This window comes from Talpa occidentalis, unplaced genomic scaffold, assembly GCF_014898055.3.
Source record: "Talpa occidentalis isolate TD23 unplaced genomic scaffold, MPIMG_talOcc4v2.1 talOcc4.7, whole genome shotgun sequence".
Classification (NCBI taxonomy): domain Eukaryota; kingdom Metazoa; phylum Chordata; class Mammalia; order Eulipotyphla; family Talpidae; genus Talpa; species Talpa occidentalis.
The window spans coordinates 37,748,216-37,815,390 of NW_023605083.1; the positions used below are offsets into that span (position 1 = coordinate 37,748,216).

The 67,175-nt window shown below is 41.7% G+C and overlaps 1 protein-coding gene across 2 annotated transcripts; it reads left to right on the forward strand.

Moving 5' to 3' along the window:
* The first annotated feature begins 2,743 nt into the window (after positions 1-2,743).
* On the forward strand, positions 2,744-60,196 carry NFX1 (nuclear transcription factor, X-box binding 1). 2 transcript variants are annotated; one of them, XM_037495312.2, is made up of 24 exons: positions 2,744-2,892; positions 6,279-7,280; positions 10,018-10,176; positions 11,177-11,254; positions 14,757-14,862; positions 18,776-18,847; positions 20,029-20,168; positions 25,205-25,304; positions 25,388-25,605; positions 31,575-31,672; positions 35,026-35,056; positions 38,917-38,999; positions 39,862-39,970; positions 42,781-42,900; positions 44,449-44,528; positions 47,255-47,485; positions 48,587-48,660; positions 49,437-49,538; positions 51,082-51,123; positions 55,166-55,264; positions 55,846-55,912; positions 57,075-57,220; positions 57,706-57,810; positions 58,996-60,196. In XM_037495312.2, exons 1-24 carry the CDS (start codon positions 2,868-2,870, stop codon positions 59,066-59,068), a joined length of 3,360 nt encoding a protein of 1,119 aa, XP_037351209.1. In that variant the 5' UTR covers positions 2,744-2,867; the 3' UTR covers positions 59,069-60,196. The 2 variants fall into 2 exon arrangements, with proteins under 2 accessions (XP_037351209.1, XP_037351210.1); XM_037495313.2 differs by having other exon boundaries at positions 38,920-38,999.
* The last annotated feature ends 6,979 nt before the right edge of the window (positions 60,197-67,175 follow it).

The window sequence follows — 67,175 nt, forward strand, 5'->3', positions numbered from 1 at the left end:
GCTCTCTGGTGGCGCAAGAGGTTAAGACTCAACCTATGAAGCTGTGCGCAGCCACTGCAGCATGAGTTCAATTCCCTGGCCAGCCGGGAAGGTGATCCACTAGGCTCAGCAGACCTCTAACTCGCCCGCTGCTCCCCTTGGCAGTGTATTTCAGTTAGTCTGCCTGTTCTGCTCCCCACTCTGTCTCTGGTGACCCCTCTCACCCCCCACAACTCTGGCCTGTACCCCAGTTCTTGTATGCATAAATAAATCTTTTAAAAAAAAGTTAGAGTGGGGGAAATACTCTATTAATTATTATGATTGCCTTATTTAGGCTATGGCAATAACATTTTGGGTGGAGGTATGACTTCTCCTTGAAGGGAGTGTTCACTTTGTAAGTCACCTCAGGAAAGCCTTGGGCAGAGAGGGAAGGAGGAAAGGATTTCTTCTAGTTTCTGGTTTCAGAGGGTTGGTGAGAAGCTTCCTAGAGATTTCCCTGTGTAAGGACTGAGTCAACACCTTGCCACTTGTAAGACATGAACCCCTAAATCCAGAAACAGTTGTCAGTGGAGACTTGATGTGAAATCTGAGCTCTTAGGAGTTTTATTGTCCATTACAATGTCAATTATAAACAGCTCTCTAAATTGGCCTTTGTAATCCTCAAGTCTTCATTAAAATTGTGTTAAATATCACAGCTGGCTTTTGCTGTGCTTTGGAGAATTAAGGAAGGTAACTATCAGTATTTGAAACCCAGTCCTATGAGGCAATGTGCAGCCGAGATGTTGGATTGAGGTAGGTTATTATGCTCAGAATGAACTTTTGATTTTCTGTGGGATTAGGCAATAAAAAGGAATTGTTATCCCTAAGACCAATGATGTCTGTGACATCTTGGCTATATTTTTAACTTCTGGAATAACAAAGATCTTATCTTATTTTAAAAAGCTGCATTTCTTTAATATTGAGGCCTTCTCATCATTTATTGCCCATTTATTTTTCCACTAATTGCCTTTAGGCCTTTTTCCATGAGCAAAACAAATAACACTCAACATATTTATTTTACAAATATAAAAGTAATTCAAGGTTTATTTTACATGGATAAGTTAATCCCCCTATAAAAGACTATGTGGCACTCCATACTTGAGTACTTGGTATAATGTAATTACAGTCTTTATGATACACACAACCCCCACTCTGGCATCAGATACAAAGGTGCCATATAAAGTACAATTGCCGGGCATCCCTGGTGTCTCAGGGGTTAAAGACAGCACAGCACAATCAAGCTGTCACCAGCTACTGCAGCATGTGTTCCATCCCAGGCCAGGGAGCTGACCCACATGGCGCAGCAGACCCCTCCTGCAGCAGATCTCTCCTATCTCTACCACTGCTCCCCTCAGCAGTGTGTTTCAGTACATCTGCCTGTTCTGCTCCCCACTCTGTCTCTGGTGAATGTGCTCACCCTCCCCCCCGACCTCTGGCTTACACCCCAGTTCTTGTATGCATAAACAAATAAATCTTCTTTTTAAAAAAGTACAATTTCCATTTTATTTTTTCCCAGCAGACAGTTTTTCTGCAGTCCTTAATGTCGCAGTAAAATTGAATAAGGTTGAAAACTAAGCCCCCAATCCTGTCTCAGCAGTCAGGTTTGGGAGGCTGGACTAGATAATGCAGTGAATAAGGCTGCCTTGGAGACAAGGCAATAAAACCTACCACCATGACCAGAAAAACCTGCCCGGCTCCAGGAATGCAGAAGCAGAGGCCAGAACATGTTTCTGTGTCAAAGACCAGCGCCAGAGACCAGACATCCCAGCAGATAACTGGTGCAAACTGGCGCCCCAAGTTAGAAAGCCCACGAAGACAAGGAGTATAAAAGACGGCCTTAAATCCTCTTTAGGGTGCAGACTTCTCCCATCTCACCCGCTGCTTCTCTTAGCAATGCATCTCAACAAATCCACCTGTTCTGTTCTCCACTGTTTCTGGTAAATTCTTTCACCCGCCCCAACCCCCAACCCCCAGCCTCCTGCCTCATCCTGATCTTCGCCCCACAACACTTAATAACTTAGCTCATTTATACGGATCTTGGCACAGCTCGTGAGGCAGCACCGCAGGTCTAAAATTGGGGTGTTCCGTCCTTCCCAGCTTCCCAAGAACAATTCTTGACTACCTTGCCGTGAATGCCACAACTCCCGCAGTAAAGGTACATACAGCTTGGGAAGCATCTACACACAAGGGCAACAGCTGGGGTACAAACAGGCTGAAAGTGGTCCCCGCCCTTTTAGGCACGACCAAGTAATTCTTTTCTTGGTCATCTTGGAAGCAAGGACCCGAGAGAACACACACTGAAACTCCATGCTTTGAGCTATCATGGACTCCCTCATGTTGAAGTATCTACCTGTATTTCTTTTATTGTCATCTGCCCAAAGTGCTTTCTAACTGATTTGTAGGAGCTCATTGTATATTACCCTCTAGAGTTTGTTTTAGAGATATTTCCGCCCAGATAATTTTGACGACTTGGGTGGTTTATTTTTTAAACTCCAAGCTGAACTACTCCAGGAAGGGGACGTCTGAAGTGACTCCAGAAAACCAAGTGAAGTCGGTTGGGTGGCAGGGCATAACGGCAGCAGGAAATCGTGAATCTCAAAAAAGGAAATTTGTGACAGCGCCAATCGCTGTTCAGACCCGCTATCCTCGTCGCTTTCCTCCTCCGTCAGGCTATCCTCTGGCGCGTCTGTCTGACGTCACGAACGCGCAAGTGACTCAGACCGCGCAACCTCTGAGGACTGCTCCCGGCGCGCTGTTATAACATTCTGGAGGCGCCGGAAGTCCGAGGCACGTGACCAGGTGACGGCCCTCGCTGGGCGGCGGGGCTCACTTTAGCGCTGCGGCACAGGATGGCGGAGGCTCCTCCGGTCTCAGGTACTGTCCAGGCCCGTGCGGGGCTGGGCCCCTCTCGGGGAGCGGAAACTGGGTCAGTGACGAGTTCTAGGTTCCAGCCGTTCCTGTCGCGAGAGTGACGCGTACTAAGGGTCGGGGATAGTGGCTCGGAAGGGCCAAGCCACGCGTGTCGTGTGTCTCGAGATCGCGACCATCCGCAACCGCGCAGTTCACCCGGGCGGCTGGGTTTCCAGAGAGCGGGTTTCTCCTGGCACCCAGCGAGCCGATGGGTCTGGGTCTTGACCCTCCTGCTTCAGGGAGCATCCCGGCCCTCCTAGGGCAATGGCCGCACTTACCTCCGACGGTGACTGGCAGGCTCTCAACAGGGGTTTGCGCGCCGCGTTTGGAGTGCATTAGTGCGTCCTGGGGTGGTGACGCGGGCGATCCAATCTCAGCCTGCCACCAGCTGGGCGGCGTGACTGAATCTGTCTCCTCCTCTGTCACTGGGGAGTAAGTTAACTCCTATGGAAGACTCTCTCTCTGTACCGTGATTAGCTCACTACCCCTCCCGACGTTGTCTCTGTGTGTGGAGAGCCTCATTTGGCTGTTAATATAACATCCATTCCTTAAGGGTGTGGGGTGTACCTTACATGTGTGTTTTCCAAATTTTGAACCCCCAACAAAAGGGAACGTTTTGCATTGCGACCTTAGCATACACATACATATAAAAGGGAATCACAAGTTTCAGGAAGCTGTGACTGTCCGTGCTATCTGCCATACACTGTGTTTTCTATTTCTCTTTTAAAAATAGTAGTTACAGCCTACATATGATTTGATTTCACAGTCTTTGAAAAACAGGACAGCAATTTCCTGCATGAGGTTTGGAAGCAGGCACTGATTTGAGTTTTAGTTCTGCTGCCTACTAACACTTGGAACACCAAGAAGAGTAGATGTGTTATTTGTGTGATGGGTATTAGGTGAAATTATTTATTACTGTGAGTCTTGATCAAAAAAGTTGGAAAACAGGGCCTCCCTGGTGGCGCAGGCGGTTGAGCGCCGCGCTGTAGCCTCTGCAGCGCCGGTTGGTCGGTCCCAGTCGGCCAACAAGCGTCCCATATGGAGCGGCAGACCTCGCCTGTGTCACCCACTGCTCCCCTCAGCAGTGTATTTCAGTCAGTCTGCCTTTTCTGTTCCCCGCTCTGTCTCTGGTGAGTCCTCTCACCCTCCCGCGCATCTGGACTGTACCCCGGTTCTTGGATAAATAAATAAATACATCTTTAAAAAAAAAAAGTTGGAAAACACACTGTAGTCATTGGTGTACCCTATTCCCAATTTAGGTATTAAGTCATCGTAGGGGGTGGGACCTTTTAATTCTGGTATTTTATTCTCCCATTTCATCCCCAAATCCTTCTAAATGGGATCCATTGATCTTTACATCCTCAGGCTCACTTCTGGCCCATTTCTACACCAATCAATGTTTTTTGAAGCAGAATTGGGTGGGGCTAGTTGTGAGTCATAGTTTTGGCCTACACCCCATGTACTGAGGCAAAGTTCTGTAGTCCAAAGACTTCCCCACCCTCTTTCATGTGCTTTAGTTTGCTTCTATCGTAGTTCCTATTCTGTGTTTTTATTTCACCATCTCTTTCCCACACCCCAAATCCCTACTTCAGGTTCACTCCCTTGCCATCTCCTATCCTAGAACAGCAACCTAGTCCAAGGTGTATCTTTCTGCCCCGGGGCAGATTTTTCAGTGCCAATTTTGTCTCTGGATTTTATAATCTACAGTTGGATTTCTCCTTACTCTGCTCCATCCCCTGTTGATTCCTGCCATGCTGCTGCCTTATCTTGGATCTAGGGTACCACTTGTACTATAGCCATCACCTTGGTGATGAGGTATCTTATTTTACTAAAAACTCCCACCTATTTAAAAAAAATGCAAAAAAAGAGTGTCTCATATTTTTGTATCTCAAGTCCAGTTTCTGAAGTTTTCCCTTTCCCCGTGTTCTTAAATGATCTTTATGATAGCTCTGCCTACTACTTCATGTCTAGTAAAACATATGCTGTATGTGAATAAATGCTGGCCTGTCTAGATTCTATTTACCTCAGCTCCTTGTTGCTAGACATGAAACACCCTCTTCTGTCCTTTACCAGGCTATTCTGGACAAATTTAGTGACCTTGTTTCCGCCATTGTACAATCTTGCTTCATCAAGCAGGGTTGAACGGCCCAACTTGGTCCAATTTACCTACTCCCACCTTTAAGGTACCTCATACTTCTGGAACACTTTCTCTACCACCTTCGAGATTTGACTTACTCACTTGCCATTTCATAAAGCCCCCAGGATTTTGCCTGTACGGAAACTTTCAAGACAAAACCTGAATTGAGTGAAAGGTTAACCTATCATCTTTGTGATCTTATTCACTTCTTTGTCCTGAGGCAAATCATTTCATTTTTGGGCTTCAGGAATTAAGTTGACTCTACCAAGAAACATCTTTTGGGGAAAAAATATGAGTGGGTTGAAGGAGTTTATGCTTAATTTTGGGACTCTGGGATTCTAGGCCATATTTTAGAGGTGATATATGGAAAATCCAAAATAGATTACTGGGAGAAGAGATGGGAACTAACGTACTCATTATGCTAAGACCTATCTATGTGAAATCTTGTTTAAATTATTTAAATTTTACAATAACCCTTTGAAATCATTTAATCTTTTATCACAGATAGGAAACTAAAGGCAATCAAGTGAGATCCCTAAGTTCATACCATAAATTGGAGAGCCAGCTTTTAAACTGATTTTGGCTGACTCCAAAGTCTGTTTACTTGATATTACATAATGCAACCTTAGAGTTTTGAAAGACTACATGGAACTTGCTGATTGATCTCTCCTAAACTGTAAACTAATCTTAACTGTTTTGATAAAATAAACAAATATATAAATAATGCCTAGTGGCCCAGGTAGGCAATTTTACTTAGCAACTCTTAAGTAGTGGCTGTTGGTATAATTTATTGCTGTGCGTGTGTGTGTGTGTAGAAGAACTGGGGTGTAGGCCAGAGATGTGGAGGGGTGAGAGGATTCACCAGAGACAGAGAGGGGAGCAGAACAAGCAGATCTACTGAAATACACTGCTGAGGGGAGCAGCAGGTAAGACAGGAGAGGTCTGCTGCACCATTTGGGTTAGCTCCCTGGCCGGGGATCAGACTCAGTCCATAGACATGAGAGACCTAAGACTTAACCCCTTGGCCACCAGGTAGGCCCAGCATGGGGTTATCATTTCATCTGTAAACATTTTGAACACATCACCTTCCCACTAAGAGCTGGTTTATACAAAGTCCTTAGGAAAGGAACTTTTGCACATGAATTAACGTCTTAAGTACTTAATGAGTGTCAGATTAATTTCTTTACTAACATGTCTATTTTTCATGCACTAGGTACTTTTAAATTCAATACAGATGCTGCTGAGTTCATTCCTCAGGAAAGAAAAAATTCTGGCCTAAACCATGGGACCCAAAGGAGACTAGATTCTAACAGGATTGGTAGACGAAATTACAATTCACCGCCCACCTTTCACCTTTCTAGACAAGTCCCATATGATGACATTGCTGCTGTTCATCAACACAATTATCCTTCAGGAAGCAAATCTAAGAGTCAGCAGACTTCTTTCCAGTCTGCTTCTAATAAAACACTCAAGAGCCATAGCCTTCAGAATCAACATAGTCAGAAATTGAGAAATGAAAAGCAGCATAACAGAGTCAAGAAAACACAAAGCCTCATTGACCAGACCTCAGACACAACTGGCTTAGAAAGTGTGGCCAGGTCAGAAAGTGGGACAAACCTCAGTGAGCACAGCCCTTCTGAGAGTGACAAGGAAATTGTTGGTGCAGATCCCAGGGGAGCAAAGCCCAAAAGAGTAACCCAGTTTGTCCACAGCTATGGTAGAGGATCAAAAGTCAAGGGGAAACTCAAATGTGAATGGGGGAACAGACTGACTCCAAAATCCGAAGATGCTGGATCTGAAAATACCAAACCTTCAGGGGTTATCCACCCAGACTCAGTGGATACACCCTTTAGGAAGGGACCATTAGATGGCTGTGGGGCAAGGCGCAATGAGCAGAGAAAACATCCACAGAAAAGGCCTCCCTGGGAAGTAGAAGGAGCGAGGCCACGACCACGCAGGAATCCACCAAAACAGGAGGGCCAACGAAATACAAGTGCGGGACCCAGAAACAACATGATTCCCATTCTAAAGGATAATCTCAACGAAAGACCAGCAAAATCTGCCTGTGACAGTGGGAACTTGGCAGTTGTCAACAAGTCTTCCAGAAGGGTTGACCCAGAAAAAGGCACTGTAAGGAGACAAGCTCCTCAAGTAGCATCTCCTTTCCTCCGGGGCAAACAGAACCATGTGCTAAAAAATGTGGAAACACACACAGGTATAACTTTCTAGATGGGTGCAAATGTTTTTTGTGTGTGTAATTTGTTTTTATTTTAATTTTTGAATTGGTAATATAGTCACACAATTTAGAACCCAGAAAGTATAAAAAGGCACACAGTGAAAAGTCTCTTTCCATGTTTCATCATCTGCTTGGGTCCTGCCACCAACCAATAGATAACTACTGACTTAATTTTTTATGTGTCATAAGCAAATACAATTATGGGATTTAATAAGTGTTTTTTTTTTTTAATGTAGATGGGTAGCAGAATTGTTTAGTTACAAGATTTTATTTTATTTTTTTTTTTGAGTATTGAAAGCCAAGTATACTGCATCTCTGAAATCTAAGTCGGATGTTCCACTTTCTGATCATATAAACTTCAGCCCTCTTCATTGTTCAGTCTCTTGCACCTGCTATCAGTTTTGTCGACCTACTATTCATTCCTTTTTCAGGATTTACCTATCTTACATCATTTGAAGTATCCTTCTGCCAAGCCATTTGGCAGAATCTCATCCCTGAGTCAAAGCTGCATTCTACCTTTTAAACTCTGTCTGAGTAACAGAATGCTGTTCCAAGAAATCACGTAATAGTGCAGATTTGGTGCTGCTGTAATTCATTCACCTTCTCGGGTGAACTTTCCGAATCACCTTGTTTAAGATTTTAATGCTCCCCCGCTGCCAGCATTCCTTGTCCTCCTTTCCTGGTTTATTTTTCTTTGAGGCACTTACCACCGTTTGATGATGCTACGTATTTTCATTATTTATTATCTATCATCCCCCACTAGAAGATTTTTGTCTGCTTTGTTTATTCTCTAAGTGTTTAAGGAATGCCTGGTACATAGCAGGTTCTCAGTAATATATTTTGGAATAGTTCCAATTTTTTTTTTTTTTTTTTGGATGGGAGGGTACTCTCTGGAGATCGAACTGGCGCAGCAGAGGCTGCGGGCAGCCTCGCAACCCAGCGCTCAACAGCTGCACCACCAGGGGAGGCCCCTTCAATTTTTGAATAGATCTCGGATCTCAGTTGGCTTTCAGCACTGCCCATTTCCTCTTACTCAACCTGGTCATTTCTATCTAAGACTACTCCAGACCTTTTGTACTATTACTCAGACCTTCCTAACATCTCCTTTGACCTCAGCACCCTTCCGCTATGTAGGCCCTGACTTCTCTCAGAAAGGGGAGATCATCAGGTACAATTTTCTCACCTTTTTAATCCATTTATATTAAACTCAGAGTCATCTGTATCCATCCTTTTCTTTCATTTTAAGATCTCCTTTATTTCTGTCAGTCTTTCACATGTAGTCTAAGTTCTCAGTCTGTTCCAACCTCCCAAAGAAGTTGTCCTGTTCCATGGTCTCCCAGCCTTTTCTTCCATTCCAGCCTTAATCAAGAGTCATCTACTCTTGTTTTCTTTTTCCTATTTGGATTTCTCAGTCCTGTGCCATCATGGCCACCTAATTCAGAGCTGATAAGGTCATGAATGACTTCCTGTTTGCCATATCCAGTGAACAGATATGTTTCAGTCCATATTATCCTGAATTTCCCTTTGAGTTGGATGCAAAGATGGAGTCGTCTTTGAAATGTAATTTCCTTGATTCTTTTATTCCTTCATTTAATACTTTTTGAACACAATAATATGCCAGGCACTGGGAATATAACAATGAGCAAGACAGACAAGGTTCTGTCCCTGTCTCACAGAACTTTCAGTCTCAGGGTAGTCCATATTTCTTTTGACTTTAAATTGAACAGAGTAATCTTAAGAGAACTCATATTAGTGGGATGATTAAAATGTGAACTTTCGCATCAGATAGCAATGAGTTTGAATTTTGACTTTTTAATTTCTTTCTATATGATCCTGGATAGGTGATTCAGTCACTCTGAGCTTCAATTTCTTTGTGTATGAAGTGGTTCCTGTATTATACTTGTTAAGAGCTTTAAATAATATGTGATAAGTGTGTTAGCACACTACCTGGCATGGTGTACTTAAGGTTAGCTGTTTTATTTCCTATAACCCTTTTGGACCTGAATGTACATATTCAGCTTTGAGAACATCTGGCTATACTTGGGACCTAAAATGACTTTTCTGGGATCATACTGAGGAAGAAGCCTCAAAGTGGGTAAAAGTATTGAGTAATGCTCTTTGAGAGGATCCTTATGATGCCACACATTTGGTCTCTCTCACTAGACAGTGATCTTTTGGAGCCAGGGACTGTCTCATTTATTCTAGTAACCCTACCCTGGGGCTTGTGGTAGGTACCAAGCACATCCCATTGAAGACTTTCAGGGCAAACTACAAGCACCATCTCACTACCAGAGGTTGTTGGAACCTGTCCAGGCTTAGGTTTCTTGTAGCTAACCCCTGTAGTTTCATGAACCCTTCCTTTGCCAGAATCCATGCATCTGGGAGATTCAGAGAAGGCAAGGCCTTAAGCACACTGTGCCTGTGGATGCTCAAGAATTTGGCTACTCTGTTTGGTTGCTAGATAGTTTGTTTCTTGGCAATATTTTCTCAATTTTGGGAATCCCTACCTGAATGTCTGCTTCCTAAGTGCCTTATCTCAGCGTATTACTGCCTCTTCTTGTCCTCAAATTCCAACCAACCAACTGAACTCAAAATCAGACATCTCTTAAAACCTCTATGTTTGGATTCTTCTCTCAAATACTTTGCTGATCATTGGCTAGTTACAGTAAAGAATGGTTTTCTAGGTTTGAGCTTGTGTGTATGTTTTTTTAAACAGGCTCTCTAATTGAACAGCTGACTACAGAAAAATATGAATGCATGGTGTGCTGTGAATTGGTTCGTGTCACAGCACCAGTGTGGAGTTGCCAGAGCTGTTACCATGTGTTTCATTTGAACTGCATAAAGAAGTGGGCAAGGTCTCCATCAGCCCAAGCAGGTTAGTCGTTTCTCTCTTTTGAGTATTTCATAAATCCAGGTATTGATCTTAGCTTTAAAAATATTATTTAATTCCTCTTGAATATTTTATCTGCAGAGAATGTTGCCTTGATCACATGTTTCAGATGACCAGTATTAAGCTATAGATCTTAAATAAACCTGCTAAACATGATGATATTTAAATATTTACAGGGTACTGTAAAATCAATCACTTTTACTAAAAATGTAGAGAAAATGTTTCTGTATAGTTTGTTGTACACAATTTACAGAATGCATTTGTTTAACTTAGGATGTTGAAGTTATTTTGCCTTTATCAAACCTCTATATTATTTTAGGGGCTTTTCTCAAAATAAATAGTATTTGTGGATGGTGAAATGTCACTAATAACATACTTTTTGAGTGGTAGTTCTTCTAATTTAAGACAGCTGGGATTTCCAGCATGTGCTTAAATATTTCTTCCAGTAATTTTTCAAGTCAAAATTCATATGTTACCTTTGACATTAGAAATAATCAACATTCTCACTACAAAACAAAATTAAATCTTTACTGAAATCTTTATTTAAATACTGTATTTGAGCTTAATATTTATAAAGACTTCAGACACAGTGAAGTACCTAGGTATCCATTTTGCCTTTTAAAGCAAAAATTAAAATATAACGGATATATAGTATATATTTTTAAAGATATATTTTTATTTATTTATGCATACAAGAGCTGGGGTACAGGCCAGAGGTGTGGGGGATGAGAGGATTCACCCAAGACAGAGTGGGGACCAGAACAGGCAGATCAGCCAAAGTAACCTGCTGAGGGAAGCAGCAGGTGAGTCAGGAGAGGTCAGCTGCGCCATGTGGATTGCTCCCTGACCAGCCAGGGATTGAACTTGTGCTGCAGAGGCTGCAGACAGCTTCATAGGTTGCGTCTTAACCCCTTGCACCATCAGGGAGGCCCCCACATATGCTTTTAAAGGAAATTTTTTGGTTTCCTCCCATTTTTCTTGACAGATGGCCAGAGCGGTTGGAGGTGCCCTGCATGTCAGAATGTCTCTGCACATGTTCCTAATACCTACACTTGTTTCTGTGGTGAGTTTTTGCATATATTCCTCTACTTTGCATATTCTCTTCTACTACATTATACTTCAGTTCCCAGTGGGCATATTTTACAATTTACTAGTAAGACTTCAAAGCTACAGAAGCCTACAAGACATCATATGCCCCTGGCCCACACAGCTAGACAGGCCTTTGTGCTTTCAGCAGGCTATTCTCAAATGCCCACCAGGCTCATGCGACCTCTGAGCTGTAGTACTGGTCTCTGTGGTTATAGCTTTCCACCAGAGCTGACCAGATGGCAGAGGAGGGTATAGACAAAGGTACCTTCTTAACCCCTTGCTATTGCAGCTTTGATACTCCAGATTTGAGCAGCATGAGTCGAGTAGTGTTGAAGTGTACTTTATTTTAATCCAAGAATTCAGTCATTGGTCTTTATAATAAAAAGAGGCTTTCTGTAGACCAGCACTACAAACTCTATCCTTGTGTCTTCCCTCTCCATGGATACTTCTTCCTGTTTTGAATAGCTCAGTTCCCCTATGTGTTAGGAAAATCTTTCTATGATCCAGATGCTCGCTCTTGCTGCTAGCCTACTTCCTGCATGTCCTTTTCCCGCCTCCTTTCCTGCCTATTTTTTAATGGCTAAGTATCAACATATGGTGGTATATTTTTCACATTTTGTTTGTGAGCCATCTGTTTCCCGCCTTCAACCATTGTATTTTTGCTTCTATTCACTTTATATCACCAAAAAAGTATTTAGAAGTCATCATTTACCTTTTCCTTGCCATATCCAGGGGTGTTGTATAAATTGCTAATCTTTTAAGTAGTACAGTAGCCCTTGACACTTTAGCCCCTTTTGAAATGATTACGTTTTCCTTTTTTTCCCCTTATGCTTTCCTTATTTTTCTAACTAATTTGCTCAAACTTGCCCTTTCCTGTTACTTAGGTAGCAGCTTTCACCAAAAGCTGGTTATAGACATTCACTTTATAACGTCTAGGCTCAATCTATTGGTGAACTTATCATCTATTCCAGAATGTTCTTGCTTCTTTTTCTTTTTCTTACCCCATCATTCAAGATCTGACCCCAAATGTCTTCTTCCAAAGGAAGCTTTCCTTTCTTATCCCCTCTCCCACTTGGGCCACTCTTTTTTCCGACACCTGTCTTATTGCCAAAATCTAATATATAATAAATACTAATTAGTACTAACTGAACAAATGAATAGTCTCAAATATTTCATGATAAGGCAACATGAAACTGGAAGCAAAAGATCATTGAAAATTGAACAAATAGGTTTAACACCAAGGCTTAATAACTTTATTTTGAAAGATTTTTAAATAGAAAGCAGCACAATGCCATTAAAAAATCTTGTTAAAGCTTCACTGACAAATTAGAGTTGAGACCATAAGAAGGTAGAACAACATGGAGTAGTGGTCAAGATATCTGAGAACGATAAAGTCATGTGGGAATGAAAATATGGCCTTATTTTCTAGATGATTTTGCCCCACTCTGTTTTTCCAGGAGACAATAATTTATTATTATCAAGAACTTGTTAATGTGTCAAAACACAGTGAAGAAACAGGGGAGTAAGACTATTTATTGACTTTCCAGAGCTTATAGTCAAAGAGTTAAGACCACTTGACTTTGATGTTCTACTAGAAGTACTAAGTATTATAAGAGGTCTTTGGGGGTGAGTTACGACTTCTGACTGAAAACCTTTCACGAAGAAGATAGAGTTGAAATGTGCTTTAAAAACTAGGTAAAATCTTGTAGGAGCAAAAATTTATTTAGGAGAATGGCATAAGCAGAAGTTTAAAAGCAAGAAAGCTCAGGATCTATTGGGAAAAGAAGGAGTCATCCGTTTATGGAGCCCAGGGTCTGTGAAGGTGGAAAAGTGGGAGATGACTGAAAAGGTAGGACTTATTTAATCCAGAATTAGATGTTGGGACTTCATTTGGCAGACTGTGGGAAGCCACCGAGGGCATTGAATGATTCTTCGTGAAAAGTGGGGGCAGTGAGCAGAGTAACTTGGGGTCTACTTGTAACCCAGGTAAAGACTAATAACTTCAGAGTGGATCTAAAGGAAGTGATATAAGATTTCAAAGGTAAGGAGGAATTAAAAGCAATGAGGAAAGGGATGGGCCCAAATATGGCTTCATTGTTTCATGATTTTGGAAACATGATACCCGGGACAGAAAAGCACAAGTCAAGTGAACCAAGTTTGATGAGGACCGAGTTCAGTTCAGAAATGCTGAGTTGGAGGCGAAAAACATCCTATGAGAGATGCCCCACAGGCAGTTAGACTATGTGAAGAGAAATCAGGACTCAGAGTAGTCACAGTTGATACTAGTAGATGAGACCTTAGTGGATAAGGGGTTAGGAGTGAAAGCAGGCCTAATACAGTACCCGGCTAAATAACATTCTTGAGAGTCAGGGAAGGGAGGTAGAACTCTTGAGAAATAGTAGGGGAAAACCAGGGCACTGTTTTGGAGCAGAAAGCTTTTCTAATACTTTGGAGGTAAGGTTCTGGCCAGGAGAGAGGCAAAAGCAGGAAGAGAAAGGGAGCTGAGATCATTTAGTAGGCAAATTGATAAGATCCAGTGTGTAGGTAGAATATGGAAAGAAAAAAAGAGTCAGTGAAAGCACTAGTTTTTGAGTTTGTGTGACTGATGGTGATAGTGTTACTGAAAGAAATAGGGAACACTGAGAGAAAACATGCTAACTTAGCAGAGGTAGGCAGTTTAAGGTGATGGTGAAACTCCAGCAGACAGGTGGAGCTGAGCACTGAAACTGAGCACTCGAGTCTATGCAGGAACTACAGATTTGGGAATCTTTGGCCTGAGGTGTATTGAGCCTCTCAACACGAATAAGATTTCTGAAAGAAAAAGAAGAAAAGCTAAGACCTAGACTGGGGACAGACTGTCATTTAGGGTATGAAAGCCCAAGTCAGGCTGAATTCCTCAGGGCAAGGAATCTGTGCCTTGGTCTTAGTCTTACCTCTGTGCTGACTTCACAGAATAATGCTCACTAGAGAGCTGTAGGGTGATGTTGACCATAAAAGTGTAGCCCTTTTGTGCCTACTTTATAGCTTTAGAATAGGTAGCTCCCTACTATGCAAGGGATTTTTATCCTTTCTGTCTTTTATTGCCTCTTTTTCTCCCATTGCTCTCTTCCCTTATTCCCTTTTTGATCTTTGCAGCCGATAGTCCCATGTCCAGGGGCTCACTGATAGAAGACTTACCTTGTGGGTTTGTTTTAATCTTCAATAAAATGTGTCCAGTAGTCAAAGTGGTATTTTTATAGGTAAAGTGACTTTTTTATTTATATTTTCCAGGTAATCCAGAATTTAAAATTTCTCATACTCAATGAAGCTTTTGAGTAGTAGCATTATATTCATCTTTTTATTTTAGAATGTGGGAAAAAGTGTTGAACAAAAGAAAACCAAACTGAAGTTTCATGTTGTCTAACTATATTGAACTGTTTGAGTAGAGGATGCATTTGAACTTTGTATTACTGACTTGCTGATCTGTTATATTTTAGGCAAAGTAATGAATCCAGAATGGAGCAGAAATGAAATTCCACATAGTTGTGGTGAGGTCTGTAGAAGGAAACAGCCTGGCCAGGACTGCCCACATTCCTGTAACCTGTAAGTTGGAACACCGGAGCCCTGGGGATTCCTGGTGGACACCCTTTGCTGGTGGCTCAGAGTACACATAATCTAGTTATCTTATGACAGGACAAAGTGGAAGCTAACATGGTATCATTTGCTGAGCACTTACTCCATAACAGGCACTAAATCTTTACAGCACTCCAGTGATACATACATATTTGTCATCTCCATTTTAGAGATGAGGCTCAGGAAACACATTTGTGTAAGGTCCCATTGCTAGGACTTGGTGGAGCTGGGCTTTCCAAAACTTGGGCTGCTCTCACTGTATTACATTGCTGGTTTATTTGTTTGTTTGTTTTTGTTTGTTTGTTTGTTTGTTTTCCAGAGGAATGGAAAATTTATTGCACCCTCAGGGGACATCACGGACCCAAGATGGGGGTCGGTGAAGTCGCGCCTATTTTTTTTTAAGATGTATTTATTTATGCATACAAGAAGTGGGGTACAGGCCAGAGTTTGGGGGGTGGGGTGAGAGGATTCACCAGACAGAATGGAGAACAGACCAGGCAGATTGACCGAAGCACACTGCTGAGGGGAGCAGTGGGCAAGTCAAGAGAGGTTTGCTGCGCCATGTGGGTAGCTCCCTGGCCAGGGATCGAACTTATGCTGCAGTGGCTGCAGATAGCTTCATAGGTTGCATCTTAAACCCTCGAGCCACCAGGGAGGCCCACATTACTGGTTTCTTTTTTTTTTTTTAAGATTTATTTATTCATTTATGCAAGAACTGGGGTACAGGCCAGATGCACGGGAGGGTGAGAGGATTCACCAGATACAGAACAGGGAACAGAACAGGCAGATTGATGAATATGCTGCTGAGGGGAGAAGCGGGCAAGACAGGAGAGGTCTGCCGCGCCATCTGGGACCCTAGCCGGCCAGCATTGAATCGGCGCTGCAGAGGCTGCAGACAGCTTCACAGTGCGGAGCTCAACCACCTGCACCACCAGGGGAGGCCCCCACATTACTGGTTTCTAAGAAAAAAACTACTTCCCAGTGATATCCAGGTCCACAAGAATGTAGAAACAGACTTCTTTCTGAAGAAAAGCAATTATGTAGGTCCTTGTGAGCAGCATTTTTAGTGTGCTATACTAAGTTTTAAAATGTATCTATCAGTTTCTAAATAATATGAGAAATGCACAGGAATAGAGAAACAATTGATTAGTCACAAATAACGCATTTTCTCAGACCCTGACCTCGATAAAGGTTTAAGTCTGGGTTTGAATCAGTTTCTCTAAACCTTAGCGACTCCATTTGCTAAATTATGATGCAAGTAACAACACTTAGAGTTCTGTGAATTTTTAATTCATATTTTATATTCATATATTAATGCACCTAAGAGGCTTGGTACAGAACCTGGCACATGTTAAGTGGTCAAAAATGGTAACTCTTTTTATTACCCAAAACAAACAGCAGAGTGTCATGTGGGTGCTTCTACTGCAGGCAGGGGTAAATATTGCATAGAAGTCTTATGATCAAGATATGGAGGTGGCGCTGGGGCATTGTCTGTGGGGAAAGAACTATTTAACTGAGCTAAACAGCATGACCTGCAGCCTGCTAGGAGTTGGCCCCTCCCCTTCCTTTAACTGCTTCCATAGGTCCTTTCTCTATTAAAACTGTTCCTTCCCTTAATTTAAACTGTTCCTTCCCTTCATTCCCTCAGAATTCCCCTAAATTGTAAATGACTTCAGTAACTGCCTGCATGAACTGACTTTCTGAAGCCTTCAGCAGAAATGGGCCCCTGAGTGACTACCAGAGAGCATCAAAGGTTATGCGGATCAAGTAGTCAACACCAAGTCTGAAGGAATAGGAGGCCCTAAAACTTCTTTGTGGTTCTGGAAACCCTATTCTTGGTTGGGGGCTATTCTTTTACTCCTTTCAGGACTGTGGAAAGTGCTGTGCCCCAGTCTTTGAGAGCACCTTCCCTTCAAAAACAAAAAGCTTTGAGTTTTTCTCATTTATACTTACCAGGAGACAGAAGCCATAGTTGGCTCCTTTGTCTCACTATTGTGGATTGTTCTCATAGATTATAAAATTCTCCAGAACAGTTATTTCTCAACTCTGGCTACATATTAGACGCATTTAGGGAGCATTTTAAAATCCAAGTGTGTAATCTTCACCTCAGAGCAACAGAGTCAGAATCTCTGGGGGTTAGATCTGAGCTTCTTTAGTTTTAAGATTTCCAGATGATTCTACTATGTAGCTTTGTTGCAAATCACTGCTCTCTAAAGGTTAAAATTACTGGAATTGGGTGCAGGCCTCAAGGACATTTGAAATAACTTGGAGTCATCCATACCTGACCAGTAGTTTATTTGTCATTCTAAAGCTGTGAAATGTGCAGTTGTGGAAATAATGTCACCTGAAAGGGTTAATTAAGGCATATCATATGAAATATATAATAAAGTGATACTCATTTTTAAAGACACACTAATCTTTAAATTTATGTCTTTTTGGGTTCTGTCTGTAATTGGGTCATCTTAGAAAACTAGGCACTTCTACTTAGTTTGTTTTCAGTGTTTAAAGCTTATTAGGGGGTTATTAAAACTGGCTTGAGAGTCACATAAAAAAATCCAGCCAGACCACTTCATAGGCCTGGTTTTTATACCAAATTCTGTTATCTACTCGATTAAGTAGTGTTATTGCTAAACCAGTGTGTAATTTCCCAGGCATCTGCATATATAAATACGTATCAAAACTCCTATGAAAAACATTCTGTTCAGAGGTCTTGTCCTGCCGCATATCAGTACAGCCAGTTCTTCCCATGAGTCCTTCCCTTTGTTCCCATGTTACCAGGGTGTTTCTACTCACTTAATGTTCTTTTTATGGTTTCCGTTGTTAGCTCTCCATCTGGTTATTATCTCATTAACTGATGAGAAAATGCCTATAATTCTCATGAACCTAGTAGATTAGAGCACTGCTACTTTTGTTCAGGTCCTGATCTTCTGAAGGACTCCATTGGCCATCTTGCCACTTAACCTGAGGGAAAGCTGCTTTTTATCCCTGCACTCTGCTCTCAGTGAGCCAAAACCATGTTTGAAAATGTGATCTTTGACTATTAGACTCAAGTAAAAGTAGTATTTTGACATGGACTTTACTTTCCTAGTCAAGTATTATAAGATGATAATGCTGTAAAAACATTGTTGATATCTTTGTTTAATCAACCTTAGACAAATATTAAAACATTTCACAGAGGGCCTGCCTGGTGACACAAGGGATTAAGCATCACACTATGAAGCAATTTGCAGCCTCCGCAGTATGAGTTTGATCCCCAGCCGGCCAGGGAGCTACCCACATGGCGCAGCAGACCTCTCCTGCCTCGCCCACTGCTCCCCCTCAGCAGTGTACTTCGGTCAATCTGCCTATTCTGTTCCCCACTCTGTCTCTGGTGAATCCTCTCACCTCCGCATCTCTGGCCCGTACCCCAGCTCTTATATGCATAAATATATAAATCTTTTAAAAAAAAAAATATGTAGGTTAAATACATTAAAAAAAAAAAAACAATTCACAGGGCCTCCCTGGTGGCGCAAGGGGCTAAGCACCGCACTATGAAGCAATCCGCAGCCTCTGCAGCATGAATTCGATCCCCGGCCAGCCAGGGAGCAGCCCACATGGCGAGGCAGACCTCTCCTGGCTCTCCCGCTGCTCCCCTCAGCAGTGTATTTCAGTCAGTCTGCCTGTTCTGTTCCCCACTCTGTCTCTGGTGAATTCTCTCACTCCCCACATCTCTGGCCTGTACCCCAGCTCTTGTATGCATAAATAAATAAATCTTTAAAAAAAATACATTTCACAGTAGGTTTATTTGTTGTCATATTCACAGTAGAACTCAGTTAGGTCAGCTTTGTTCAGATTTCGATACATGGGTATGTTTTATTCATTCATTGAAGCCTTTCTTTTTTAGTCTCTGTCATCCTGGACCCTGCCCACCCTGCCCTGCCTTTATGACTAAAACATGTGAATGTGGACGGACCAGGTAAGGTTGGAATTATACTCTATGGAAGATTTAATTTCTACATTGATGATTTATATGATAATTTCTAAAACAAAATACTAATAGGCAGCTTTAATTTAATGGTAGGTATGACTATTACTGCTCTATAAATTGTAGTTTCCTGTGCTGCCCCTGATCCCATTTTATAGTCTTAAAAGTGATATTACTCATTTCTGGGCCTCCCCGGTGGCGCAGCGGTTGAGCGCTGGGTTGCGAAGCTGCCCGCGGCCTCTGCGGCGCCGGTTCGATCCCCGGCTGCTCCCCGGCCACCGGAGGAGGGTCCCACATGGCGCGCAGACCTCTCCTGCCGCCCACTGCTCCCCTCAGCAGTGTACTTCGGTCCTTCTGCCTGCTCTGCTCCCCGCTCTGGCTCTGGTGGATTCTCTCACCCTCCCGCGCTTCTGACTGTACCCAGTGCTTGTATAAACAAAACAAACAAACAAACAAATAAATAAATAAAAACATGCCTCTATAAAAAAAAAAAAAAAAAGTGATATTACTCATTTCTGATGAAATGCCAGGGTAACTGACCTTTTTCTTTAACCTCTTTAGTGGGTGAAAGAACCAGGAATTGAACTCAGGTCTATTAAGGTCCGGGAGGCTGAGATAATTGAACCGCCTAGCACAAAATCTGACATCTAGAAGAATCTTACTCAATGTCATTGAAGGAAAGAATAAGTTACCCCAGATTCTAAAACAAAATATGTAGTTGAGGTGGAAATAAGGGATAGATTAAAACTCTTTGTAAAGAGTAGACTTCAAACTCTATAAACTGTTGACCTGGAATGATACCTAAAGAAAGTTATTGCAAAGCACTGGCCTAATACCCTTTTTTAGCTAGTAAGTCAGCAAAATCAGAATATTTATTAGAACAAAGCCAGACTGATTGCCTCATACTGACATCAGGTATTATAGCTGCGTAAGATGCCAAAGTGCTATGTCCCAGGAGACTCACTTGTGCTTTCAGTCTGAGTATGTAATTATAACTACCTTGCCCTCTCCCCATCCTGCCCTCAACCCAAAATGAAGAAGCCCATGTGTAAGAAACTGTGGGAGCACCCGACTTTTCCCTTCCTACAGGCTGCTTCAGTAAAACTCAGAAATCACATATACCGGATACTGAATGTTAAACTAATGCTGTCTTTACATCATTATCTTTACAGGCACACAGTTCGCTGTGGTCAGACTGTTTCAGTCCACTGCTCTAACCCATGTGAGAATGTTTTGAATTGTGGTCAGCACCACTGTGCTGAGCTGTGCCATGGGGGTCAGTGCCAGCCTTGTCGGGTCATACTGAACCAGGGTAAGTGGTGGATCCACCAACCAGCAGTACTTGCACATTTTTCTAGAACTTTAGTTATGGTTATCTCAATGACAGGATTGCTCTGAAACTTGTAGTGACAAAGGTTTCCTTGACTCTGGTACCTGGGGTAGAGCAAACTGGAGATTGTTAATGCTTAGATGATCTTCGTTATTTTAATTACCTAAAACCAATATACGTCATTGTCCTATAGAATTTGGATTTTTAATGTTGTTTAAGAGTAACTCCTTGGGAGTTTTTTTTTTTTGTTTGTTTTTTTTTACATGAAATTATAAGTTGAAGTAGCAGTATAATAATATTATGTAAGTTTCAGGTGTTCGTTGTGGAGAATCAACATGTATATATACTAAGTAAAGTTTACTGCTTAAAGTCCAGATCTATCCACCATACCATTTTCCTCCTGGGAAATTTTTAAAAATAAATACATGAAAAAGGACCTAGAAAAGTGAAAATAATCTTGAAAAAGAACAACATTAAAAAGTTTAAACATCTGATTTCAAGACTTATAAAGTAACAGTAACAGGCAGTTTTTGGTGGAAAGATAGACTACTTAGATCAATGGAAGAGAATAGAATCCAGATAACAGGTGTCACATATAATACAGTCAGTTGATTTTCAGCCAAGTTAAAAGTTAATACCATGAGATACCATCTTACACCAGTGACAATGGCACATATTAAAAAAACTAGCAACAACAAATGTTGGCGAGGATGTGGAGAAAAAGGAACTCTCCTGCACTGTTGATGGGAGTGCAAACTGGTCCAACCACTATGGAGAGCTGTGTGGAGATTTCTGGACCTACTAAACATAGAGCTTCCATATGATCCAGCAATTCCACTCCTAGGTATTTACCCAAAGGACACAGAAACATCAATTCCAAAGAGCACCTGCACCCCTATGTTTATAGCAGCACTGTTTACAATAGCTAAGCTTTGGAAACAACCCAAATGCCCAAAAATAGATGACTGGATCAAGAAGATGTGATACATACACACCATGGAATATTAATCAGCATTCAAAAAAGATAAACACATGCAATTTGCAGCAACATGGATGGCGCTGGAAGGGATCATGCTCAGCGAAATAAGCCAGAAAGAAAAAGAAAAATACCCGATGGTCTCACTCATAGCAGGAATCTAGAAAACTTAAATAAGGGACCAGGAAAATGAATAACTATAAGAAAGTGAAAATCAAAATCAACAAACAACTATGAACCAGAGACACTCTATGGGGAGTGGGGGGCGGGGAGGGGAGGGATTGGGGTCAAAATAAGGGGATTGCAATTGTATGGGGAATATAAAAATAAAATTTATTAAATAAATAAATAAATTTAAAAATTTTAAAAAATTGATTAAAAAAAAGTTAATTCAGTGAAAGAGAATCTTTTTACAAAGGTTGCTAGAACAACCGAGTGTGTGTATGAGGGAAAAGTCTCAATCATTGGCCCACTCTTTACATAAAAATTAATTCTTCATGGATCTGTAAGTTAAATGTAAAATCAGGAAACATCAAGCACCAAGATGAAACTTTATAAGAGAATATTTTCATGACCTTAGGGTTAGGCAAAGATTTCTTAGAGCAACAACAAAACACTAACTGTAAAAGAAAAAAAATTTTAAATTTCTGTTGATCAAAGATACTATTAGGTAAATGAATAAATTGTATATTGTATCTAGAATAAAATACCCCCAGAAACCAGCAACAACAAAAAAGAATAAGTCGTTTAAACACTGAAAGACTTGACTTCACTAAAGAGTATTTATAAATGGCTTATCAATGCATGAAAGGTGCTTAAAACCTTTAATACTAAGGAAATGTAAATTAATTAAAGCTATAGTAAGAGTGAAAGATAATATAGCCACTTAGAAAACAGTCTAGCAGTTCCTTAAAAGGTTATAAACATGGAATTACCATGTGACCCAGCAATTCCATTCCTAGGCATATACCCAAGACAGATGGAAATATATGTCCACACCAGACTTACAAATGGATGTTCATAACAACATTATTCAAATTGTAAAAATGTGAAAGCAATGCATATTATCAGCTGGTGATAAAATTTGGCATGCCATACAATGGACTATCATTCAGCCATAGAAAAAAATGTTGATATATGCTACAAAATAGGTAAACTTCAGAACATTATATGAAAGGAGTCACAAAGGACCATGTAATGTATGATTCCTCTTTTGATGACTGCCCCTACCCTGCAGGGATCCTGGGCTCTAATGTACCACTGCCCAGTAGAGTTTATACTTTGGTTTGATGATATTGATGTTTGTTTGTACTTACAAAAAAACAGACCTATGAAATGTTCTGTGATGTGTGGTACAAGGATTTTATGTAAGGAATGTGTTACCTGTTACTCATTCTCTTTATGGATCCTCTTGAGAAATTCCTGGCTGGTCTTAGTTACGAAACTGTTTTTTTCCTCAAAACTATTGCTTTTATTTTAGGAAACCTATATAATTGACCTAGTCTCTATCTTTATAGTGACTATTTATGATTTGTTATGTATTCTTACAGTTGTTTTCATGTCTTTTATGTTTTTGTTATATTTTATACATCCTTATATACTGCCTCAAATCCAATTTGAGACAAAGCAGTTGTTAGATATAAACTGGCATTTTGGTCTTGGTATAGAAACTGTGGTGTGAAAAAGTCCCTTTGATCTAGACCATTTTTAGCTCTTTGTTCATGTTGGGCTTTTTTACTTAGTGACATCACCTAGGTCTTTTTTCATACAAATTTGTTCAGATCTCAGCCTGATCCTTTTTGGTTTTGTGTAGTTGATATTTTTTAAAACTCAAGAGGGCTTTTTTCTTTTGGTCACAGAAAATATCTAGTGAAGTGTTTTGACCTTGAGTGTAGTTTATCTTCTCAAATTGTAACTCCCCTAGGATCCTCTTTAGCTTTATTTTGAGGTTTAATAAACATTCCTTCATTCATTGGTAAAAATGCTGAAAAGGTTAAAACTGTCGGCAGAGAGCTTCCTGCGGTCTGTCTGGTTCCTAATACTCTTCAGCGAGCTGTGAATTCACCTAATTCTTGTCACCAGCTCATATCTCTGTCTCTTATACCAAAGCACAGAACTTTTTAGTATTGCTCTCAGATTATTTCCTGATTGAAGCAAGACTCCATTTTGTTTCAGTTGTCAGAATTTTCTGACCTTTTTTTTATTCACAGCTATCTGCTCATACTTCTGCAAAAAGCTCTGAATGTCTGAGCAGAAACTTAGTAAAGAAAAACCTGCCTGTAAAAGCTACCAAGTTGCTAGGATTTGACTAGTTACATTAATATTGATTGCATTTTCTACACCTATGTTAATTCATTCAGTAGGTCTTTATTGAATGAATGAGTTTTAGAATGGAGTGAAGCTGTACATGTACTTACTGGAAGATGGAATATTACTGTAAAAATCAAGAATCTTCATTAATTTTATTTATTTATTTATTTTTAATTTTTTTTTTAATAGAGGCATGTTTTATTTATTTGTTTGTTTGTTTGTTTTGTTTATACATGCACTGGGTACAGTCAGAAGCGCGGGAGGGTGAGAGAATTCACCAGAGCCAGAGCGGGGAGCAGAGCAGGCAGAAGGACTGAAGCACACTGCTGAGGGGAGCAGCGGGCGGCAGGAGGGGTCTGCGCGCCATGTGGGACCCTCCTCCGGTGGCCGGGGAGCAGCCAGGGATCGAACCGGCGCCGCAGAGGCCGCGGGCAGCTTCGCAACCCAGCGCTCAACCGCTGCGCCACGGGGGAGGCCCGCATAGATTGATTTTTAAGGAGATAAAGAGACTTGTGAGTTGATGAAAATTAATCCATATCAGACATCATTACATATTAATATGTCAGAAACATAACTCCTTAAACTTAACACATATTTATTGTGACCTCAAGAAATAAAGGAATCCGGGGCCTCCCCGGTGGCGCAGCGGTTGAGCGCTGGGTTGCGAAGCTGCCTGCAGCCTCAGCGGCACCGGTTCAATCCCCGGCTGCTCCCCGGCCACCGGAGGAGGGTCCCACATGGTGCGCAGACCTCTCCTGCCACCCGCTGCTCCCCTCAGCAGTGTACTTTGGTCCTTCTGCCTGCTCTGCTCCCCGCTCTGGCTCTGGTGAATTATCTCACCCTCCCGTGCTTCTGACTGTACCCAGTGCATGTATAAACAAAACAAACAAACAAACAAATAAATAAATAAACATGCCTCTATAAAAAAAGAAAAAAAAAAGAAATAAAGGAATCCATTATTTCTTGCACAGGAAAAACTATAAATATTAGACTGGATTCTCTTTTTTAGCAAATAAAAGTTTCATGTTATTTGAAACCTTTTACTAAGTATAAATACTCAAGCATGATTACTTCATATTCCTTAGTATAGACTACAAATTATTAAGGATTTTGTTTATTTATGTATACAAGAACTGGGGTACAAGCCACAGGCTCGAGGGGTGAGAGGATTCACCAGAGACAGAGTGGGGAGCAGAACAGGCGGATTGACTGAAATACACTGCTGAGGGGACTTCTTTTTAGCAGCAGAGACTCCCCAAGCATGTTATGTGAATCCCAGTATATAAAGTATTAAATCCTTGCTACTTGGGTTGAAGTAAGGATGGGGGTAAGGGAGATACAGTGTTCAGTTCATCCACCACTACCCCAGCTTAGCCTCCATTGCCTCCAACTTAGTCTGATATCTCCAGAGGACCCCAGGGAGTCCTAATGATATGTAGCTTTCAACCATGACCTTATGGACCAACCAGATAGTAGTGTCTCAATTTAGAGCGCTGCTTCACTTTAATGCTGTTTTTGGGATTTGCTGTAGAGGCATCTCAAGATATGACATAGTCTAACAAGGCCTTCCCCCTCTTCCTATGATGAACCTCTTAGGTAAGTCTTAGAACTACTATATAAGCTATATGTCTGATCAACACTAATCATTAAAATTTTGTGTTTTCTTATAGATTGTTATATTTTAAGAGCTTAGACAGGTTATTAACCTTTTGTTTTTGAAATTGTCTTCAAGTGTGCTACTGTGGCAGTACCTCCCGAGATGTGTTATGTGGAACAGATGTAGGAAAGTCTGATGGATTTGGGGACTTTGGCTGTTTAAAGATATGTGGCAAGTAAGGCTTTATGTTTATCTCAGTTAGAATAAAGCTGTATTTTATGTAACAATTATATAATAGTCTGTTGTTTTTCTTAACAGGGACTTGAAGTGTGGGAACCATATGTGTTCTCAAGTGTGCCACCCTCAGCCCTGCCAGCCATGCCCACGACTCCCCCAGTTGGTGCGCTGTTGCCCTTGTGGTCAAACTCCTCTCAGCCAATTACTAGAATTTGGAAGTAGTGCTCGGAAAACATGCATGGATCCTGTCCCTTCATGTGGAAAAGTGTGCGGCAAGCCTCTGCCTTGTGGTTCCTTAGGTAACTAGTAGGCATAAAGTTACCTTTAAAAATATGAATGTATGAATGTAAATGTTTGGTATAATGACCACTTAGGCATAGTAGTAATAGGCAGAATACTTAGGCAAAAATTTAAATTGCATTTATAGTAGAGGATTTTCTAAATATTCTGGTCAAATTTGTGTGGGTACGTTTTCTTTCCTACTTAGAGTATAGTTGTTAAAATTCACATTTACTCAGTTTCTCTGTCTGATTTGGGCATTTTCTTCCTAACTCAGGATAATTGTGGTGAGATACTATTCCTTGGCATTTATTATTTCTCTTAGTAGCCCATACTAATATGAGCACCAGATATCCTTTTGCTAATCCAGCATTCAACAAGCATTTAAAGACATTTTCATACAACAGGAACATGTTAAAATAATTACGGGTGAGATGTTTAAGAACTAAAATTCTTAGTAAAACTTCAGCCATTTGGACCACTTAAGAAATGTCATTCTCAATAGCTTAGTTTTCCATCTACCTGACAGTAGTACTTTCTGAGCATCATTTTGGATGGACATTTTTCTAAAATTTGCTTTCTCCTCTTTATTCAAATAGCGGTTACTCTAGATAATTTCTTTCTCTTTATTGACTCAGAGTCGTCATTTTCCTGAACTCTAGTTACCTTATATTGAGAACAGCGATGCCCTCAGGGCCTACTTATGGGGTCTCAGGCAGTCTTCCTTACCTCTGCGTAGTTTGAATTGTTGTCTACTTGTTAAAAGTTTTTTGTTGTTTATTTTCTTCTTGGTGCTTAATTTAGCATACCCATCGCTGCTTTTCTTCTGACTTATGGCTTCTGATTTCTTGACTATAGAAACTAGAAAAGGTTAGTTGAAATTAGCTCTGAATTTCTGAAACTTTCTGAGGTAGTACTTAGGAAAATGTGTGTGCAGTTTTGAAATTTCTCTTTTGAGTGGGCGTTCAAAGGCTCTGTTTAGAAAAATGAAAGTGGGCAATGTGTGATGAAGAGAGGTGTTCTTACAACTGATTCAGGAAAAGCTAGAATCTTTAAATTTGGTTTCCATTTTTATCAAAGATAGAGAATTCACATTTCTCCCAGGTGCCAGCAGGAAGCAATAGAAGCACCCTTCCTAATTCTTATTTTCAATCTGACTTTAAAATTATGTATAGAGGAGAAATGCTCTCCTCATATATTTATGCATGTTCTAACTGCATCAGGAAAATCAGTTATCTGTTGATTCTGTGTGGCTAATGTGAAAATGTATCTTTAAATAAGCCCTGTGAAATGGAGAGCAAATCAAGGATGATAATGTCTTCCCTTTTCAGAAAGCCAATGGGTCATTTTTGTAAGAATTTCATATATAATCACCAGAAATCCTATCCTGAGGCTATGAGATCTTGCTGGCTATGAGGGAAAGAGGAAATGTAAATGGGTAATGTGGGAGGACTTGCGCAAGAGAAGCACAGTAAGTCAGTATGAACAGACCTGGGGGTGAGACAAGAGCTGGTAAAGGGGCTGGGGGTAAACCACCATACTAAAGCAGAATTTCAATCATGGAAAAATTCTAAGGAACTAGGCTGAGTTGAATTGAGAAACTCAGACAAAGCCCATGGCTAGTGGTAATGAATAAACTCTTAAGTTTATTCAGACTGGCTTATCTATAGAAAGTTTGTTTAGATCTTTCAGTATCTCACCCAGTAGGAAATTTCCATCTAGATATATAACTGTAGTGTAAGGGAGCAGGTGGAGTCCTACTCTCAGGATGGTAGTGTGAGGTTATTTGTGGAACTCACTCCCCAGGAAAACAAGTAAAGCTGAAGAAAACTATTAAAAAGCACTACTTAAAATCCCTTCCTCCCCTACTCCAGCTCAAAAGCTCTACTCTGGATGAGTGTACCCAAAGACACTTTCTCTACTCTCAGCTTCCAGTCAAGGGTTATCACATCTCAGTGGAGGCGCGAGCTACTAGCATTTTTAATCCTCTCCAACTCCAAGCTGAAGAGGCTAAATTTCTGGTAGCACAGCTGAGCCGTCAGGGCCCCCTTCCTCCACAGTTTTGTCCATGGGAGGGAAGCTTCTAAATCAGTCATAACAGATGAGAATTCTGGGATCCCAATCACCGTCACCTAAGCTCACTTGGAGGGCAAAAGTTCCATGCTTGTTGCAAGCCAAGAAAAGCAGTGGCTGTTGTCCCACCTAATACTCAGAGTAGCGACCAAGATCTTTCCTAGGGGGAGAGTCCATTAAAAAGAGAGGTCCAAAGTACTTCCCAAAAAACTGACGTTCCTTTGAAATGGGAAGTTTTGGGAAACAATAGCTCCTCTTTTTTTTTTTTTTTTTTTTAAGATTTATTTATTTATGCATACAAGAACTGGGGTATAATCCAGAGGTGCGGGAGGTGAGAGCATTCACGAGAGAGAATGGGAAGCAGAACAGGCAGATCTACTCTGCTGAGGAGAGCAGCAGGCATGGCAGGAGAGGTCTGCCGTGACATGTGGGTTTCGCTGGCCTGCAGGGATCATACTCGTGCTGCAGTGGCTGGTGATAGCTTGATAGCGCTGTCTTTAACCCCTGCACCACCAGGGAAGCCCCACAATAGCTCCTCTTAAGAGCAGTTAGTTAACCAGAAATAACCAAGAGATACCTAAAAAGGAGCAAGCCCTCCTGGAGTCAGAATAAGCCTCACAGACTTGTTTCAAAGACTACTGCTGCTCTAATTACATTGGACCAGATTGTTGGGTTTTATGCCCCAGGGCATTACTGAAAACCAGTAGAGTAATAATCCAGCAGTAGGCCTCAGGGCTGAATTTAATCCCAAATGGGGCATATGCTTAACCGAGATATCAGGAAAAGAGACTGTCAGTCCTCTGAAACCTTTGTCATCTCAGGGTGCACTCTCAAGACTGTCATTCAGAAAGGCACCAGTGGCTTCATACCTTGGGGGAAATAGACTACTAAAATAGCCTAGCCAACTCACGAATAATCAAGCAAACAACAAAAAACTAATAGAAGAAGAAAGGATCAATGACCACATCTTAACTACTATAACGTAGTTTTTTCTATTTTTCCCTTCACCATTCTTGTATATAAAATAACTTGTATATGTGCACAAACATGCTGTGTTTCTTAAAAAACTGAATAGCCTATGGTATGTTTTGATTTATGGCAAGTAGAGATGGACAAGGGAAATTACTGGTAATGGAAAATAGTCCCTTTCTCCATTAATGGTACTCACGTAGGTCTTTATATTCCAGTAAGTTGCTTTGCTTTCACTAATTTTTTGTCTTATTGTAACAGAATAGTGTGAAAAATCTTTGCATATCTTAAGAAAAAAAAAGATTCAGTGAATGTCAAGGATTGGTAGAGATTATATAAAAGAAAATAGAATGAAGAACATTGAACAGTGCCTCAGAGAAAAGTGGCACATCTTTAAATTTACTAACATATGTAATGGGAATATTGAGAGAAGAAAGGAACAGAAAGATAGTCAAAGAAATAATGGCAGGAAACTTTAGCTTTACTGGAAAACAATCTACACATCAAAGAAGCTCATCAATTTCTAATAGGGTAAATTCAGAAAGATCCATACCTAGAGCACAGTAAAAATGCTGAAAGCCATTGACAAGGAGAAAATCTTGAAAGCAGAGAGAAAAATGACTTATCACATACAAGGGAAACCTTGTAAGATTATCAGCCAACTTTTAATCAGAAACAATGAAGAAACAACCAGAAGGCAGTGGGATGACTTATTCAAAGTGCTGAAAGAAAAAATTGCCTATTAAGAATCTTATATCCAGTGAAGCTATCTTTCAAAAATGAAGATTAAAAGCAATTCAATGCTAACATATTTACTTTACAATATACAATAAAGGAAGTTCTTTAGACTGAAAGCAAGTAAACCCAAATGTAAATTCATGAAAAACCAAAGAGTAAGGGTAATAATATGATTACAAGAGACAATGTAATTGAATATTTCTTTTCTCAACTTTTTAAAAAACAGTTACATAAGACAATATGTATGTAATTGTATTTTAAAGGCTGTAACATATAGAAATAATCTCTGGCAATAATAGCAAAGGAGGTGGGTGGGATCAACGTTGTATTAGAGTTAGGAAGTGATACCAGATGGTAACTCAGATCTGCAGGAACAAATGAAAAAAAACAGAAACGAAAATAAGATAAATACAACAAAACTAAAAATATATACTTACTCTCATTTTTTTCTCTACTTTTTCAATAGATCACATAAAAAATAATGATTATAACAGTGTACTGCTATAGATGTATTGGGTTGTCAGAAAACTCTGGCACATTTTTTTCTGTGTTTTCAAAGAAAAATAGGTTATGACTTTTCTGACAACCCACTAATATGTGGAGCAGTGACACAGAAGAGAAGAGGGAGTAAAGCTAATGTGAGTAAGGCTTCTATATCTCGCTGGAATTAGGTTAGTATAAATCTTAAGTAGATGCTGATAAGGTGTAAATTGTAAGCCCTAGAGTAACCATTAAGAAATTACTCCAATAGTAAAAATCAAAATCAACAGGCTACCAGAGACGTTCTCTAGGGGACAAGGAGGGAGAAGGATCAGTACAGAAGTGGGAAGAGCACAGGAGACAATGGTAATGGTGCACGGGTAAATTGGTGGTGGGAATTTTATGGGAAATCATACATTGTACAAAAATGAAGGATGATAAATATATATATAATAAATATATATATTTATTATAATAAATATTTATAATAAATATAAATATATATTAATAAATATATATAATGGGGGAGTGTGTGTGTATATATATATATATAAAAAATGAGGGGGGAGAAATTACTCCAAGAAATACAGTAAAAAGTAGCATGAAAGGAAAAAAGATGTTACACTAGAAAATAATTGATGCAAAAGAAAGCAGTCAAAGAGGATTAGATTAACAAAACAGAGGTAAGGCAGAAAACTAAAAGTAAAACAGCAAACATAAATCCAACTATATCACTAATAATGTAATGGATTAAGCAGTTGAAAACAGAAATTATCAAGCAGAATTTAAAAAAGAAACAAGATCTGATTATATGTTACCATCAGGAAACAGACTTTAGATACAGTTAGGCTGAAGGTAAAAAGTTGTGGAAAAGATAAGTCATGTAAATAGCAGTCATCAAAAGAGACCCACAACTCTGAGGGGGTCCTCGAAATTTTAAATAGGACTTATCCTTAACTCACCTTAACAGAATTAATGACAGAACACTAATCACCAGGTATTCAGAGAATTCAAGTCAGTGAGGTTATGGATCATGGTTTCCAGTAATTTGTAAATCTCCAGATGAGTTTCAGGCAACAGTACATTAGTAATAGCACCCATGGCTACAATTTTAAGGAGAGTCAAGTCTAACTTGGAAACTTGGAGCCTAAAGAAGAAAGAAAAGATCTGTTCTTTGTCTTAGGCAAAGTATCATGCACTCCAAAGCATATTCATACTCCAAAGCATAATTTCTTTTTTTTTTTAATGATTTATTTATTTATGTATACAAGAGCTGGTGTACAGGCCAGAGGTGGGTGGGGAGAGGACTCACCAGAGACAGAGTGAGGGACAGAATAGGCAGACTGACTGAACTACATTGCTGAGGGGCAAGTTAGGAGAGGTCTGCTGTGCCACGTGGGTAGCTCCCTGGACGGCCCAGGGGATCGAACTCTCTCTGTAGAGGCTGCAGACAGCTCCATAGGCAGTGTCTCAACCCCTTGTGCCACCAGGGAAGCCCTCCAAAGCACATTCTAATGACGAATGCTGGGTCCTGTTCTCACCAGAAAGGGAACAGCCTATTGAATAAAGGAAAGATGGGCACGAGGCATTTGCCACGCCCTTCTTTCCCTATACTCTGATTCTGAAGTTGCAGGCAATAAGGTGGAAGACCCGTGTGACTAGTGAACTTGGGGGTCTGAAAATAAGTAGTTACAATTTTCATTCTCAACTCTTTTCATTTTTATTAAAGATTTCATTCATACCTGTGAGAAGCTCTGCCACGAAGGAGACTGTGGACCATGCTCTCGCACATCAGTCATTTCCTGCAGGTGCTCTTTCAGAACAAAGGTAAGTTCTCAGCAGTGCTAGAGTTGTTGGCACAAATGCCTTTTAAATTGGAGATCATGGGAGGGAAGGAATCAAAATAAGTTCAGTTTTATTCCTGTCATACAATTTATGATTCATTCAATGCAGTCAGTGTATACTGACACCTCCTACAACCAGACCAGTTGTAGGATGGGCATTGAGGAGGGTCCAGCACTCATGACTCAGAGGCCAGTAATAAAGATAAGGCAAATAGACAAATAACTCTACCAAATACAAGTGAGATAATGGTAAACACTGGAAGAGAAGAACACCAGCTCTTCTACGAAGTTAGAGAGAACATAGTCCACAAGGTGGTGTTCACTTCTGACACCCACTGTATAAGAGTTTAGACAATTGCTGAATTAGAACAGTCCACCTGACCACCTTCACTGAAAGTCTAGTGGTCCCAAGACCACCCTCAAGATTTGATAATTTTCTTAAAGGACCTATATATAGCTCATTCAAAGCTGTTGTATACCTCGTTACAGTTTATCACAGGGAAAGAATATAGATTAAAATCAAAGCCAAGAGAAAGAAGCACTTAGGCAGAGCTTCAGAAAGTGCTAACTGGAATTTCCATATTTAGAGCAGAGTCCAAGAAAATACCAGGTACAAGCTTCCCATTATCCTCTCCTCGAGGATTTGTAATAACATTACTTTCTTGGCGTCAATATGTGATAATAAGCATGGAGTATTGCCAACCAAGGAAGCTCACCCAAACCTGGGTTTTCATTGGGGCTTCCTCATGTAGGCATGAGGTCCTGTCCCACTAGAGTTCTACTTATACTATGTGATTCAAAGACCCCCACCCTGAGACCATCAGTGAGGCCTGCCCTATACCCTAAAGCATATTAAACTATCTGGTAACCCAAGGTCTGAGGCAAATAATGACACTTCTATTGGGCATGATATTCCAAGAATTTAGAGATTATCTCCCAGAAGCCAATGGCAAAGGCCAGAACTCCCTTTGGTTAAGGTTAATGCTTCACTATACAAATGTTCTGTCAATTTTTACTTCTTGCCCTGGTGGTTTTGATTGGACTTTGTAATATAATTACAAACAGGGCATCTTTTCCATCTTGGAACTAGTGCCCATTCCTGTGTCTATAACCAGAAGAGTCATCCTTCCTGTGGAATTTTTAGGGTAATCTAACTTGTGGCACATCTAACTTGTGATCTGTTCTGCTCTCTGACCTGCTTCTGATCATATCAATGCCTATCAGCACCTGTCCCAGTGGAGTACAAGCTTTAGTGGAGGCAAAATTCTCAGCAGTTTGTTCTGTTTGTTAAATATAGCCCCAGGCCCTGGGTAACAGTCAACTTGGAGGTGATTCTGGGGCTATAGTCCATGAATTGGGAGCTAGGATAATAGGTAAGCTTTAGAACAAAAGGGAAAAATGTAAAAGTAGTGCTGTCTACATGAAACAATAAGTGTGAGCATGCATGGTGGTTGGGGTTCTGAGAGAAAGGTAAAATATAGTGTAACTATTTTGAGTGTAGGTGCAGGACCACTTAATATTTTGAAAATACCAGCTCGAGGACTTGTGAATACTGTGATTTAGAAATAAAAAATTTAGTAATGCCCAGAGGTGCTCTTGGTGACCAAGAATTAAAAGCATTTTTGCTATGAGTGAGTCAGAAATGGCTACTGGTATTTTGCTTTTCTCCCCAGATATCACTTTCTCTAACTCTGCTTGTTTGCTTCTTGATCATTCTCTGTCTTTATTCCCTCTACTAGTGGACCCATGTCATTGAGTGCATTCCTTCAAAAAGCTTTGTCAGAATTGTTTCCTTCCCCCCATCAAAATTGTGTTTCTGCAAATAAAAGTCTTAACTCTGAAATTGCAGGCACACTATCACTATGAATTGTTAAACCCTTTGGTAAAGTGACCAGTCTCTTAAATATGCTGGTATTCATTACCTCATTGCCAGATTTTTCTTGAAATGTCTATTGTAATGGGATAGACCTTTCTAGATAAATAGAATTTATTTCATAAAGTTTTAAAGGTTGTTTCCTTAATCATTTTGGTGGGAGTCTTTGAGACATGTTTACTACCTCTTGACAAAGAATGCTGTATTTAAGTGTTTATTGGTAATTCAATTTTATCTTAGGAATCTATGGGAACTCTGCCTTTCCCTACCATTATAATACCTCTCCATGACATTTCTTCTGTACAATCCAGTGTTTGCATTAACTGGAACACTCACTCAAGCAATTTTATGAGTCATTTGTACTGTATATCTTTATAGATACATCTCTACAGAGCATGTGGGGTGCTTTTTTATGTCATCAAATCCAGACAACTCATTAATTTATCTCAAACATCTTCCTAGCCAAGAAGCTTCAATTTCTTAGACCTATTCATTTCTGTTATCTACTCCAGTAGCTACCCTTTTTTTCTCCAAAGTCACTTTCACTAAGAACGTTTTCATCGTTTTGCTAGTTTGTACATGGCAATCTGTAAATGACATCAAAGCCAAATTCAAATGTAGATGCTAGGCAGCCAGCCAGGCTCACTGCCCTCGCAAGTGACTAACTTGGTTTCTACATTTCTGCCCTCTCCCATATGTTATTCAGGATTATTCCTCAGCAGAATTACATATGATAGAACTTTGGGACCATTCACACATAATTGAAACCACAGGAATAAAACTTTACAAAGTGCCAAAGGACTACTGTATTCCACCTTACTGCCATTTCACCAGTGTCCCCAGTGCTCTCGAGTGTAAAACTGTTTGCCCCTGCATTAAATGATACCAGATTGTTACATATTTTCAGTCCTTACATCTGTAGTTTTTTTTTAAAGATTTATTTATTTATGCATACAAGAGGTACAGGCCAGAGATGCAGGGGGTGAGAGGATTCCCCAGAGATAGAGCGGGTAGCAGAACAGACAGACTGACTGAAATACACTGCTGAGGGGAGCAGCGGACAAGATAGGAGAGGTCTGCCTCGCCTCCTTACCTCTGTTTTTAATGGCTTTATCTGCTTATACCCTTGCCAGGCAGTTTTCCACTTTGCTTTACATACCATTAGTAGCCCTTCTTTTCCATTCCGATTTTAGAATTCCTTACGTGCTGTGAGTTTGGAGGTCCAGAAGGTCATATCACAAATATTGTTGTATGTACACAAAAAGTCAGTAAACGTGGGGGCCTGTTGTAAGGAAAGCATATTAATAAAGGGACTGTGTTAATCTAACTCCAGACAGGTGAAGTTGGTGATTGACTGCTTAAGAAGTACAGGATATTTGGGGATAATTGTTACATTTAGCATTAAACTAAGTTATTTATTCCTAATGTAATTGCTATTTCTTTTTTTTTTTTTTCCCCCATAGGAACTTCCATGCACCAGTCTCAAAAGTGAAGGTATGACTAGGAAAAGGCATGAGGGAGATGTCTGGAGTGAATGCGTTGTATTTTGGTAGGGGATTGGGTTGTTTATATGTAAGAATTTGGAGAAAATACTGCTAAGACTTATGTATTCCATTGTATGTAATTTTTCTTCAAAAGAAAAAAATAATGAATTCTAGTTAATAGAATCTGAAAAATTTAGGGGAAGTGTATTAATGCCTACAGCTTACTTTGAAATACATCAAAAACTAAGATAAATTGATGGGTGGGTAGAAGAATAAATACGTGAAAAAGCAACTAATGATAGAATCTAAGTTTGGGTATATGGGTGTTAACTATGAAATTGCTTTAACTTTTTTCCCCTTTTTTTTGTTTTTCTTTAAGTACCGTAGTATTATAATGTAGAACATTTCACGTATACATCATTATAAATCAACATCTGTATATGCTACATTAAATTTACCACTAAAAGTTTTGTCCATCATCATACAATCGACCCCTTTTATCCAATTTACTGCCTTACTCTTTCTGGTAACCACTAATTCAGTCTTATAGTCTTAAAGTTTGTTTTATTTATTTGTTTTGTCTATTCGTTTTGAGTGAAATCATGCAGTGTTTTTCTTTGTCTGGCATTTATGTTTGAAATTTTTCATAATAATTGTTGGTGAGGGCAGTGGAGGTAAGTATTGAAACCAACATTTTAGCTAATGGAGCCAACATTTTACACAGTGACTGATGTTTGATCCCTTTAAGGCTTGAATAGACATGAGACACCTGGAACAGACGCAGCCAGCATTCTCCTTTACCTTGAGACCTAGAACATTGTTTCTTCCTTTGCCCTTGATCCCCTACTCTGTTGTGGATCTACCCTTGTTTTGCCATCCACCACATAGACTTTTATTTAAGCTTCCTTAAAACCTTTTTATAAAAGTGATAGAAGATAAAGTTTTACAAAAAATGAAAACTCTTGGGCCTCCCTGGTGGCACAGGGGTTAAAAACAGCACTATCAAACTATCATCAGCCACTGCAGCATGAGTTCAATCCCCTTCTGACCAGGGAGCAACCCACATGCACAGCAGACCTCTCCTGTCTCACCTGTTGCTCCCCTCAGCAGTGTCTTTCAGTAGATCCTCTTGATCTGCTCCCCACTCTCTGTGAATCCTCTCACCCCCCCATACCTCTGGCTTACACCCACGTTCTTGTATGCATAAATAAATAAATCTTTTTTAAAAAATAAAATAAAAACTCTTATTCTGATCAGGAAGAATGTTTTGGTTAGGATGCTTCTGGCTGCAGGCATGGGAAAACCCAAGGGAAGGTGACTTCAGCAATGGGAGGGGGGTTTACTGTCTTACTGTCTTACATAACAAGAAGTCTGAAGGCAGAACAAGTCCAAGGTTAGCTAATTGGAAGGTCAGTAAATAAGAATATAGTCAGCTTCTCTGATTTTCTTGATTTTTTGCCTCCTGAGTGTAAGTTAGCAGTTGTTAGCAGTTGACTCTTCACTCAACAGCATCTAAAGGAAAGAAGGAGATTCTTAAACTTCTCTTCCATCTTATAAGAGCAAGAAAATGGTCCTGAAAGACTCTCAACATATTTTGTATCACATACTCCTTCCTAAATCCTTTGCTAATAAGGGGAAGGAATACCATGACAGGCTAGACTATTCAACATTCACTTCTAGAACTGAGGCACACTTGGGTGCCCAATTTCTGAGCAAAATTAAGGATCTGTTAGCCTCAGAAGATACGGAGTAGCTTGTTTGGCAAGTAACTAGAAATATCTACTTTAAAATCTCAGCAAAGGGGCCTCCCTGGTGGCACAGACGTTAAAGACACAGCGCTATCAAGCTATCGGCAGCCACTGCAGCATGAGTTCAATCCCTGGCTGGGGAGCTAACCCACATGGTGCAGCAGAGCTGTCCTGTCCCGCCCGCTTCTCTTCCTTGGCGGTGTATTTCAGTGGATCTGCCTGTTCTGCTCCCCACTCTGTCTGATGAATCCTCTCACCTCCCCCATCTCTTGCCTACACACCAGCTCTTATATGCATAAATAAATAAATCTTTAAAAAAAAAAATCGCAGTAAAAATTGTGGATAGTAATTTTTTTTAAAGATTTACTTATGCGTACAAGAACTGGGGTACAGACCAGAGTTCTGGGGTGAGAGGGCTCACCAGAGACAGAGTGGGGAACAGAACAGGCAAACTAACTGAAATACACTGCTGAGGAGAGCAGCTGGCAAGACAGGAGAGGTCTGCTGTGCCATGTGGGTCAGCTCCCTAGCCAGGGATCCAACTCATGCAGCAGTGGCTGCAGATAGCGTCATAGTGATCAGACTTCATCCCTTGCACCCCCAGGGAGGCCCTGCTTTTAATTTTAAAGTAAATAAATGAACAATATAAAGTGAGAATACGCCTTCACCCCATTCCCCCCTCCTACTTCCACTTCTCTGTTTCACTAACAGTAGTTTGTTAGAATCCAATTTCTCTGCTTCTTCTCCAACACTTGTTGTTTTCCTTTTTTTTCCCCAAAGTTATTCTAAGTGGCTGTGAAGTGATAGGTCAGTATGGTATTGATTTGCATTTCCCTAATTACTAATGATGTAGAACATTTCTCTATATTCCTGGGCAATTGTATAATTCCTATGGAAAAGAGTCTATTTAAATTCATTGCTCATTTTAAAAAGTTGTGTTGTCTTTTTGTTGTTGATTGTGAGAGCTTTATATACATATATGTAATATATATATAATTCTGTATATATTTTTTAAGATTTATTTTTGTTTATGCATACAAGAACCGGGGTATAGGCCAGAGGTGCTGTTGGGTGAGAGGATTCACCAGACAGAGTGGGGAGTAGAACAGGCAGACTGACTGAAATACACTGCTGAGGGGAGCAGCGGACGAGACAGGAGAGGTCTGCTGCACCATGTGGGTAGCTCCCTGGCTGGGAATCCAACTCATGCTGCAGTGGCTGCTGATAACTTCATTGTGCTGAGACTTAACCCCTTGTACCACCAGGGAGGCCCGCTTTTTATGTATTTTATAAGATAAATGATTTGCAAATATTTCCTCATATGTATTGTCTTTTTACTTTATTATTTGATGCAAAAAAGCGTTTAACTTGATCAAGTTGGAGTTAGGTTTTTTCCATTTTCCTTGTGCTTTGGGTGCCCTTGCTGCTTTTGAAAGTGTATCTGTAGGAAGGATTCCTTAAAATTTCCAAAATTCTATTTTAGAGTACTCTAAAAGTTAAACTACTTTTAGAGTAAAATACTCTAAAAGTACTCTGAAAGTTAAATTCCCGTTCACTATGAGTGTGCATTTTTATCCACACCTTCACCCATACCATGTATTAGTCTTCTTATTTTCTTTATTTTTTTGACAATCTGACAAGTAAAAAATGATTTTTAAAAAAAATGTTTAATGAGGGCCTCCCCAGTGGCGCAGCGGTTGAGTGCTGGGTTGCGAAGCTGCCCGCAGCCTCTGCAGCGCTGGTTTGATCCCCGGCCACCGGGCGAGGGTCCCACATGGCGTGCAGACCTCTCCTGCCGCCTGCTGCTCCCCTCAGCAGTGTATTTCGTCACTCTGCCTGCTCTGCTCTCCCCTCTGGCTCTGGTGAATTCTCTCACCCTCCCGCGCTTCTGACTGTACCCAGTGCTTGTATAAATAAATAAATAAATCTTTTTTAAAAAGTTTAATGAGTTTATTGTAATATTTATAATATTTACTATTGTAATATTTATAATATTTAATAAGCATTTTTACCATATAATTTATTTACATTATTACATTTATATTTCTTCAGCCTGTAGTCACTCAAATATTTGTTAAATGAATGTTCATATCTTTTGCCTTTTCTTTTTAATTGGCCACAGCAGATGCTACATTTATCTGTGACAAGCGGTGTAATAAGAAACGATTGTGTGGACGACATAAATGTAATGAGATATGCTGTGTGGTAAGTGTACCTATCATTAGGTGTGATCAGATTACATTCTGAAAGCCTCAACTATTTGGAATGTAGCCCAGATTTAGAAACCACTAGGTGGGGTCCCCTGAGCAGCAGAGAGTTGCCCAGAGAGGCAGATAGGGCCATTTTAAGCATCAGCCAGATTGAGAAGTCACCCACTGGCGATGTGAAGGAAGAAAAAGAAGATAGAAGGCCTCAGAATGCAAGACCAATACATAAGCATACAGTCCCCTACAGGAGATTATGCTCTGACCCACAAAACAGACTGGTCTGACCTTAGCAACTCTGGTTTTAGGTTTAATATACTCTTGGAGTCAGGTCAGTAGGCAAAATGTAGCATTTTTGAAAGGAGCACACATTACAGCTGAAATATTCATTTCTGTAGAACAAAGTAAAGGATGTAAAGTCAATAAATACTGTGTTATTGTGTGTGTATAAATAAGATAATGCTGTAACCAATAGCATGAGTGCATATATACTCACATGCATATGTGCATATGTGTCATTTATATAACACGGTGAAGGATGATGAAATTGTACAATATATCAAAACCTACTTCTAAAACAGTATTTGAAGATTTAAAGACTTCCTCTTATTACTGAAAATATCAAACATATAAAAATAGATAGTGTGAGTCCCATAGACATCTAACTTCAGTAGTGATCAACTCAAGACTAGTTTTGTTTCATTACATTCCCACCTATTTCCTTTGCCTTGAGTATTTTGAAGCTAATCCCAGATAGCGTTTCATCCAATAAATGTGAAGTAATTCCTTTTCATTAGTCTTACTGTTTATAAAAATATATAAAATGGTGATATTTGTAAACAACTATAAATCTCTTTTCCTAGGATAAAGAGCACAAGTGTCCTTTGATTTGTGGGAGGAAACTCCGCTGTGGCCTTCATAGATGTGAAGAACCTTGTCATCGTGGGAATTGCCAGACGTGCTGGCAAGCCAGTGAGTGTATATGTTACTGTACATATACTGTATATGTATTGTAAGAGTTTTCTATAAATTCACACATAATATGTTTTGAGAGATTGGTTTGCGTAGATTGATGTGGATTACTGAACTAAACCTTAGTATTTCAGGTATGGTGATATTTTCTTTTTTTCTTTTTTTTTTTTTTGTTATTCCTAGTGTTGTATTGTCCTTGAATGTATAAAACTTGGTATATAAGCAGTGATCCTAGGATGGGGTCTGGTTCACTAGTGGATGCCTCTTTTCGCTGTCTGTCTCTTAAATATTGACCCAATTTCTATCCTCAGCAGTCTCCTTTCTCTGGTATTAGGGGCAGTTTCAAACTTTTTGGTTTTAGAACTCATGTACTTTTTTGTTGTTGTTAATTGTTTGTTAAAAGAAACTATTTGTTATTTGAGCTATTTCTGTGTCATAGTTTAAGAACACAGGTCTATGACAAGTTTCCATGGAAGTCAACCCAAGGAAATTTATATGCCATAATAACTTTATACTGTGAAAGATACCAGCTTCCTCATCGTCACAAAATCTTTGATGAAATTCTAATTTTTTTTTTAAAGATTTATTTATTTATACAAGAACTGGGATAGTCAGAAGCGCAGGAGGGTGAGAGAATTCACCAGAGACAGAGTGGGGAGCAGAACAGGCAGACGGACCGAAGACACTGCTGAGGGGGAGCAGCAGGCGAGGCAGGATTCCATGTGGGAATCTCCCTGGCCGGCTGGGAATCGAACCCACGTTGCATAGGCTGCAGACAATGTCACAGAGTGGTACTCAACCCACTGCGCCACCTGGGAGGCTGAAATTATAATTTCTTTAGAAATCTGCGCCTTCTTTCTTGGTTCACCCACAGCAGACTTATAGAAAGCAGCAGATCCCAGGGATGTGATGAGTGTTCCAACAATATGAAATCTCAGGTGCTTGGCCAGAAGGCCTGGCATCTGAGGTTTTAACACAAGAGCACTGGAAGCCACGATAATTATTCCATTCCCCTTGATAGCTCAGTACCAACATCATTCCTTAAAAATTTACCAGAAGGGCCTCCCTGGTGGTGCAAGGGGTTAAGACACAACCAATGAAGCTGTCTGCAGCCACTGCAGCACGAGTTCGATCCCCAATCAGGGAGCAACCCACATGGCGCAGCAGACCTCTCCTGACTTGCCCACTGCTCCCCTCAGCAATGTGTTTCAGTCAGTCTGCCTGTTTTTCCCGGCTTAGTCTCTGGTGAATCCTCTCACCATCCACCCCAGTTCTTGTATGCATAAATAAATAAATCTTTAAAAAAAAAAATTACCAGAAACTCCAAAGAGCTTTTTAAGTGAGTTATGTTTACTGATATGTAATGTATTCAAGGGTCAAGATTTTTTTTTTTACTGCTTCATTAAGGACTTTCCTAAGTAAAACTGGCATTTTTTTTTTTTTTTTAAGTGCTTGGCAGTGAAAAATACAAGGATTATAGTTTGGTGTTACTGCCTTGATTTGTACTAAGGGCATCAAGCCATTAAGCCATTGTACTTGCCATTGTCTTTGCACCATCAATGCAAATGTCAGCATAATGAAAAAAGGCAGGTATTATCTTAATATGAAAATAATTTTGACCTTGTGGGCTCCCTGAAAGGATCTCAGAAACCCCTTTGAAGTCAACAGAGAACAGTTTAAAACTGCTGCAATAAAAGATTGGCCTAGATCAGGGTTTCCCAAAATGTCTTCCCTGAATACTAGGCCTTTGTCATTTCAAAAGGGAGTTGAATCAGTGCTTTGTTACAAATCACACACGAGAAGGTTCATAAAAACAATTTATGTAGGGGACTTGACTATTTCACATTTATTAGTTCATTCATTAGCTTGTTGGGTAGATAGGTCATAGTTTAGCACACCTTTTCAATCCAAGAAAAGAAAGCTCAGAGGGTTTAAATTACCTGCCCACAGTCACTAAGCAAATAAGTTCAAGGTCCAAGTCCAGTAACCTCAGTCTCCTGACTATTTTTACATGGCTCTTTCCGCTGCATTGTGTAGCTTCTTAAGGGTTTGCTGGAGAGTGCTAGAGAAGAACAATAGGTGGAGGGATCCAGAAGGCCCTGGACTTGTCAACTATAGTGTCCTAATTGGGAACTGTGGTCAAATGCCTGGCCTCTACCAAGGCCCAGAATTGGAGAATTGTCTTCCCTTGGGGTCTCAGGATTAGTAGTGCTCTTGACAAAGTGCCTGCTTGTTAGAGCTGACCCATGTGAGCCCACGTTTTGATCTGACTTGCAAATGTGCCTAGTGAACTCAAGTGTACCTCTGAGCTTCATTTCAGCTTCATGTTTTTAGCATGATAGTTGTTGATTATAACTATCAGCATTTTCTTAAATGGCTTCAGTGGTTCTCTGCGGTTTTAATTCAAATGTATATTTTTGTTTGTTGATTACTTGTGACTTTCATAATCTCTGTCCTTTTTCCTAACCAAAGGAGTTCACAAAAAAAAAGCTACTATCTTTAGTGGAAGTCTCCTTTTTCTCTCAAAAAGAGATGGTCTATAAAGCTGTTATTTATAAAATACATGTGTTGGGTTACTCATGGACTTAGATTTCATTGCAGTGAAAATGGAACAGCACTTTGTATCAATCTGCTCTTTTGTCACCAGCTCAACTTTAAAAAAACAAAACCTTTTTTTTAAAAAGCAGCCCCCCCTCCCCCATTCTCCTCAAGGAATAAAATCCAAAAAAGGTGAGGGGGAATGTGTGTGAGTGTGTAAATATATCCCAGATTCATGAAGCGTTGTTTTGTTTCACCTTCTGCTCCACCAGGTTTTGATGAATTAACCTGCCACTGTGGCGCATCCGTGATCTACCCTCCAGTTCCCTGTGGTACCAGGCCCCCTGAGTGTACCCAAACCTGTGCCAGAGTTCATGAATGTGACCATCCAGGTGGGTCCCATCTCCTTGCCTCCACACCTCAGAGCCAGCTCACACCATGTCATTTAGGATGTTGTGTGACTTGCACCACTCTGAGTTTATGCTGTGATGCTCCCACTCCTTCCCATACTTAGGGGCTGCATCTGTGATCTGGGCCACAGCTAGGAATCAGTGCCACCATCTGCCAGATTCATCTGTGTGTTTCATTATAATTTGAATCTCTCCTTATCAATGAATATTTTTCCAGTATAAATTTTAATGATAGTGGAGTGTCCTGTCATATAGATAGACCATAATTTATTCATTCAGTCTCACATTGCTGTACATTTAAGTGTTTTCATTTTCTCTCTAATGGATTGCTACAGACACCAAGCCAACAGCTGCTTGTCTTTACCTGTTTTCTGTATGTGCAGTCTTGGCACTGGCATTCCTTTTAGACAATAGTGGACCCATCATTTCATTTTAACCAAGTCCCAGAGACAAACCTGAAATTACTAAAGTCACCAAATATGACACCTACAGTAAGCCTGGCTATATGATTCAGACTGAAAAATAGACAACTATCTGAATCTTTAAGTTAATAGAGTAAGATAGAATTCAGCTAATTCCCTATGAAGTAAAAACTGCCTTCCTTGCCTAGGAATCTTTGGGTGGCCCTCCCAGCTTAGTTTGCAAGTCTCTTTGGTATTCATACCAGCATAAAGCAGATACTCAAGCCAAAAACCACCAATGCCTGCCTTTACACTTACTTTCAGATATTACAGATGAAGTTGAGATTCTGCTCGTTAATATCCATACTAAGAACTTAGCCAATTGTGCATTGTATTGCTTTAGCCTGCTTTTGATCAGCATTCATTTAACCTTTCTTGAATGTCTGTTGTATATCCAGCATGATGTCAGACACAAAGGGATGTTCAGAGGAATTAAAAAATAGTTCATGACTTGAGGTTCTTACAGTCTCCTTAAGAAGAGGGGATGGTAATTAAATACACATGACACAACCAGCCATTACATGAAGATTGACCCGATAACATGGCAGCAAGCCATCTGAGTAAGAACTAAGACACCTGGGAGTGTAAGAGAACTCAGGGCGGAGTGTGACTAGCCAAGGAAGGCTTTGTTATAGGAGATGAGTTTGGATAAACTGCCTCTTACAGGCAGTAAAGAAATTGAAAGGAGTCAGTGGAAATATATTAGATGGAGTGACTAGCAAAGAAGCCTGAGCAAATGTGAGCAGGAGTTGTGTAAGGTAGGGTCCAAAGAATGACTAAGTAGCCTAAGAGCATGCAGACCTTGAATGGGGCTGTGCCTCAGGAGGTAGAGTAGAAAAGCCGCCTCCCTCTCTGTTTGTGTGTTGGGCATGTCTGTACCCCAAAAGAAATTGGGTTTCTTTTTCTCACTCAGTGCTCAGCAGCTTTTTACTTTGCTATAATTATTTTTGAAAGTACCCCCAACTCTTGAATTTAACATCAATTTAATATCATATGCTGCCCATAACGTGTAAGAGTTTATGTTGTCTCATTCAAACATTATTGCTATTTTACCTTTTTTCCTCTGCAGTTTATCATTCTTGTCATAGTGAAGAGAAGTGCCCCCCTTGTACATTCCTAACTCAAAAATGGTGCATGGGCAAACATGAGGTATGTTTTCTCCCTCAAGTGTTCATTGTTTCATCCAGAGTTTGTCTCATTGTTTCTAAGAATAAGTATACTTCAAGAAGCAGGTTTGCTATTGCCACTTCTGTCTCTCTTTTTATTTATTTATTTTTTAAGATTTTTATTTATTTTGGGATAGAAGAACTGGGATGCAGACCAGAGGTTTGGGGATGGTGGGAGGATTCACCAGAAACAGAGTGGGGAGCAGAACACACTGCTAAGGGGAACAGTGGGCAAGACAGGAAAGGTCTGCTGTACCATGTGGGTTAGTTGGGGATTGAACTCTGGCCACCAAGATGGGATGTTGAATGAGGTAACGCTGAGACTTACCCCCTAGGCTACGAAGGAGGCCCTCTCTCTTTTTAAAATTAAGGGATAGCTTGTATAAAATTAAATTTACTTTTTTAGCACATAGTTCACTGAGTTTTGACAAAAGCATTTTTACGCTTATGTAACCACTACCAAAATCAAGATGGAAACAGTTTATTCACCCCCAAACATTCATTTGTGCATTTCTGTAGCACCTTTCCTGGCTTGCCCCCTTCAGAACCTGTTTGTTCTAGTAGTTTTACCTTTTCCAGACTGTCACTTAAATGAAATTTAACTACAATCGGTGGTATTTTGAGCTGTTTTGCTGTCATTTTAAATCTTGTTACAATTAAATGAAACTTAACCAGTTGACTTTGAGACAACTTTTAATCAGTATGGGGAAAGGTTGTTAGCCTAGGAAAAGGTGTTAAATGAGAGTATCCCAAGAATGGAAGCAGGATTTCCACCAGCTGCCTCTGTTCCTTCTCTCCACCCCCTAGGAACTTCCCATCATGACCAGTGGGCCAAAATATCTTCTTCTCGGATCTCCTGCACCTCCATATTGTTGCTAACAAAGAGAATCTTCCCTCATTTTTAGCCTCTAAACTGTATTTGGGGGCCTCCCTGGTGGCGCAAGGGGTTAAGCACAGCACTGTGAAGCTACCCGCAGCCTCTGCAGCACAAGTTGGATCCCCGGCCGGCCAGGGAGCAACCCACATGATGCAGAAGACCTCTCCTGTCTCGCCCGCTGCTCCCCTCAGCAGTGTATTTCATTCAATCTGCCTGTTCTGTTCCCCGCTCTGTCTCTGGTGAATCCTCTCACCCCCCGCACCTCTGGCCTGTACACCAGTTCTTGTATGAATAAATAAATAAATCTTTAAAAAAAATAAACTGTATTTGGCACTGTGGACTATAGGTCATTTAAAGCACTTTAATTTTTTTTCTTAATTTAAAAAAATGCATGTTCATTGTAGACAACTAAGAAATTACTGTTTTGTCACCCAGAAAAATCTTTAATATTCTGGTGTTTAGACTCTCAGGCATGTGTGAGACATATGTTTGCCTACTCTGATTAAGATTACACTCTTTGAGGGCCTCCCTGGTGGCCTACTGGTTAAGTCTCAGCACTGTCACCACTATGGCCTGAGTTTGATCCCCAGCCAGGGAGTTAACCACATGGCACACCAGACCTCTCCTGTGTCGCCTGCTGCTCCCTTTAGCAGTGTATTTCAGTCAATCCACCTGTTCTGCTTCCCACTCTGTCTCTGGTGAATCCTCTCACCCCACCGCCGCACCTCTGACCTACACCCCAGTTCTTCTATACACAAAAAATTTAAAAATAAATAAAAAGATTACACTCTTTGATAACCTGCTCTTTTTACTTCATCACATATTGGCCAACATTTCCTGAAACTCTTGACATCTGTGAGAAAATGCTTTCAGTAATTCTTATCTTGATGGGCATATTTTTCCATTTATTATGACTAGTTCTCAAGTCATAATCCTTGGTATTTATTCTTCCTCTACTGAGGAAGGCATTTCTAGAGGAAGTAACATCCTAAAGGAAAATGAGAAGATTGGCAAGTAATGTGGGGAGGGAGAACAGAGCACAGCCACAGCATGTATAAAAAATATCCCCAGCACCTTGGTAGTAGAGTACATAAGTGTTTAGTGATTAGGAACTACATTCTATCAAACTGATTCCAAAGCAATTAGAAGCATGTATACCCTAGACTTTGAAAGACTCTTCAAGAGTAGGAGTTAGAGGACCCTGGAGTCAAAATATATTCCTCATTCTAGGGATTCTCAAAAGAATTTGAGTAATCTTTGGCCCCATGAAAGTAAAATTCTTCCTGGAATAAAGTTGCTTTTTTTCCTCAAAAAATGAATTGGGGATTCCACGAACTCTTGCCTCTTAATTTTTTAAATGACATAACTGCCTAAAGCTAAGCAGACGTGAAGAGAGTTGAATATTTAATTACATAAAACAACCCTGGCAGGGTGGGCTCAGGATGCCTCCCCTCCAGAGTTTGTCTTATAAACTCGGTATCCTAGCTGTTTGCAAAGGAGGGGAAAATGATATGCTCCTTCCAGTTGGGCATTTTCAAACACTCTGGTTACCTGGTTTCATGTGCTTATTACCCACCTCAGAAAGTTTTATGCTCTAAATCACACTTGGCTGCTACCACAAATCCTTTTGAATCATACAAACATTATATAAGGTTCAGATTTGTTTTCTTTCCAGACTAAAAATCAACCTGATTTTTTTCAGATAAAGAAAGCTTTTTCTAAAAGAGCTCATTTAAAAATTTTGTACGAGTTCAGAAATGTTTAAATAAGAAATTAAAACTCACCCCAGATCCCACACGGAAATGAGATCTGGCTGTTTCTGTCTGTCCTAGTTACGGAGCAACATCCCCTGTCACCTGGTTGATATCTCTTGCGGATTACCCTGCAGTGCCACCCTACCTTGTGGGATGCACAAGTGTTTGAGACTCTGTCACAAAGGAGAGTGTCTTGTGGAAGAGGCCTGCAAGCAGCCCTGCACCACTCCCAGAGCTGACTGTGGCCACCCATGTATGGCGCCCTGCCACCCCAACTCACCCTGCCCTGTGACTGCTTGTAAAGCCAAGGTACGTGTTCCTGACTCCAGGTGGGCCATTAGCTGTGTTTCTGAGGCTGGTAGTGATTCCAAACCTGCCTGCAGCAGTGCCTGAACACATTTCTTAATCACGGGTCATTGATTATAAGGAACAGTAAGTTAAGCTAGCAAGATAAATTGTACAGATTTCTGTCTGCCCAGGTGCCCACTGCCTGGATGTATGCTGTCTCCCTTAGATCCACTCTCAAGAGGGACTCTGCCCGTGCCCTTTATTCAGTAAATACGTCAGTGTGTGTTTAGATGAGACATTTTTCGTTGCTGGTGCTAGGCCTGTAAGCAGGAGACACATGGTCCCATTAGTTATATGGGACAGTTACTAATTACCCAAATAATTATGACTATGATGTGCAGTAGTTAAACTCTTGTAGATTTAACCTGGTCTGAGGGGTAAGCACCTGGGGAGGTAAGAGCAGAAGAATGAGGTGGAGTTGTTGAGGCCTTCACTGGCTCTGGGTCAAGTGTCTACCTCTGGTTTAGTGGTGAGAACTTCCAGGCTTAACCCTTTAGGCAGGATTAAAAACAGAAGGTTCCAGAAAGGGGCTCTGTAGACTGGACACATCCTACCTTATCAACTATTACTACTTAGTCCATGTCTGATTAGCTTCTTCCAACCTGGAAGGTGACAACTCAAATCTTTCTATTCTCTGACATGGTTTGATTGGAGGGAGACTTTTAAAGTGATACTTGCCTGTGTCTTTCAGTAGATCTGCCTGTTCTGCTCCCTGCTCGCTCTGATGAATCCTCTCACCCCCTGCACCTCTGGCTTACACCCCAGTTCCTGTATGCATAAATAAATAAATCTTTTTTTTAAAAAAGTAGGGCCTCTCCTGGTGGCACAGGCAGTTGAGCACCATGCTGTGAAGCTGTCCACAGCCTCTACAGCACCGGTTAGATCCCAACGTCAATCTGCCTATTCTGTTTTCCACTCTGTCTCTAGTGAATCCTCTCACCCTCCTGCGAATCTGGCCTGTACCCTGGTTCTTGTATCAATAAATAAATCTTAAAAAAAAAAAGTGAAACCTGCCTATTCACCTGCTCATGTGTTAATAGTCATTGTTAATTCCTATTTCAGGTAGAGTTGCAGTGTGACTGTGGACAAAGAAAAGAGATGGTGATTTGCTCTGAAGCATCTAGCACTTATCAAAGGTTAGTATTACTTAAACAAAAACAGTTGGTGCATCTAGGTAGACGTATATGTGTGTTTATTGTAGGATACGTGCAGCTTTTCTAGAGATTGTACAGTTTTAAATACAAATTTTCTTAAATTTAGATTTTCTGATTCGAAGGGAAAGTACTGCTTTTTATGTACCTCTCTTTCCCTAAGTTTTATTTTAAAATGACCTTTTTATTTCTCTCTCTTCCTCCCAAAAAGAGGTCTTATTATACCATGAGATCAGAAGGGGAGATATTCTGAAGTTGGTGAATCACTTTAACATTGCACCATTTGTGATGGCATAGCAGGTCCTAGTGCTGTGCTCCTCCCCTAGGGTGGGGTTTCTGACTGCTCTGTGAGGTGTCTTTGCAGCTTCTTGAATCTTGGGACTCGTGTTAATAGGGATCTGGGTACAGAAGCGGTGGTGTTAGTAAATGATGGTTGTGTGTATCTGATTAAATGCAGAAATGTGCCAGGAAGGTGGTACATCAGAGTGGCTGTGTTTGAATGCCTGCAGGGTGCCAGGCATTGACCTGGATGCTCAAAGGGGTACTGAAGAGTCAATTGCCTCCTTGCTTCCTGGGGAGCTGCTTAGAATCTAATTGAGGAGATACGACATAAATATGTGGGTGGTACATAATAAACCAGCTTCCAAGGCCATACAAATCATCAAGTAGTAGATTTGCCTTGAAAGAGATCTTCTGTGTGCATTGAGTAGGTACATTCTTTTAAAACTGCAATGCCTTTTCTTCCCTTTTTAATACTTCAGAATAGCTGCTATTTCCATGGCCTCTAAAATAACAGACATGCAACTTGGAGATTCAGTGGAGATCAGCAAATTAATTACCAAGAAGGAAATACACCAAGCCAGGTTAGTTTTTTAATATGTAGCTATGCTTTCTTATCCCTTTTATGATTAATTTCTAGAGGGCAGGAACCATTCATTTCTCTCAGACCAACCCAAAAAGTCCTACTCAGGAGATAGCTAAGACCAAAGAAATCTTTTCCAGGCATCACTCCAGACGGTAGCCAGAAAAAGCAGAGATCTAGATAAGTCCAACCCACCCCATAGGGGAATAGAGAACCTGAGTGGTGGCTGTGACTAGAGATGGGGGTGGGGTTGTCAGAGGCACCCCAGGGAGCATGTTAGGGTCTTGATAGCCAGGAGACACTCTGAGGCCCTACTGAAGACTCCTAAACTCCCATAACTCAGAGACCTGCCCACTTTTTTTTTTTACAAAAAAATTTTATCACTTTTTCTTTGTCTCAAATTTGAGTAATTTTTCAGTTGTTACAGAGCTATATAATGGGGAGCGGGTCCCCTTCACACTTCACTCACCCTCCTCCAAAACTCCCGTGCTAACGTCCTGTCTCCTTCCCTCTCCCGTGACTTCTTCCATCCCCTCACTCCCTCTGGTAACCAGTATATTTTTTAGTCTAAGAGTTATTTTTGCTTTGCTTTTGCCCATTTGTTTTATTTGGTATTTTTTTAAGATTGATTTATTTATGCATACAAGAACTGGGGTGTAGGCCAGATGTGTGGGGGGTGGTGAGAGGATTCACTAGAGACAGAGTAGGGAACAGAACAGGCAGACTGACTGAAGTACTCTGCTGAGGTGAGCAGCGGGTGAGACAGGAGAGGTCTGCTGCACTATGTGGGTAGCTCCCTGGCTGGGGATCGAACTCATGCTGCAGTGGCTGCAGATCGCTTCATAGTGTTGCGACGTAAGCCCGTGCACCACCAGGGAGACCCTATTTGTTTATTTTTATTCCACAATTATTTTTATTCCAAACTGGTATCTATCTTTCACTTTCTGACTGATTTAACTTAGCATTATCACATCCGTCTATCCATTTTGTGCCAAAAGGCACTATTTCATCTTTTTTTTTTTTTTTTTTTTGAAAGATTTATTTATTTATACAAGCACTGGCCTACAGGCCAGAGGCATGGGAGGGTGAGAGAATCCACCAGAGACAGAGCAGGAAGTAGAACAGGCAGAAGGACCGAAATACACTGTTGAGGGGAGCAGCAGGTGAAACAGGAGAGGTCTGCCTCGCCATGTGGGAATCTCCCTGGCCGGCCGGGAATCAAACCGGCACCGCAGAAGCTGGACAGCCTCTCAGCACTGCGCTCAACCTGCTGCGCCACCGGGGAGGCCCTATTTCATCTTTCTTAGTAGCTGAGTAGTATTTCATTGACTATACATCCCACAGTCGTTTGTCATTGGGCACTTAACTTAGGTTGGTTGCATGACTAGGCTATTGTCAGTAATGTTGCTATGAACATACCATCTGTTCTATAGAGGGACCTCATCCAGCCATCCTTTGGCAAGAGTCTGCTCTGTTTCCAGGTTGGTTATTTAAGAGTTTATTGCTGGCTAGGAGCTAATTGTTTTTTTCATTTGTTTCTCAAGGCTGGATTGTGATGAGGAGTGTTCAGCCTTGGAAAGGAAAAAGTAAGTAGTTTCAATAGCTGTTCATCTACTTTGTCCTTTGAGCTCTGTGAAATTAGTGAGAGGGAGGGAGTGGTTACATTCACTCAGCACATGCTCTGAGTCTTTTGTGGCTGTAGGAAAGCAAGAGAAATTTGATCATCAAGAATTGAAATATCTCCAGATAAATCACTTTGGTAATTTTAGCATATTTCTGAAACATGAGCATGTGTGGTTTGAGGCATGGTGTAATAAACATCACATACCACAGCATAATTTATTCAGAGACTGGCAGACTTCCTGATTCCAACAGAAATAAAAGTTAAACCTTTTATTGTTGAAATATAACTTACATAGAGAAGATTAGCAAGTCATTCAAACTTGAATACGTAGTATAACTAGCACTTTGGTCAAGATATAGAAAATTACAGAACTGTTTCTTATACTACACAAGTATATAACCTCTACCCTGACTTCTAACATTTTAGTTTTATCTATTTTTTAACTTTATATAAGTGAAAAATCATACAATTTGTATTCTTTCTGCCTGGCTTTGTTCATTACATTTGTGACATTCATTCCTGTTTCAGGTAGCAATACTTTGTTCATTTTCACATGATATTTGTATTAGTTAATATAATTTATTTATTCTACCATAAATAGATATATGGCATTATAGTGTTCTGTTGAAAACATCCTTTTTAACTTGCTTTGTTATGTCTATTTACTGATATCTCTTGGATGTGAACTTAGGAGTAGAATTGTTGACTAATAGGGTATGCCTCTTTTCAACTTTAGTCTATACTGCAAAGTATCCAATACTAATTACACTCCAACTAATAGGGTCAGAGTTTCTATCACTCTATAGTTGTGTTAGCATTTAGAATTGTCGGTTTGTAATTTTATCCCATTCTTGTGGATACATACCAACATTATTGAGCTTTTAATTTATATTTCCCTGATAACTAGTGAGGTGAGCAACTTTTTGTATGTTTGTGGCCATTTAATATCCTCTTCTATGAAATACCAGTTCAGGTGTTTTGTTTATTTTTCAATTGTGTTGCCTTTTTCATATTCATTATATGAGTTATTAATATATTTCATATGTGAGTCCTTTGTTGGATTTTTGTGTTTTATATTCTCTCACTGTGTGCCTTCAATTTTTACATCTTTAATGATACATTTGATAAACAAAAGCTTCTAATTTTAATGTAGTCCAGTTTATCTTTTTTTATTCCCTTAAGGAATAGTTTTTATATCCTGTTTAAGAAATATATGTCTATCCCAAGGTCATAAAATATTCTGTGTTTTTTTGTTTAGAAGCTGCATTATTTTATCTTTCACATTTGAGCTACAGTTGACCTGGGTTGATGTTTTTTCTTTTTCTTTTCCTTTTTTTTTTTTTGAGTATGTATGAGGAGGGTTCATAACTCACTTTTTTCCATATGGACAGTTTTATTACTAGTATGTTCTTTTCCCCATTGCCACCCTTGTCTTAAGATGCAGTGCCACCTTTGTCTTAAATCAAGTATTCATCTATGTCAAAAGGTTGTGTCAACAATCTATGTCAAGATTGTTGTGACCCTTTTCATTTCCATTTAAGTTTTGAAATTAGTTTATTGACAGCTACTGAAAAAACCTGGGATTTTGATTGAGTTTATATTTAATTTATAGATTGATTGGGGGAGATTTGTTATAATACTAGTCTTTTTTTTTTTTTTTTAAAGACTGATTTATATTTTACACAAGAACCGGGGTACAGGCCAGATGCGTGGGAGGGTGAGAGGATTCACCAGAGACAGAGTTGGGGGAACAGAACAGGCAGACTGACGAAATACACTGCTGAGGGGAGCAGCAGGTGAGACAGGAGAGGTCTGCCTTGCCATGTGGGCCCCTCGCCGGCCAGCCAGGGATAAAACCAGCGCTGTAGAGGCTGTAGACAGCCTCACAGCATGGCGCCTGCGCCACTAGGAGAGGCCTATAATACCAGTCTTTTAATGCATGATCAAAGTACATCCTTCCACTAATGCATGTCTTCTTTGATTTCTCTCAATGATATTTTATAGTTTCCTATATATAGATTTTGTACATTTTTCAGTAGATTTGTTCCTTGTTATTTGATTTTTTCAATACTGTTGTAATTGCTATTTTTTCTTGTATCACTTTTAAGATTTAATTTTCTGATAGCTTATCACTGACATCAGTAGAAATGCAGTTGATGTTTGCTGACCTATATTAACAGCCTTGCTAATAAATTTACTTATTTCTAGTAATTTATCTATAGCTTCTTTTGGATTTTGCACGTACACAACAATCATGTCCTCTTCTAATAAGTAATTTTCTTTCCAGTTTTAACTTTTTGTCTTTCTTACCTTATTTCACTGACTGGGGCCACTAGTACAGTGTTGAATGGGAAAGTTTTAAATTTAATTTCACCTTTAGATGTTTGCTGTAAGTTGAGGATACTCCTTATCAAGTTAAGGGACATTTAGTCAATGATTAACAAACTTTCTAGTTCCCACAAAAATGGGTTAAAATGTATAACCCTATAAAAATGTTAGAGAATTTAAGTGAAAGGTATAAAGGAATTTATTATAATAGTCTTAAAACTTGTCTTTGTTTGAAATATTTAAGAAGTTAAATTCCTTAAATCCCAAATATAGTTACCTTGAAGTTAGACTTTCAACCGTTGTTGACAGTGCAGTTGTTAAAGACTACATCTTTAAGCGCCTAAATGTGGAAAAGGTAGTAATACAGTGATTAATAATAGCATTGGGGCCTCCCCGGTGGCGCAGCGGTTGAGCGCTGGGTTGCGAAGCTGCCCGCGGCCTCTGCGGCGCCGGTTCGATCCCCGGCTGCTCCCCGGCCACCAGAGGAGGGTCCCACATGGCGCGCAGACCTCTCCTGCCGCCCGCTGCTCCCCTCAGCAGTGTACTTCGGTCCTTCTGCCTGCTCTGCTCCCCACTCTGGCTCTGGTGAATTCTCTCACCCTCCCGCGCTTCTGACTGTACCCAGTGCATGTGTAAACAGAACAAATAAATAAATAAAACATGCCTCTATAAAAAAAAAAAAAAAAAAAAATAATAGCATTGCCCAAATTTCCCTTGGCTTGACTCTGCTGGTAACTTTGTAGTAACTGACCTTTAGAAGAACTATCAACTCAACAGTGTTTTCAGCTATAAAATGGAAACTAAGAGTCCTGAGTATTCAGAAATGCTGGAGTGGATACACAGAAGGCCTCCAAAACAGGGAAGTGCACCTTTGTGTAGTTGACAGACAGTATTATTAGAGCCAAACTCTAGAGTAAGATTGTCTGGATTTGAGCCCAGATTCACAAATCACCCTAGACAATCACATCGTCTTTAAGCCTTAGTCTTCTTAAAAATTTGTGAAAATGATGACAATAATAGTGTCTGTCTTCAGAGTTGTTACTATGATTGATGCGTTAAAACTAAGGATGATAAACATAAACCTCTTAGCACACAGGCGTAGCACATATAGTAGGTGCTAAGTAAATGTTAGTTATTGATTATAACTTGGGTGATGTTTAAGTAAATAGTGATATGCCTAATTAGAAGAATATATGGCTATTGAAATTGTAAGTGTGAAAACCAAATAGTAATAGAAGAAATGCTAATCATATAGTGATAAGAAGAAAAGATGCTATTTTATAAACTGAATACAAGTACTTGAAATGATAGGGGGGAAATCCGGAAAAATATGTTAAAATATACTGCTTATGTTGTAATGGAATTTTTTCCATTATTTTACAGATTTTCTGTAAATGTGATTAACTGTAACATTATATTTAGGTGAAACCTCAAAGAAAGTCATCCCCTAACTATTCCCAGTGTCCTCACTCCCCAGCCTTCTTGCTCAGACTCATAAAAACAATACCATATCTTGTCTCACGATATGATTATAACTGTTTTCTTAATAATCAGGTTTACTGAAATGATGTAATTAAAATATAAAGAATTTAAGCCATGGTGGGTGTTCTTGTATCAAATAAGATAGTTTTCCTTTCCCATCTTTCCTTTTATTTACATATTTCTTTCACTTGCAGGCGGTTAGCAGAGGCATTTCATATCAGTGAGGATTCTGACCCTTTCAATGTACGTTCTTCAGGGTCAAAATTCAGTGATAGTTTGAAAGAAGATGCCAGGTGTGTACATTCTTTCCTAATTGTGGCTTCAAAGAGTATTTGGTCTTTTAAGATGTAGTAACAAATGTATAATATGTATTTCCTCCATGATAGAGCCAGTTAAAGTTTATATATCTATTACAAGAGACTACATGATGTTTAATAAAAATCCTTTCTTGATCTAGCAAAACTATCCTCTTGAAAATTCAACTTAGGCTATGTTTATGTGTGTGGCCCCTGTGACAGAAGTCTGGACTTCCTAGGACTAGATTAGTCTGAATTGAAGGATCCCTGTCTGTGTTCCACTTCACTTCACCTAGATCTCAGTCACGTGGTCCTTACTTGGGCAGTGACAGCTCTTATTTTCCTCCTATTTCCTTGCCTGCCACTAGCTTTTTCTCCTTCCATCTCCTCTTTTCTCATATTTATTTTCTATTTTTCTTTTCCTTGGGTTCATTACAGTCAACCTTTCATTATCTGACACTTCCTGACCTCTACAATTTTTCTGCATTCATTGTCTACACTTTACAAGTAGAGGGTAGACAGAGGGATTCTCAAAAGAGCAGGAACAGATTGAAATTAACTGTGATTTCTCATTTTAGAAAGGACTTAAAGTTCGTCAGTGATGTTGAAAAAGAAATGGAAGCTCTCGTGGAGGCCGTGAACAAGGTGAAGTCAAACCATCCAGCTGGACCTGTCTCTAAAGCCAACTTGATTAAAAAAAAAAAAAAAAAAAAATCAGGTCCCATAAATGCTGTCAGTATAGAGCAGTAGTTGAAAAAACACCAAATTTCTATATCTTTCCACAAAACAATAGCATCCATAGAATCCTTGTCCTGGTTCAGAGAAGATATCTGCATCAAATTAAATGTAATTAAAAGTCCTAGCTCAGTGCCCAGGAATGGTATAGAAGCTCTACACAAGGGGCATTCAGTAGTGATAAAGATCGTGTGGGCATCTCTAAATCTCTAAAAGGCTATTGTATGATAAGACCCCTCCCAAGAAGAGGAAAGAAACCCTTGGGTACAGATGAACAGTTGAATGACTAGAGCTAAAGAATAATGAAATAGACTCCCTGAAGAGAAAGAAGCCCCTGTCCTGCCAGGAATGGACTTGAAGTGAAAAAGTCCTTAATTTAGTCAGACACAGTCAACCCCTTGCTAGCTCCCTCTTCATTCGGTGGTGACTTGAAGGAGGACGAGATGACGCTTTAGCCTCATAGCTGGCGAAGTTGGGTTTCCTTCTCGCCATTGTCCTCCTTTCTTCCCACTGTTCCCACTTTCCACCAGAATCCTAACACAAAGGAGAGCGTAGATTCACTGTTCTTTTCCTTGTTAGGAAATCTAAGCAGTTATACTTCTCTGCTTGTGTATTCGTGTCTGCACACTCATGATTTTTAGTGTAGAATGTACTTTTGTAGGAAGTGAGATTTTATATATGTGTGTGTGTGAGATTTTATATATGTGTGTGACATTTATATATAAATGTCTTCAATTTATTGGTTTTATTGATTTCTTAGGACTATCACTCACTCCCCAGTTATAGGCCCCCTTGGGAAGAGCCATCATACTGTCTCCTTAAATATAGTTTACTTATCCTTTGTCCCTAACCCTGTCCAGTTGCTACTATTGTGGCTCACAGAGTAAAGGAAGTGTGTCAGCCCATATCCTCGACTTGCTTGGCAATCAGTGAAATGCTGCATGCTCTGGGCCTCAGATAATCAGCTGCCTTTCCATGGGCCCAGGCTGTTTGGGTGTAATGGGAAAGGACCTTTATAACATGCTCCGTTTTCAAGATGATTTTATCAATCAGTCATCTTTTCCTCATTAAGGGAAAGAATACTAAGAAGAGCCACTCCTTCCCACCCATGAACAGAGACCACCGCCGGATCATCCACGACCTGGCCCAGGTGTACGGCCTGGAGAGCATGAGCTATGACAGTGAACCAAAGCGCAACGTTGTGATCACTGCAGTCAGGTGGGTTGATCTTGCAGTCGCAGGAGGAAGTGAGTGGTGAGGCACACTGGCCGTGAGAATCAGGGTCTGTCAGTATTTGCTTTCCTTTACTTCCTCTCCTGGGAGAATAGATGGAGAATCTGCTTCTAGCCATTCTAAGATGATCGAAGGCCTGAACCAGAGTGCAAAGCCCATGACTCAGTCCATATGGCAGATAAAGAGTGACAGCGAGGACCTGGGATCACTGTCAGAACCTGAGGGAGTAGGAAAAACTTTCCAACAAGGAAAACTCAAGTGTGAGATGAGAGAAAGCAGTTAGCAGGTCCAGCAGAGGTGGGTAGAAAGAATGGGGTTAAATGAAGTGACAGTTCTCAAGAGGAACTTTGACAGTCACGTCATGCTCAGAGGCATCATGGTGCCAGAATCATGGACTGCATTCCCAGCCATCTGCCTGTCTCCACAAATAATTCTCACTTTTCAATACCTTGTGTTCTCCCTTTTCTCAGAGGGAAGTCCATTTGTCCTCCTACCACGTTGACAGGTGTACTTGAGAAGGAAATGCAGTCACGTCCTCCACCACCAATTCCTCATCACAGACATCAGACCGACAAGTAAGGATTCTTCAGTCACTTTCCAAAGGGCCCTGTCCTGAAAAAACAGCAGGGGCTGAATTGTCCTGGGCTATCCCAGCCATTGGCAGCCTCCTCAGGCCTGGCCTTGGCGACTTATGTTCAAGGTTTGACTGGGTTGTTGGGCATTTTTGTTCATGCCAAAGTATACCAGATTTGATGTGTGTGATGCTCACTTCCCTCCAGCAAGAGCAGTCCCTGGGCATAATTCCCACTGTGCAGATGGTGACACTGGGAGATAGATTCAGTCTGCCCCACCAGATGAGTTTGGAACATCACATGGTTCACAACAGTTACTCTGGAGACGGAAGTAGGATTGGTGGGGGAGTTGGCAGTGAAGGGAGGTACTTTCATATTTTGCTTTCTACTAGTATATGATCCTGGGTCATTTTCAAAACAGAAACACACATTTATAATTCAAAGGAAAGGAAAACCATACCAGCCAGCAGCAGTTCTGCCAGATGTTTTCTCAGATAGGAGAGGAGCAACATCCCACCTTTGCTCCTTCTCCCTTGCCAGCGGAGGAGCCCAGCTGCCCTTCTGTGTGTGATGAGGCAGCATTGCTGAAAGGTGCTCTGAAGCCCTGGGGGGGTCCCTACTCCTGTCGTGGCCTTCCGCACAGAAGCCCTGGCTCCTACGCAAAACCTGGGAGGGCAGTTTCCAAGGTCACCGTGAGGGCCCTAGCAGTTGGTGTTTGCTGGAATAGGACAGGACAGCTAGGCGTTGCCCATAGGGCACAGTCTCAGCCAGGCGTGTCTGTTACCATGTAGCTGCCCGGGACCAGCCCCTGGGAAGCAAGCAGCCTGGATTCCAGTCAGTACCTGGGCGGGGGGTTGAGTTGGGAAGGTGAAGGGTATTTCACACATGATTCCATAGCCATGTGCAGTACTACCTGGACATAGCCATGTGGAGTTGTTGGCTACTTACGCCATGCTGTGTTTTTTTTCCTTTATTCTTACATAAAACTACTTTGGAAAAGTTTGAGTAGAGAGAATGGTATTAATATAATGAGCCCGTATGTGCCCATCACCAAATTTCAACAGTTAACAACTCATGTGGACCCTGCCATCTTCTCAAATTGTAAATTAACTGATTTTTAACTTTCTAAAGACCTGAATATGTTTCCCCCAAACAAGAAAAATTAACCATTCTTTGTTTGCTTTTCAGAAATCCTGGGAACAGTAATTTACAGAAAATAGCCAAGGAGCCAGTAATTGACTACTTTGATATCCAAGACTGAGGCAATCAAGATGCATTTAGATAAAAGAATGATTCAGTGTGTGGTGGAAATTGATTGCGAGCAGATAAATCATACTTGTCCCCAAATGCCTGGTGGACTCATCGCTTCACATACTTTCTTGTACTGATACATCCAAAGCATGAAAGTGTCAGAACTCCTGTGTCCTTTATTCTGTCTAAAGTATAAAGTATTTCATTATGACCAGATCTCTAATTGGACAGTCACCAATTATTCCGTCATGGATTTGCAGAAGCTCCTACACCATCTTTGTGCTTACTTGGAGGAAGCACTGGGCAAACTGGAATTTTTGCCTGTAAGTGGCTTTATGACATAGTTCTATGCTCAGGTGTTCCTCTTCCTCCTTCTGCACATACCAGCAACATCAGATGCACCGCACTTTCTTAAACCAAACTGATCGCAATCTTTGGGAAGGCACAGGCAAATTCCTCAGTCTGAAAATCCAGACATTGAACCTGGTAGCCAGCATGTGGAGTCACATATGTTAAGCCCAGCTATCTAAGACTTGCCAAAAACTCTCACAGGTCTATCTAGCTCAACTTATTTTGGTGGTTCTCAGGACCATCTGTTCTAGACCTAGGAAGAGTCAGGTTGCTTTACAGAATTCCATTTTCTAGAGTCCAGAGGGTTCCTTTTGTTTCACATCACTGAGTCTCATAATCTGGTGATAGTCACTTTAGCTTACCACCATGGGGGTAGAGGATACAGAGCAAACTTTTCTTCCCACCAGGTTCACGCTGTGGCCTCTGTACTGACCAGCGTAGCCCTAACTCCTCTCTGGTTGAAAATGAGTGTCAGGTACACTTGATTTTCCAGTGTTGCTTTCTTTCCAGGCCTTCAGCAGCCATACCTACTCCCTGTCTTTGAGCTCTGGGCTTCTGCTCAAATATTCAAAAAAGTATGTAAACAGTCCAGGACTTATCTCCGCAGCCCATTGGAGTTAGTCTTCAGACTCCTTTAAGGCAGGTGATTGATGGTTAACAGTAAATTGGCCATCTTTGCATTGACATCCCACCAGCATGGAGGCCATTCTTTCAACTTCTGTTCCAGAACAGGCCATGAGCCCCAGAACACCAGAAAGAGATTTGAGGAATAACATTACAAAACCAGGCACTTACTTTTCACAGGAAGAGCAAGACCACCCTGTGGGCCTGACCCAGACCATCTGCCTTGAAAAGCATCAGGTTATAGCAGCAAGAAATGGGGAAACAGAGGAAGAGCTAAAAAAACAGCTCTGTCCGGGCCCATTTAGTGCAGGGTCAGTGGCCCCAGACCCAACAGGAAGCCCATGAGCATCTGTTAGGTCTGTCAAGCAGTGGGTTTAGTGAAGGACCTGCGCACTGAGAGCATTAAAGAATCAATAGGAAGCAGAAAACCTGATTTCAGATTCCAGCACCGCCACGTAACAATTAGCCGCCTGGTAGAATGGTGCTATCACCTCACCAGGGCTGCGGTGAGGATTTAGTGAGATAACCCACACAGCGGTGCCTGGTCTATCATAGGTGCTGAAAGTTTATAAAAATGACATTTGATATCTGGGAAGTGTTTCTCCATAATACTAGCCAAGCAAAAGGGATCGAATGCTAAGCAGGCCTCTTCTGGTGAGTGTTCGCGTCCTCCCTGGGGTCATCCTGGTGCTAGCACTGGGCTGCAGAGGTAGCCTGTTCTTTTACACGCAGTAATCCTATGGGGACACATATGTAAACAAATATTTGTAGTGGTTGATCTGGCGCACAGGTCCTTAGTCTGTTATTAAAAGTAGAAGAGCCACAAAAGTCTTGTGACATGCAGGGAGTGCGTGAGCGCTGTGGTAGGGGAATGGAAACAAGGGAATGTGTGAGCTGCGTGAGCGCTGTGGTAGGGGAATGGAAACAAGGGAATGTGTGAGCTGGGTCTGGAGGTAGTAGACTGCCATTTGGAGGAGAGCAGCATGCCAAGTGAAGGGAGATCCTGGGGTGTGGCTCAAGGTGGGGTTGAGGAAGAGTGGTGGGCTGACAACCGGAGGGACCAGTGATGAGCCTGGGGAAGCAAACAGGGCTCTGCAGGAGACACCAAGGATCCTAAGCAGAGAAGGGCACAGCTAGGTTTGGGGTCCAGAGCAGGAAGGGGTAAATGTTTTCCAGGGTCAGATAATAAATATTTTAGGTTTTGCATGCCTTGAAGTCTCTCGTAATGCTCCAACTCCACCACTGTGCAGTATTGTCTGTGCAGCCACAGACAATACGTAAGTGAAAAAAGCATGACTGCTCATCTTTTATAGACACTGTAATCAGATTTTTTTTGTATCACGAAAAGTATTTTCCCCTATTTAAAAATGTAAAAACCCCAGTTTTCGTTTAGACAAAACCAGGCAGCCAGCTAGAGATTTAACCATGGGTCAGGGTGCGCACACTGTATTCTAAAGCAATCTCAGGCTGTGTGTAGGGGGATTGGAGGGCCTAACTTGGAGGCAAGAGGCCCAGCCTGGAGCTGCAGGAAAGTTGCTCCAAGTCAAGGGTGAGGGCGGGGGGAATTGGTGCTACAAAGAGGGAAGAAAGGAGGTCCAGGAGGTGGGGTAGGATACCAGAAGTCAGCAGGGAGCTGGCCCCACCTTGGATCACCCAGGGGACCCCAGAGAGCAAAGGGGAGAGGTGAGGAGACCCATCTAAAGACCCCTGCTGCATGTAATCCAAGAGAGAGGAGACAGCGGTCCCCTCAGCAAGGGGAAGCTGCTTAAGCGTTTGGTTGTTTCTCTACTGAGCTGTGGCCTTGGGCAAGAATTTACAGGACTGTAAAGCCCTCTATTCACATGCCTCCCCCACCACATGACAGGAACCTGTGGGCACCAGGTCCCTACATTGTTGTTCCCTGAAAATCAGGTGGTCTCTTCCTCCCCGTTTGTCCCACACTCTCCTTTAGCAACAGCTTCTTTATAGGATCAGAACTTCCAGAGACCAAGGTCTTATCTCTGGAATTCCCTCTGACTTCTCTGACTCCTCTCCACAGTGGTGCCAGCCTGGTGTGCAGTTGGGGGTTTGTGTGCAGGACTGTGGAGATGAAAGTGGCCCACCTGATTGCAGCGTCTGTGTAAAGCAGCTCTGGAGTCTGTTCTGGGCAGGATCTGATCAGACAACAGATCAGTTGGGGCCGCAGGGAGGGGGGAAGAGATGGTGGAGGTGCACTCTCAAACAGTGGCTCCTGGGATTTAGTTTCTGGGGAGTCCTTCCCACCTGGTACAGCCTTCTTGCATGATGACTGAAAGCCTGGATATCTTGTTTTCTAAGGAGAACCCGCCAGTGTGCCTCTTCCAAACCTGGAGAGAGAGCAGAACTGGGGAATCCCTTCACCCCCATAAACCTGCCATCATCTTGAGTCCCTTCACGCACTGCCACACCCATCAGGGAAGTTCTGCCTCCCCAACTGTCCACTTAACTTTAGTATAAGTGTCCCGTACCACCTTGCATGGCCTTTTAGAGTCCAAGAATCCCCAGCACATTGTCTAACTCCTCAGTTTACAAAGGCCCAGGGACAGGGCCTCCCTGGTGGCCTAGGGGTTAAACCTCAGCACTATCACCCCTGTGACCTGAGTTCAATGCCCAGCAAGGGAGCTAACCCACATATGGCACAGCAGACCTCTCCTGTTTTGCCTGCTGCTCCCCTCAGCAGTGTATTTTTAGTAGATCCTCCTGTTCTGCTCCCCATTCTGTCTCTGATGCTCTCACCTCCCACCCCCCGCACCACTAGCCTACACCCCAGTTCTTCTATGCAAAAATTAAAAAAAAAAAACCACACACGAAAAGGTTCTATGGGGTCAGTCACACAGCATTGCCAGGTCAGGACCGTGGGGCTGGTCACACGGCACTGCCAGGCCACGACTGGGATTCAGGCCTTAGGTTTCCCGACCTAGAACTACCATAGGCCTAGCTGAGTCCTCAGAGAAAGGGGAACTATCTTCCCCTTTGGAATCCCCAAACAGGTCACTTGGAGTCCTTCCCAGGCTTCCAGGTTGCTTTACATAAGGCACAACCTCCCGGGAGACCCAGGTACAAAGAACCCAACTATACTGGGATGCCCCATTGACCACCACAACTTGTTCTCACCTGGGCAGGTTGCTTCCAGAGTCTGGGCAATAGTTCCTACCATGTGCTTCCCAGCCCTTGGCAAGGTAGGAGGGAGACCGTGAGGGCCTGAGTCTCCAGTGTCATGTCACACCTGAGCGGTCAAACGTCTGGAGCCTGTCCCAAGACTGTCTCAGGGTAGCTCACTCGCTGTGGAGGAGGGTGCTGGGGGGCCAGGAGGTTGGGGAGGTAGGGGGGAACAGAGCAGTCATGAAGCTGCTCAGGCAAGGGCTGGGGCTTTCCGAACCCTCTCTTACACCACCCAACCCATCCTGACAGATGGTAAGGGAGTCAGAATCCTTATCTACCCACACTTTCCTGAGAATCTCTTCTGAGAGTAGATAACAGCTTTTGGGCATTTAATATGCACCAAGCACTGTGTTCATCTCTTTTACTTCTCAAAACCCCACGAAGTATTATATCCTCTTTAGCAATGGGGAAACTCGAGGCACATGACTTACCCAAGACGACTGGGGATCTGAAATTCTTACTAGATCAGACTCTAAACCTGTGTCCTCTCCACTACACAGGCCCAGGAGGGACAGCTCACATAACTCATCTGGGACCCTGTGAGCATGGCCCCGCAGGTCAGAGCAAGTGGTGAGGAAGTTTATTGGGTGTCCCACCAGAGAACACCCACAATCCACGCAACAGAAGATGGAATTTTACCTGCAAAGGCCACTTGGGGGCAATATGTATCCCTCAAACTAGGAGCCTTGGGATTGGAGTTAGGAAATGCTTATAACTTGCCTCAGGAAAACATTCTTTATTTATAATATTTTATTTTTTAAAGATTTTATGTATTATTTATGCATACAAGAACTGGGGTTCAGGCCAGAGGTGTGGATGGTGAGAGGATTCACCAGAGATAGAGTGGGGAACAGAACAGGCAGATCGACTGAAATACACTGCTGAGGGGAGCAGCGGGTGAGACAGGAGAGGCCTGCTGCGCCATATGGGTTGCTCCCTGGCTGGGGATCGAACTCGTGCTGCAGTGGCTGTGGTGAGCTTCATAGTTCATCATGGTCTGTGTCCCCTGACCCAAGGCCAGAGACCAGGATAAGGGTAGGAAACTGGTGGGGGGCAGAGAGCACAGAAACACATTCTTGCCCTGGTAGGGCTGTTCTGGGGGCCTATAGTGACCCCTATCTAAGGAATCCTCCTTATCTGCCATTGAGGTTTGGCTGGGTCCCAGGACTCAAAGGCTCAACCTTAAATTTATGGCCTCATCTGTACCTGAGTGTACCTGGCTCTAAGCTGAGTCTTCTCTCTCAGTCTCTCACCCAGGCTCTGAGTATTTGGCCCCAACTCACCCAGCTCTCCCCCAAGGCCAGAGCATCCGCTGCAGAACCCGCTGCACACACCCTCCAGCAAAGCACAGACAAAAGGGGAGACCTTGTGCAAACTCTACCTGGCCTTGCTCCATCGCAACAGAATGTTAATAACAAGACTGAAACCCAAAGCACCTCACTCTTTAGGGGCTCATTTTCCCTTTACAGGTGAGGAAACTGAGGCCCAGGGAGGTTCAGTAACCTCCAGAGCTCACTGGAATGCACTTGAATATCTTGGAGGGGGGGTGTTTTTCAAGTGTTTTACCACTGTATTAACTGAAATATGTCATGTATACACATACACAGAATATGTTTCACTATTTAAAAAACAAACAAAAATGTGTCAAGTTGCTATCACCTGGAATCTCTACTCTCGAGCACTTCCTGAGCCAATCCTCCCACATCTCACCTTCTGGGAGGACATGTTGTAAGATGGACATGTTGACATGAAGACCACAAGACAACACAGAGCGATAACAGCGAACACATGCCCCACGTGCCAGGCTTAACTCATTTCCTCTTCTCAGCTGTCCTGAGAGCTGTTATTATCCCGCCTTACCTAAGGCCATGCAGCTGTGGTGCAGGCAGTCTCTTGATCAGGTGGACTGAATTTGCTGTGTGTGCTCTTAAGTGCCCCAGGTGAGCCCTACGGGCCCTGGGAAGGCTGGGGCCCGGCCTGTTCCCACTCCAGTTCCGGCCTAGAGATAGGGCTGGGGCTGAGGTTGGTTGCACAACTCTGAGTGGCCACAGCCTCTTCCCAGTAAGGGCATCAGCACCTGGTCTGACCTTTTCTGGGCTGCAGGACCCCACCTGAGGAGAGAATGGTGAAATCAGGCAGACAGGGTGCTACCTGTGGGTGCCCACCACTCCGAGGCCCTGAGTGGAGCAGAAGGGGTCGCCAAACAGCAAGGAAGTGGCTGGTCCCAAAGCCAGCACCGCCATCTGGAGATCAAATCTTTATCAGGAAAGCCCTGAAGGGGTGTGGTCTGTGTGTGTGTGTGAGTGAGTGTGCAGTGCGCAAGCACTCGTGCAAAGCCAAGGGCAGGGGCTCACAAGGGTGTGACTCCCACTCCACCCTATCCTGCCTGCTTCCTGCAGCGGGACCTGCTCTCTCCTCCCAAGACCTGTCGCCTCTCCCCTGGGCCAGGCCTCAGTTCACTCTACCCCCTCTCCTTTACTTCCATTCCTCCTTCCTCTTTCCATTCCAGCAATGGCTGCTCCTTGCTTCCACCTCAGGGACTTTGCACAGGCGGTTGCCTCAGCCTGTCCCACTGGCTCGCTCCCTCTTCCCCTTCAGGTGTTTATTCAAAGTTGCCCTCTCAGGGCCTCCCTGGTGGCGCGGCGGTTGAGCACTGGGTTGCGAGGCTGCCCGCAGCCTCTGGGGCGCCGGTTCGATCCCCGGCTGCTCCCCGGCCACTGGAGGAGGGTCCCGCATGGCCCGCAGACCTCTCCTGCCGCCCGCTGCTCCCCTCAGCAGTGTACTTCGGTCCTTCTGCCTGCTCTGCTCCCCGCTCTGGCTCTGGTGAATTCTCTCACCCTCCCGCGCTTCTGACTGTACCCAGTGCTTGTATAAATAAATAAATCTTAAAAAAAAACAAAGTTACCCTCTCAGTAAGGCTTCCAGTCTTCACACCTTCCACATCCTTAATCCCTCACCTTTTTTCCTTTTGTATCACTTACACAACATATATTTTTCACACAATGTCAGCTCCCAAGGGACCCACATTTTTGTTGCTCTCCCTTATGCTTGTGTCTTCCGAGCCAGGGCAGCGCCTGGCACACGGTGGGCTTCCAGCCACCACCCTCTGGTGCATCGAAGGCGTCTGTGTGCCGTGCACAGAAACGCTCCGTGATGTGGTCAGGGCTGCTCTGAGCCGGACACTGGGGCCAGAATCCACAGGATGTTACGGGCAGTGGGACTCATGCAGGTCCAGACAGAGCAGTGGACAGCAGGTGGGGATCCCGGACGGTCCCACTGGCCACGGTGCCTGAGGCCACCTCCCAGGACACAAAGTGCCAGGAGGCGGAAGTGTTCAGTGAGGCCCAGAGGGACGTACAACCAGACCTGGTGTGTGCCTCTCCCACCTGTGACTGAGGCCTTAGGGTCGTCTGCCTGTTCTGCGCCCCACTCTGTCTCTGGTGAATCCTCTCCCCCGCCCCCCACGCATCTGGCCTTTTCTTGTATAAATAAATAAATCTTTAAAAATAAGCGAATATATGATACCTACAAATATACATATCACAGTTAGATGTGATAAGGCCCAATTATATAAGACCCACGAGTTTATCCCAATTCCAGAACTAGAAAATAATTAATAGCTTTCCCTACCCCGCCCCCGTCTCATCTCCCACCCCTTTCTCCAAGGAGGAAAAACCCCTACTTTTCTTTTGAAGTCGTTTTGTGACATATATACGTACCCCAAGAGTGCATTACTTTTGCTGGATAACTGTCATTCCGTGTATCGCCGACTGCATTGCTTCTTACGCCTCCAAACTTTTTCCATGTTGTTGCAGGTAACTCGTGCCTCAGTTGCACTGATGTATCGTGTTCTCATGTAAGTACTGCCGGGTATCTTACGCCATTGATGGGCATTTGGGTGGTTCCCAGTGCCCCCTTGTCACATATCTTGCATCTTTCCTTAGCCAAACCTCTGAGATGCC

Bases quoted from the DNA above. Each gene is read 5' to 3' on its own strand.
- NFX1 (XM_037495312.2), top strand. From the start codon at position 2,868: ATGGCGGAGGCTCCTCCGGTCTCAG. The intron at 20,169-25,204 runs GTAAGTGGTGGA...ATTGTCTTCAAG, and splicing joins TCGGGTCATACTGAACCAGG to TGTGCTACTGTGGCAGTACC. The intron at 31,673-35,025 runs GTAAGTTCTCAG...TTTCCCCCATAG, and splicing joins GGTGCTCTTTCAGAACAAAG to GAACTTCCATGCACCAGTCT.